The sequence below is a fragment of the Tachyglossus aculeatus genome, chromosome 19 (assembly GCF_015852505.1).
Source record: "Tachyglossus aculeatus isolate mTacAcu1 chromosome 19, mTacAcu1.pri, whole genome shotgun sequence".
Taxonomy (NCBI): domain Eukaryota; kingdom Metazoa; phylum Chordata; class Mammalia; order Monotremata; family Tachyglossidae; genus Tachyglossus; species Tachyglossus aculeatus.
This window is the reverse complement of record NC_052084.1, coordinates 34,461,012-34,533,100: the sequence shown is the minus strand read 5'-3', so window position 1 is coordinate 34,533,100 and position 72,089 is coordinate 34,461,012.

Here is a 72,089-nt window from a genome sequence, read left to right as displayed (position 1 = left end):
GGGAAGTCACTTAACTTCTCTGTGCCTCAGTGACCTCATCTGTAAAATGGGGATTAAGGCTGTGAGCCCCACAGGGGACAACCTGATCACTTTGTATCCCTTCCAGCGCTTAGAAGAGTGCTTTGCACATAGTAAGTGCTTAACAAATACCATCATCATCATCATCAACACAAATTGAAAAAGTGAAATTGACAACTCTCTGGAGAATTTAATGCTATCAAGATCAGAGTGACTTAGTAGAAAACACAGGGGATTGGAAGTCAAGAGACTTGAGTTATACTCTCAGCTTTGCCCCTGGCTTGCTTTGTGGCCTTGGACTAGCGAACTTGGGTAAGTCATTTGTCTTCTCTTGGGTTCGGTTTCCTTAACTGTAAGATATCTTTTCTTCTTACCTCAAAAATTGTGACCACCAAGCGTAATAGGTGTACCTTTTGATGATCACTTATCTAACCCTGTTCTTAGCACAGAGTAAGCACTCAATAATAGTAGAAAAATAATTGTGGTATTTGCAAAATGTTTACTATATGGCAAGTGCTGTACTAAGTGCTGGGGGAGATTACAGTATAACCAGATCAGTCAAAGCCAAGACAGGCAATTAATCCAGGTCTGGTCTGTGGTAGTGAAGAAAATATCTTAGAAATGTAAGACACAAAATCCATTAAACTGAATGAATTGGGCAATCATCAGTGGAAATGGTTTCAAATTCTAGGGACTGCTAGTTCCAGACTCTTTAATTCTCTGGGGTTGTGGATCAATATGGAAAAAGGCAGTATAGACATTAACTTTCAGGTAGAGGTTGCCAGCCCATTTTCCATTTTCAACTTCCTACCCACTGGAAATCTCACTGTACACAAAAAAGGCAACCCCTTAAAATGAAGGGAAAAGCCACACCCTTGGGTCAACAAAATGAAAACCTAAAGAAGATAGAAATTAAGCACATATCTATACATACCTAACTCATATGTTAGCTTGTATTCAGATAATTACTAATACTTTAGGGAAATCTGAACTTTGGTCTTCAAAAATGAATTATTAAGAAATTAACAACATCAGTCATGGACCTAAAATAACTCAGCCACATGCATGGCAACAATAGGACTACACTCTCTTTATGTGCTGTTTTGCAACAGATCAACAGATACTACAAAGTAGATTTCCACCAGATATGGGAGGAAGCCCATCTTGAAGGGAAAAATCAATTTGTTCAATCAATACTTTTCATGTTATAAAGTATTTTCACTTTGAGAAATACCAGAATTAATTGCCCTCATTTGTCCTCTCTGTGGCACAGTATGCCAACCTCTGAAACCCTTTCCCCTCTCCCAACCCCGATAAAGAGAAATACTTTCTAAAACTCTGAACCAGGTTTGCTGGTTGCTGGCTAGCTTCAGGTACTTAGGATCTTAGAGTGCAAACTCAATCATGGCAGGGAATATGGCTTTATTTCTTCAGCTATCCATCTTTCCTTTCACTTTAATTTGGCATCTATCTTTCCTATTAGACTATAAACTCCTTGAGGGCAGGCGTGGCATCTTTAACTGTCATTACAGAATCTCCCAAATGTGAAGTACGGAGTTATTCACACAATAGGTGCTACTTATCTACATTTAATTGATTGATTGGTGGTAGATATTTCTAGAACTGTGACACAAGTTTGAGTGTCAAAAATAGGAAACTTTCAAAGATTAGCACAGTGCTGTTCTCATAGTAATCCCTCAGTAAATACCACTGATTGATTGATTAGGCAACCCTATCTCTCTCTCTCTTCTCTCTCCCTCTATCTCTCACTCTCTCTCCACTTATGACCTCCCTGATCACCCAGATCCCTCTTATTTCAAAGACACTTCCACCATCTCAGGAAAGGTTAGGGTAGACAGAATTCTCCTCTTTTGGTTCATACCTGGGCCCTAAATGTAGCCAGGTTCCATCTTTTAACTGTTTCAGGCCCCTAAGTGTCTATTATAACATGCACGTGGTCTGAAAGATTGGTTGATCTACTGCTAGACCACAACCTTATGGATCAGGGGAATTAGAGTTGGTCACATTACAGCTCATAAAGCCCAGCAAAACTGTTTTTTTAGAGAGGACATAGAAGCCAAAAAATCTTAATTCACCCTATTCTGAAACAGCAGTTGGATTCCCTAAGGTTCCAAGAAATGTAAGCACTTAGTACAGTGCCCTGCACACAGTCAGTGCTCAATATATATGATTGATTGATTTTTTAATTGATATACATCTATCCCCCAAGTGGAGCATAAGGGCCCAGGAGCTGTTGTAAAAGAAAAATGCGTTGAATTACTTTGGAAGCTAAGTGATCTCTGCCATCAAGCTCAGCCTTTCTGTAAATCAAATGACTAGATTTTTCTTTCCTTGGTAAGCCTTGAAGAAAGGGAGGAGTTCAAACTGCACAACACCTTTGCCATTAGAGAAGCATCGTGGCTCAGTGGAAAGAGCCCGGGCTTGGGAGTCAGAGGTCATGGGTTCGAATCCCAGCTCTGCCACATGTCTGCTCTGTGACCTTGGGCAAGTCACTTAACTTCTCTGAGCCTCAGTTCCCTCATCTGTAAAATGGGGATTAAGACTGTGAGCCCCACATGGGACAACCTGATCACCTTGTATCCCCCCCAGCCCTTAGAACAGTACTTTGCACATAGTAAGTGCTTAACAAATGCCATTATTACATTACATTACACTAAAGAGAAGTGAACGAGAGTGACTAGAGCCTTGGGAGATATTGTTATTTCCTTCTTTCCCTCTGGCTTCTGTGAATTCATCTAGGCAACCTGGTCCAGCATCTCATAAGCGATCTCTTCCAGCCACTGGGTGGTGATTCCTTTCAGAAGATCTCTTGCAGGGGGGGTATGAGCATTTGATTTAAATTTTATGCTCTATAAAGTCTAGCACCCCTCACTGATGGTAATAACTGCCTGCAGCCTTTAAAAGCACAGACTTTTATTTCCTTTACTTTATTTCAACTAAGCGTAGGATTCTGTGATCTCTGACCTACTCAAACTCCCCAGCCCCTGACGCCCTTGCCAAGAAGACGCTAAGTCTATACTTTCTACAGTTTCTGCCTGAAGAATCTTGATGGTCCAAGGTAGTTATTTAATCCGGCTTTTATACAAAGATCTGTTGAAACTGTAATATAAGTCTTGCACAGTTCTCCTTTCCTCTGGGACTATGTAATCTTGTTCTGAATTGTTTTTGATGTGTAACTTGGGAAGGAAATAATACATCTTTCAGACCAAACACGTTCATTGTCACTGATATTTTTCACCGCAGTTTGACATGTTTGGGAATTATGGGTAGCAGTAATATGAAAACTCTGGGCTCACATTTTCATAGTGCCATTGCAGTTTTCCTCTATTTTCATCTATAAATTGGGAAAGTTAGCTGATGATCGTTAGTTTAATGGGTTCATTACTTCAGTCTCTTTCTGGATCTCGTTCCTTGGGTAGTATTGATTTCCTTTGCCATTGTCAGCACAATAGATTAAACCTCTGGTGGGCATCATTCTTCAAAGATCAATACAAAACTTTCAGTTTGGAATGATTTAAATATTTGGTTTGTCTTATGGGCTAAGATCAGTATGTGGACTTACATTGGGAAAAGAAAAAGCAATTGTTGGTCAGAAGTTCTTAATGTAAGATCATAGCTGCACTGACTTTTTCAGGAAGCCAGAAGACTGGACCTATTTTGTGATATGATAGGGGAAGCTGTGTGGCCTAGTGGAAAGAGCATGGGCCTGGAAGTGAGAGGACCTGGGTTCTAATCCTGGGTGACTTTGGGCAAGTCACTTAACTTCTCTGTGCCTCTGTTCCCTGTTTCGTAAAATGAAGATTAAATCCTACTCCCTCTACTTCTGCTATGACCCCACTGTGGGACAGACTGAATAGCTTGTATCTAACCCGGAGCTTAGAACAGTGGTGGGCACATAGTACGTGCTTACAAATACCATAATTATCATTATTTTCCATTTTTCCAGGAAAATTTTAATCAATTATTCAATCAATAGTATTTATTGACTGCTTACTGTGTGCAGTCCACTGTATTAAGCACTTGGGAGAGGGCAATACAAAGGAGTAGGCAGACATGTTCCTTGCCCACAAGAAGCTTGCAAACTACACTGCAATTTGAGTGATATAGGGCACACTGAGAATATGTTCTTAGTGTCAGTTTTTCATTATTCTTTTAAAATATGTATGATTGGAGCAGGGGTTGAATCAAGACTTTGATATTAAAAAGTGGTAAAAGAAAGAGCCCCTCAGCATTACAGAAACTTTGTATTATTAAGCCGATTGAGCATTCTATAATTTCTATCATCTTAAAATCGGCACCATTTTTAAAATACTGCACTGAAAAATTTCTCCAGCAGTTTAGAGACTTTATCAAATAGTCTCTTTGCTACCAACATCGTTTATATGGTCTACTAAATTTCATCATCAAAGGCACTATTCCATTTAGAAAACTAATATTTCTTGAAGTCCATTTCGGGAACCTGTCAGATGGACTTGTGGTAGTAATCATGGTATTTGTTAAGCACTTATTATGTGTCAAACACTGGGGCAGAGAATGTCTAATCAGATCAGACACAGTCCCTGCCCACATGGAGCTCACAGCCTAAACTGCAGGAGTAAAAGTATTTTAATCCCTATTTTACAGATGAGGAAACAGGCAGGGGAGTCACACAGCAGACATGCGTTGCAGCTTGGATTAGAATCCAGAACTCCTGACTTTTGGGCTGTGCTTTCTCCACTAGGCCATGCAATAGAATGTAAACTCCTTGTGGGCAGGAATAGTGTCTATTAAATTCTATTGCACTGAACTTTTCCAAGCACTTAGTTCAGTGCTTTGCACAGAATAAACCCTCAATAAATACTGTTGCTTGCTTCAAGTAGTCCCTCAGTGGTACAAGCTTGAAGAATTATCTATCATTTGTTAAGACCTCTTACAGATAAGGCTAAATGGTTGTTGGGAGATACTCAGAGCTTAGTAAGCACTTAACAATAGCATCATTACTATTCTTTTATATGTGAAGAAAGGAGGAGCATAGCTCTCTCTCTTCACTCTTCCCTCTGTCTCCTGCTCCCATAAAAGAGAGTCTTATCTACGTTTTTAGCACAACCTCTTGACTAAGTGCTTTTACACTTGGAGTCTTCTTCCAGGGCTTTTATTACTCTGGCTTGATTCCTCTCAGCTCTCAGAATTTGATGTTCACTTGTTGAAGAAAAGCTGAGTTGATTGGGAAAGGAAGAATAGTGGTAGGAAACCAAGGAAAGCCCATCTGGAATGTTACTTTTTAGTCCTTCCTCTCTGGCCCATACAGACCAGGTTTTATTTGCCATAGTCAGAATGGTTTTTCCTATTGCGGAATCTGGGCTAGTCCACGGGCTTGTCTCAAATCATAGGAAAAGTGTAGCTCTCCTGTCCCCTGACTACTGCTTAGCATGGAGTTAAATGCTAGCAATATTTTTTTAATGGTACTTGTTAACTGTTTATTATGTGCCAGGTACTGTTCTAAGCACTGGGATAGATTCAAAGCTTTCAGATAGGGCACAGTGTATGTCCCACATGGGGCTCACGATCTTAATCCCCACAGGTAACTGGGGCACGGAGAAGTGAAGTGACTTCCCCAAGGTCACACAGCAGACAAGGAGCTAACAGTCCAGAGGGAATGTAGAATTGCTTATTTATATAAGTACATAAAAGATCCACATGGCAACTGTCTGAATTTGAGCACTTCCTTCAAATTTCCTCATTTAACCCTTCCCTCTTGCTCTAGGTTCATCATCTACACTCTCAAATATTTTCTTTATCTTCCTCCAGCAGCTTCTCAGTTGTTACCCCTTTCTGAATCAGTCTCCAGAAGCCAGATTTCCCTTCTGACCACCTAACAAATATGGCCTTAAATTGACAAGGTAAAATCTGAAAAGGAGATAGGCAGGTCAATTTTTCTGGGGTGGGTTTTTTTTTTTTTTTTTGCTTACTATTTGTAATGTCGTCTTTTAAGACAAATCTGTAAGATCTAAACTCCATCAGAAATGACAGAGCGAATTTTGAAGCTGGTGTTGAGAATTATTTGATCTCCTCAAGCCTCCAAGCAATCGCCTGACTGAAATAAGCTTCTAATTAGGACAATGGGAAAAGACTGGGGAACTCCACACCTGCTAAGTCAATAGCAATTCAGTAACTGCGTCAGGGGGCTTGGAGAAGCAAAAGGGCTTAAAAGACCAAGGTTTTTTTTTTTCTTCTAGCTCCCCTAGGAGAAATGCTATGGATGGCCTTCTCAGCAGAGATGAGAAGTCCCAGTTATGAAAATAGAGAAGTGAGAAACCTAGGTAAGATTTTAGACTCTTGAATACCATTTGAAACGTTTAAGATCCAAATGCTAGTCTGGAGAGGGTAGGAAAGGGGAAGGCATTTCATTTTTGACTGGATTTCATTTTATGCTTTTCTGATCATATTTTACTACAGTTTTGTTTTTTGATATTTGTCAGTGCAGCTTGTTGTTTATGGTTTTATTTACTATATGAACCGACGTAGGGCTAGGAATATATGCTTTTCCCCTCCTCTTATGTATATTGGGGCTTGTGGGGGGAATATATTGGGAATATGTTACTTGTACATTTGAGAAGTCTGGGGCTTTTTGCCCTTGATGCTCCTGAAAGAATGAGGGGGCAGAATATTGTTCTTTTTCCAGTCAGAGTTATTGCCTAGTCAAACTCTGGTTGAGTTCTACACTCTAGTACTGGAACTGGGAAAAGGTTCCTAAGAGGAGCATGAAGCACTGAGGATTCCAGAGTTACAACCGAGAAGCAGCATAGCTCTAGTTAGGGGAGCAGCGTGGCTCAGTGGAAAGAGCCCGGGCTTTGGAGATGGAGGTCCATTGGTTCGAATCCCGGTTCCTCCACTTGTCAGCTGTGTGACTTTGGGCAAGTCACTTCACTTCTCTGGGCCTCAGTTCCCTCATCTGTAAAATGGGGATTAAGACTGTGAGTCCCCTGAGGGACATCCTCATCACCTTGTAACCTCCCCAGCTCTTAGAACAGTGCTTTGCACATAGTAAGCCCTTAATAAATGTTATTATTATTATTATTAGTGGATAGACTATGGGCCTGGGAGTCAGGAGGACCTAGGTTCTAAGTCCGCTCTGCCATGTGTCTGCTGTGTGACTTTGGGCAAGTCACTTAACTTTTCTGAGCCTCGGTTACCTCATCTGTAAAATGGAGACTGGGACTGTAAGCCCCTTGTGGGTCAGGGACTGTGTCCAACCTGATTAGCTTGTATCCACCCCAGTGTTTCGTACAGTGCCTGACACATAGGAAGTGTTCAATTAATGTCATTATTATTATTAAGTATAATAGAGCTTGTTTTAGATTGAGGAGAGCACTGGATAACTGAAGCAAAGCACAAATGACACTTTTGTGGAGAAGATTAATTCAGAAAATCCACAACAGAAATTACCTGAGGATTTTCCAGTCAGATGGAATTGAACTAAGAGAGCTGAAAGGAGTAAATCACATGGGACTGGGAGCTAGAGCACTTTGGTTCTATTCCTGCTTTGGCCACTTGACTGCTCTGTGATCTTGGCAAGTCATTTCCAGTCCTTTCCGCGTTACCCTGACTTGCTCTCTTTGCTCTTCCCCACCTCTCCCCACCCCACAGTACTTCTGTATTTATGTAGATACTTTATTGCTGTATTGTACTTCGTAAACACTTAGTACAATCAGTTCTCTGCACACAGTAAGCTGTCCATAAATAAAACTGAATGAATTAATGAATTTCTTGGTGCCTGTTTCCTTTTAATAATAATAATAATTATGACACTTATTAAGTGCTTCCTATGTGCAAAGCACTGTTTTAAGCACTGGGGAGGTTACAAGGTGATCAGGTTGTCCCACGTGGGGCTCACAGTCTTAATCCCCATTTTCCAGATGAGATAACTGAGGCACAGAGAAGTTAAGTGACTTGCCCAAAGTCCCACAGCTGACAATTGGTGGAGCCGCGATTTGAACCCATGAACTCTGACTCCAAAGCCAGTGCTCTTTCCACTGAGCCACACTGCTTCTCAGAAGGATTTAGAGAATCCTTCTCTGAAGGAGTTTTGGTTTTAGTGATGAGAGAAATATAAAGCTATGGTCAACAAATATACCCCTAACATTCACTCTGTGACTGGAGTTTCTTAGAGCACAGACTTGGGAGTAAGATGACCTAGGCAAGTCACTTCACTTCTCTGTGCCTCAGTTTCCTCTTCAATACCTGTTCTCCTCCCTAGTTAGACTGTGAGCCGTGTGTGGGAAAGGGATGGTGTCTGAGCTGATTATCTTGTAGCTACCCTAGCCCTTAGTGCAGTACTTGGCCCCTAATAAACATTTAACAAATATCGCAATTACTGCATGAAGTTCTGTTTGGCATTGATTCCCTGAATAACTGCTGTCTATTCATGAAGAGGTCTAATCATGAGCTGAAACATGACTTTGTGACTTGGAATCAAACAATTGTATTTATTAAACACTTTGTGCAGAGAACTGAACTAAGAGTTTGGTAGAGTACAATATAATGGACAATTTCCCTGCCCACAATGATCTTTCAGCCTAGAGGGGGAGAGGATCATTCAAATATTATGAGTTTTATAGGTGGACTGGGTGGTCTCAGGGTTTGTATGGTTTTGACTTTTAAGTTTTTGGCTCAAAAGAAAACAGTTATAAATGGAACATACCTCTCTCGCCACTCATTAAAAAAAGTTTAATTTTAAGGTCTCCAATGACTCTGTTGTGTCTAGAATTAATCTGTGAGGCGTCTGCCATGGAAAAGCGAGACTTGAGATGAGGATAATTTATAGCGCAGGCCAGGGGAGAAAGGAAAGGGGTTCAGGGGAAGCTGGTTACATCAGCTAGATCAACAACATTTAGAGAGGTTAAGTAAAACTCAGGAGGAAGCTAACCCATTGTTAACTATCCTTTGAATTTTGTGGTTAAAACATACAGTTCAACGGTAGAAAAGAATGGGAAAGCCTCCTGAGGGAGCTGCAGGAGTATCTAGGGTAATGATTAGATTTTCGTTTCCACAGGAATTCATCAGTTCCTTGGATAAAAGGGGACAATATTTGACAGCTAAATCTAAGAAACTACATCTAGAAACCAGTGGTCTTAAAATCTTTAGTGCTTGTTCTTCAACTGGAGACAGAGTTGCGATCACACTCAGTCCCTCTCTCACATGGGGCTCATGCCTAAAGGGAAGGAAGAAGAGGTATTTGATCCCCCATTTTACAGGTGAGAAAACTGAGGCACAGAGAACTGACTTGCCTAAGGTCACCCAGAAAGCAACAGAGCTGGGATGAGAACCCAGGTGATCTGACTTCTGGGCCTTTGCTCTTTCCATGGCTCTAGGCCACGTTGTTTCCCTTGAGCATTGATTTATTAAAAGATATTGCCTCTGTTCCCACCCCTACTCCTGATCCCACAGATGCTGCTCTCCCTTTTCTTGATCCCATCTTGTGAGGATTGTCTCCCAAGGGACTCATCTATTCTCCCTGCAACTGTCTCGGAGAAAAGGCTCCTAGGCTCTGGACCCCTTGGATCCCTCCTTATTCTTCCTTCTTGTCGTTACTTTTTCCTAATCAGTAGCAATTATAATAATGACAGTATTAAGCCCTTACCACGTGTCAAATACTGTAGATATAATACAGTTAGATAAATCATGATTCCTGCTCACACAAGGCTCACAGTCTAAGAGGGAAGGAGAGCAGAGATCTTATTTCCATTTTACAGCTGAGGAAACTGGGGTACAGGGAGGTCAAGTGACTTGCCTAAGGTGACTCCAGTGGCAGATGTGGGACTAGAGTTCAGGGCTCTTGATAGCCAATCCCATGATCTTTCCTCTAGGCCATGTTGCATGATTGATTATTTTTAACATTGTGATTAAAAACGAACATTGAACAATATCCTTATGTTACCCCATTTCCCCTATCTGTAATTTGTTTTAATGTCTGGCTCTCCTTTCAGACTGCAAGCTCCATTTTGAGCAGGGAGCGTTTCTACCAACTCTATTGTATTGTACTCGCCCAAGGGCCCACTACAGTGCTCACAGTGAGTGCTCAACAAATACCATTGATAAAGTAGCTTGATTGGAGGAAGGACAAAGCACAATTAACTATAACCCACTTTGGCCATGTTTTTCACTATGTTTTTGTATTGTATGCCTGCGTTGTGCACCTCTGTAATAAATGCTTGTGGGTTAGGAAGTAACAGATGATCGAACAGGAAAGAAAAGAATAGTTGGTTTCTCTATGCTTTCAAGCTTTAAGATGTTGTGACCCACTAGTATATAATAGTTTTAAAAAAGTGCTGATTGTAGTCAATACCTGCTCAATTCATGCATTGATTTTTATGGTCAGAAAAAAATTGGTAGAAAATAGCTTTTATTCTAGATTTTATAGGTGCTTAAAGCATTCATGTAAAACTCATGTTCTTAACAGATATTTGTTGGGAGATATGGGACTTTAACCATTGAAAAACTATAACTGGTGAATCCAGCTGCTTCCTAGTGAAGGGGCAAGACCTAAGACCCCACTTGTAAATGATAATTTTTCTCATGGAATGAGTTTTTACTGGCTGAGACAACTTCTATTCCTTTAAATACAGATATCCTCGGGGAATATTCAAAATTGTTTCATTGTTGCAGGGAGATGTCAGGTGAAATGCTCTATCTGGGGAATGGGGGAAAGACCTGCTTTCATCTGATAAGATCTTTTTTTCATATGCATGGATTTCAATCACATCTATCGGATAATCATTTCTGAACCCAGTAGAGGAACTTAAAGTGGTCCCTAGAGGGATTCTCTTGCAATTCAATTTCATACTTCACTAAGAAAAGAGATGGACAGTGGAAAACAGTGGTCAGGTGAGAAGTCCTTTCGGTGTCAGAGGCAGGGCATTGGAGTCCGTGTCAAATCAAAATCTGAAACTCAGTTGCTGTGACAAAGTGCTCTGGATAGAAAACTTGCATTGGAAAATCACTATGATTTTGGACTGCTTGCATCTCACCGTCTGGGATTTGTAACTGAGCTATAAATATTTCATTGAATTTTTAATAAAAACCTTAATGTGCATGATATAGGGAGCGTCACTACAACTTGAAAGCCGTGATCTATGGAAACTCGGACAGCTTTGAGGTGGATCAATACATCTCAGGATTTTGTGTTATGGGGGTTTATAATCTTCTTGTCATTTGCCATCCATTTTCAAAAGGAGAAAAACCAGAATTAAGGCATGGGGCTTTATTTGGGGGAAGAAACCATATGTCTCCCAGATACATCTTTGAGACTGTCTGGAGAAGTTGTTGTTGCTGTGGTTTCCTGTTGCCTGATATCACACCCGCCTGTGGTGAACCTTTTCGGGTACAAACAACCCGGGATCACCTGTTCTTCTTGGGTATCAAAAAAATTTAAATGAGAAATGGAAAAGGCACCAAATTCCATCACAGATTCTCCTGTAAATTAGCTACTAAGTTCCAATATTCCCACTCTCTCTCCTTCCCACCAGAAGCAACGTGGCCTAATGGCAAGAGCATGATTCTGGGAGTCCGAGGGCCAGGGTTCAAATCCTGACTCTGCCGCTTACTTGGTTTGTGACCATGGACAAGTTGCTTAACTTCTCTGTGCCTCTTATCGGCAAAATGGGGATTCAATACCTGTTCTCCCTCCTGCTCAGAATGTGAGCCCCATGTGGGACCTGATTATCTTGTATCCACTCCAATGCTTAGTACAGTGCTTGACAATTAGTGAGAAGCAGTGTGGCTCAGTGGAAAGAGCATGGGCTTGGGAGTCAAGAGCTCATGGGTTCAAATCCTGGCTCCACCAATTGTCAGCTGTGTGACTTTGGGAAAATCACTTAACTTCACTGTGCCTCAGTTACCTCATCTGTAAAATGGGGATTAAGATTGTGAACCCCACATAGGACAATCTGATCACTTTGTATCCTCCCCAGCATTTAGAACAGTGCTTTGCACATAGTGAGTGCTTAACAAATACCAAAATTATTATTATTATTATTAACACATGCCATAATTATCCCTCCTCTTCTCTCTGTGTCTTAACACATTGCTTGGTTGATTGTAGTTTAACTTCTGCCCAGAGGCATTCCACTGATTTCCACGTGGCTCAGTGGAAAGAGCCCAGGCTTTGGAGTCGGAGGTCATGGGTTCAAATCCCAGCTCCGCCACTTGTCAGCTGTGTGACTTTGGGCAAGTCACTTAACTTCTCTGGGCCTCAGTTCCCTCATCTGTAAAATGGGGATTAAGACTGTGAGCCCCCCTTGGGACAACCTTATCACCTTGTAACCTCCCCAGCGCTTAGAACAGTGCTTTGCATATAGTAAGCACTCAATAAATGCTATCATTATTATTATTATTCCGCCCATAGGTGAATTGGGAGAATAACTGATTAGTAAAGAATATTCATTTGTCTCCATGAATCACTGTACCTCATTCTTGGCTCTCCTGCCACTTACTTCTTAAGCCATCAATGGTATTTTTTGAGTGTTTATGATGTGCACAGCACTGTACTAAGCGCTTTGGAAAATATGACAGAATCAGCAGAAGCTTCCCTGCGCATAACGTTCTCCCCACTGCCTGAAATTGATTCCCTCCTCAAAAATGGCACACCACTGCCCTCCCGCTTTTCAGAGCACTTCTGAAATCACAGTGCCTCCAGGAGGCCTTTCCCAATTAATTTCTGCTCTCACTTGCTTAATTTCCCCTCTACTGCCAATTCAGCATTCTATGCTAGCAAAGCCTGTAAGTATTCACAATCTTCCACTTTTACGTACATTCTTACCCCCTAATTTATTCCCTAAGTCACATATTCTGTTATGTTTTTTCCTTCTATCTGCAATTTATTTTACTGACCTTCTCCTCATTCTAGATGATTAACTCCTGGAGGGCAGAGATCATGCCTATTAATGCTTAGTACAGTACCTGGCAACTGATCACTCAAATACTACTGATACACTGTAACCATGCTTGTTTGTCTTGCTTCTGTTTTGTACTTTTCCAAGCACCCTGTATTTATGCTCAGGAAATACCATTGATTGATTGAGAAGCAGAGTAATCTAATAATAATAATAATTATGATGATGGCATTTATTAAGCGCTTACTATGTGCAAAGCACTGTTTAAAAGCTAATGGAAAGAGCCGAGGCCTGGCAGTTGAGACCTCAGTTCTAATCCCGACTTTGGCACTAGGCTGATGTGTGACCCTGGGCATGTCATTTAACTTCTCTGAGTCATAGTATTCTCATCTGTAAAATGGAGTTAAGATATCTGTTTTCCCTTCCCCTTAGAATCTGAGCCTTATGTGGAACAGCGACTATATCTGACTTGATCATCTTATCTCTCCTACTGTTATGCACATTAGTGCTTAACAAATACCACAGTGAAGTCTATTAATTCATATTTCTCTGGAAAAATGGGACTAGGGCAGAGATGGCAAATATGCCCAGTGAATCAGATTGACCCTTTCATTCATTGTCATATTTATTGAGTGCTTACTGTGTGCAGAGCACTGTACTAAGCACTTGGAAAGTACAATTAAGCAACAGAGTCCCTGCCCAACAATGGGCTCGCAGTTTAGAAGGGGGGAAAATAAACATCAAAACAAGAAAACAGGCATCAATACCATCAATACAAATAAATAGAATTATATATGCACATCATTAAAAAATACATAGAATAATAAATATGTACGTATATACACAAGACCCTTTTTCTGAAACCGTTGGTTACAACTCTGGCACGAGCTTGGGAGTCAGAGGATGTAGGTTCTAATCCCAGCTCTGCCACTTGGTGCTGTGTGACCTTGGGCAAGTCACTTAACTTCTCTGAGCCTCAGTTACCTCATCTGGAAAATGGGGTTTAAGACTGTGAGCCCCACATGGAACAACCTCATTATTTTGTATGTATCCTAGTGCTTAGAACAGTGCTTGGCATGTAGTAAATACTTGACAAATACCATAATTATTATTATCATCGTTATCATTGTGGCATTTATTAAGTGCTTACTCTAGCCTGGGGTAGAAACAAGGTAAGCAGATTGGTCCTACATGGGGCTCACAGTCTAAGAGGGAGAAAAAGTATTGAATCCTTATTTTACCGATGAGGAAACTCAGGCCCAGGAAAGTTAAATTGATTTGGCCAAGGTCACACAGCTAAAAAGTGGTTAGAATGGGACCCTTTGTCTGTTTAGACAAAGGAGGTTGGGAAGTAGAAAATATGGAACATAGAATTTAAAAAAAAAACACTTGGCAATTTTTCCCAACAGTGCAATGTTTGCAGTCACTCTGAGTTTCTCTAAAATTTCTGAAGTGTTATGATCTTGGTCTCTCGCTCTTGAAATTCAGCAGTGCTGGGAAATAACTTGGGTCAAAATACATTTCCAATGTGACAAAAGTTTAGAGAATGGTGAAATGTCATAAGGGGATGGAGGGCTAGAGAGTATTGGGGTTATACTATATTCTGAAGCTTGTCTTGGTCTCAAAACTGGTCAGGGAGTAAGGACTGAATCCTAATGAGCTATCTAAATCTACTGCGGTAATGTTGAAGAATTATAGGAAGAGGATATCTGGCCTGGATTTAAGTTTTACAGCCGTTCTTGTCTTCGCTTAATTATTTTGCACCTGTTTCTGATGGATAAAGAAAATACAAAAGAGCCAGAACAAATTATCCCCAAACAGCTAGTACTAAACAGTGTCCCATTTCTTTCTGCAAGTTGGCTTGAAAATGCCACAAATGCCAAGTGCTGAATGTACAGAAAAGATTTCTATTGTTACTTTTACTATATGAGTTTGCACTTGATATCCCAAAGGATTTTTCTTTTTTTAAAGGAAGAGCTGGCTCTCAGGAAGGTACTGGGAAATCACATTAGAAATGAAATGTTTGCACTTAGAAATGGGGGATGGAAAGAGTCCTGAAAATATAAAGTGACTTTTTCACTTTAAAACCAAGCATCAGACCACAGTAAGTTCTGATTTACACAGAGCCTAAGGACCGAGATGTCTACAACCTATAGGTATTTTGACCATTTTTCAAATGTACTGATGTAATCGGCTCTACTACCCTTATTCCCGCTCCACTTCCAACCGCCTCGTAACAAATGGGAAGAAACTAAGGAAGAAAGCAGGCACAAACTTAGCTAGTGAAAAGGAGAAGATAGCTGGACTCCAGCCATAACAATTCTGCTATGTGTAATTAGCCAGAGGGTCCATGTCTCTAAAGATTTGTAGACATTGCCCAGGTACTGCGGCCTTGAATCCCAACTGAGAAATGCTACAGCGTGGCTCAGTGGAAAGAACACGGGCTTTGGAGTCAGAGGTCATGGATTCAAATACCGGCTCTGCCAACTGTCAGCTGTGTGACTTTGGGCAAGTTACTTCACTTCTCTGGGCCTGTTACCTCATCTGTATAATGGGGATTAAGACTTTGAGGTCCCCGTGGGACAAGCTGATCACTCTGTAACCTTCCCAGCGCTTAGAACAGTGCTTTGCACATAGTAAGTGTTTAATAAATGCCATCATTATTATTCTCTGTGCCTGTTACCTCATCTGGAAAATGGGGATTAAAACTGTGAGCCCCCCGTGGGACAACCTGATCACCTTGTAACCTCCCCAGCGCTTAGAACAGTGCTTTGCACATAGTAAGTGCTTAACAAATACTATCATTATTATTATTATTATTACAGCTATTTCACCATTTGACCAGCAGGAAGCAGAAAGAATGATCATGGCAGTGCACAGGGAATTCTGAATTGTCACCCCAATTAAGGGGTTCCGTATTGAGAAGGAATGGGAGAAATCATGGGACTGGCTATCTTTGAGTTACTTCATTTCCTGAATCTGCGCTGGTGGTAGGAAGAGAATCTCTTAGATAAACAGGGTCTTGTAGTGGATTCTCAAACACCCAATGACCACTGCCTCTCCCTCCTCTCTGTCCCACATTCACACTCTATCCATACTTCCTCTTACAAAAACCACTGAATGTGGATCTTTTTCATGCCTTTAATTTATGGATAGGGTACACCCTTTCCAGAATGTGTTAGTCTTCTCATTACCTGTATAGATGATGTCCGAAGTAGGAGAGCATCCTCTTTCATTCTTGCATTCAAGAACTATTATTTGTGAATTGCAGTGTGGCTTGGTGGAAAGAATCTGGAACTATAAGGTAGGACACCCAGATTCCCACCCTCTGCCACTGGCATACTGTGTGAGTAATAGTAATGATGGCATTTGTTAAGCACTTACTATGTGCAAAGCACTGTTCTAAGCTCTGGGGAGGATACAAGGTGATCAGATTGTCCCACATGGGGCTCACAGTCTTCATCCCCATTTTCCAGATGAGGTAACTGAGGCCCAGAGAAGTGAAGTGACTTGCCCAAAGTCACACAGCTGACAATTGACAGAGTGTGAGACCTCAGACAAGCCACTCAACCTCCCTGGGTCTCGGTTTTCTCATCTGTGAAACAGGGATAAGACTAAATTCCTTGAGAGCAGAAATAATGTCTTGTAATTCTATTGCAATCTCCCAAGCACCATAGTCTAGGGCTCTGTTTACAGTAAGCACTTAATAAATACTGTTGATTGCTAACTACTTATCCCTATTATCTATTATTCTGTGAGTCCTATGTGGGTAGGGAATGAGGATGATCTGATAATCTTGTCAGTCAGCCGTATTTATTAAGCACTCACCGGGGGCAGAGCACTGTACTAAGTGCTTGGGAGAGTACAATATAACAATAAATGGACACTTCCCTGCCCCAAAAAGAGCTTACAGTCTAGAGGGGGAAACAGGCATTAGTATAAATAAATTACAGATATGGACATTAGTGCTGTGGGGACTGAATAAAGGCAAGTCAGGGTGCTACAGAAGGAGTGGGAGAAGAGAAAAGGAGGGCTTAGTCAAGGGAGGCCTCTTGGAGGAGATGTGCCTTCAGTAGAGTTTGTAGTCCTGGAGAATAATTGTCTGTTGGCCATGAGAAAGAGTGCTCCAGGTCATTGGCGGGATGTGGGCGAGAGAGAGGTTGGTGGCGAGATAGAAGAGATTGAAGTACAGTGAGAAGGCTATCATTAAAGGAGCGAAGTGTGCGGGCTTAGTTGTAGTAAGAGAGTAGTGAGATGAGGTAGGAGGGGGCAAGATGATCGTGCATATTACTCCAGTGGTTAGTGGTCCTTAGTGAACACTTAAAAAATACCAGCTTGATATGCTTGCATTTTGGGGTTCAAAGTCACGTCTGCCAGAATCCAGCAATCAAAGCTTTCTCTACCTAACAGTTTCTTTGTCGCCTGAGGCACGACACTTCTGCAGTTGCAGAATCTTTGGATTCTTTTTGGCTAAGCTTAACCTGAATGGACAGAAGAACTCTTCCAAGCTGGAGGAGTGGAAATTGCCTGCCTGTATGCCTAATTTTTTAGCCTCCAAAAAGTTCTATCCAGGGTGCAGCCCATACTTCATGGAAGCCTGAGGAAGAGGATGAAGAAGGTGATGATTCCCCAGTTAGGTCCTCAATAAATGCTATAGATAGCTACCAGTCATCTCTTCCACTGCTATAGCTTTCATCCACGAGGAAACCGGGAATGAAAGTCTCCAGGAAGAGCAAAACCTTTTTTCCCGCTGTAGCTTTTCTTTCCAAACAGAATTATGCCTAGAAAGAAATAAAAACCAGGAAATGACTGAACAGTAATAACATTTTCTAGCACTAAATAAGTTTCACCTGTCAAATCAGCATTATGGTTGTAGAAGAATAGATGTTACTAGATAGGAATGTATTCAGAGATGAAAATGATGACTATTATTTAGCTTTTATGTAACGCATTGGGAAGAATGGGTCTGAACCTGGTGCTGACTGAAGACGAAATTGCTTGTTTTTTTGGAGGTGTGTAAACTCTAACAGGCCTCTAGGTTTCCATTTAGCTTACCAAAAAGAGATAATTTACTAAAGAGGCCCCAGTGACTCGGAAGACTTAATGCACAGCCAAAAAGCTCAGAATGACTCTATTTTTATCTATAGGATCAGGCCCATTAAATGTTCACAATTGCTGAATTTTTTCCCTAGTTTTTAAGTTAGTGAGTGTCATGCACTGGGAGTCTGGAGGACTCTACTGCATTTCCAAATGGGGATCTAATGTGGTCTAAGGTGAACTTCTGAAAATATAACACGGCAACAAGAAACCCATTCAAACCTAAAATTTGCATGTTAAAAAGACCCAAATTAAATGTGCGTTTCCCTCCTCGTTCTGCTTTTCCATCTGGGAGATAGCACCGATAATGTGGTACGGGATTCATGCATTATTAACTAATTAATTAGTTTCTACACTGTGGAAATCTTTGAAATTAAACCTGCCTATGTAAAACAGTTAAATTTGCAGTTTAAGGGGAGAAAACTCTCAAACCCACACTAGTATTTCCCTTTGCTTTTGCCATAATTATAGCTTTGATCACATTTAAATTTCATGGCTCCAAACCCATACATGAGCTGGAAAGTGTCCTCGGGGGAATTTACATTTACTTGTTACTGCATACTAGTTTCTGAAAGGAGGCCCGAAACTTAATTTACTCCTGTAGATTCTGCTGTACTCGTGGGAGGGAACATTGGGATCTATCAGAGGTTAAAAGTTTTATTACATTACAACCCCGTTCGGATTCATGGAGACAGACACCGGCCAGGAAAGTGAAACTGCACTTTGCTGAGAACTGCTTTCAAGATGCTGTATTTCCAAATAAAGGAAATAGAGAAGCATGGAAGGGCAGAGCACGACAAGAGCGATTTGGAAATAATACTCAAAGTAAGGAGGCAAAAAATGTGGCAGGGTTGTGATGGGAGGGATGTGGTTACAAAAGACAATGAACAAAGCAATTAGAAGTGTACGTGTGTGTGTGTTTTGATGAAGAGATCAAAATTGGGTATCTGTAAGGTAGGAACAGATGTCTGTTACCCCCTTTAGACTGCATGCTCCTGCTAATTCTGTTGTCCTGTACTCTTCTAAGCACTTAGTACAGTGCTCTGCACATAGTAAGCATTCAATAAATACCGTTGATTGATGGATAGGAAGTAGCAGCAGTATTAATATACTTGTTGGTCCCTTGTGCCACCTTCTTGGCCTGTAGCTGAGGTCCACCCCTAGCCTGCTGTGGCTCCTTTTCCCTAATAAATCAGGATCATTCTTGGCATCAGTGATGGAAATTCATCCGGAGCAGCGTAGCCTAGTGAAAATAATTCAGGACTGGTAGTCAGAAGGACCTGGGTTCTAATCCCAACCCCACCACTTCCCTGCTGTATGATCTTGATCAAGTTGCTACTCTGTGCCTCAGTTTTCTCATCTGTAAAATGGTGATTCAGTATTTTCTCCCCACCCTCTGACCCCTTTCTTTGATTGTGAGCCCCATGTGGGGCATGGATTGGGTCAGATCTGGTTGTATTGTATCTATTCCAATGCTTGGCACACAGTAAGAGCTTTACAAATTCCACAATGACTTTTATAGATCCTTAGGCTCCAGCCTTCACTCCATAAGCGCTTAGTACAGTGCTCTGCACGCAGTAAGGGCTCAATAAATGTGATTGATTTGCTCATGGCATTGATTTGTTCACGAGAAGCAGTGTGGCTCAGTGGAAAGAGCACAGGCTTTGGAGTCAGAGGTTACGGGTTCAAATCCTGGCTCCACCAATTGTCAGCTCTGTGACTTTGGGCAAATCACTTAACTTCTTTGTGACTCAGTTACCTCAACTGTAAAATGGGAATTAAGTCTGTGAGCCCCCTGTAGGACAACCTGATCACCTTGTAACCTCCCCAGCGCTTAGAACAGTACTTTGCACATAGTAAGTGCTTAATAAATGCCATTATTATTATTATTATTATTATTATTATTATCATCATCTGTCTCTCCTGAGGCAGGAGTTAGTCGCAGCTGATCTAACAGCATTAGCAGTAGTGGTTCAAGTGCCTCGCCCTAAGATCTTCAAGGAGACACAGACATGAACATAGTAAACACTTAATAAATACCATTAATGATGACGATGAGCCTTTTTATTATGGTATAAAACACTATGTATCAAGCACAGTTCTAAGCTCTGTGGTAGCTATGAGTTAATCATGTTGGACATAGTTCCTGTCCCATACAGGGCTCACATTCCAAGTAGGAGGGGGAATAACGTTTAATAATCTCTCAAGCAGTTACCCAGTAAGGCTCAATTAATACGATCAATTGCTCCCCATTTTACAGTTGAGGAAACTGAGGCAAAGAGAAGCTGAATGATTTGCCCAAGGTCATACAGCAAGCAATTCATAGAACCAGGATTAGAAACCACACCCTCTGATTCCCAGGCCTGTGCTCCTTTACCCTCCTATTGCACTGTTAGACAAACAGTTGTGCTGGTCCCTGGTAGACACAAGTCCAAAGCCACATGGACCCAGGGACTTTATTTTGTTACGGGTATGTTTTTGTATGTGTGCACAATTCTGCCATAATGTGTGTTTGCTCTATTCCTTTTGGCTAGTGGATTGCTGGAGAATTAGTGAACGTTCTTCCAATAACGTGAGCCGGTTTGGATCCAATGTTCCATGGCCAATCAATCAATCATTGGCATTTACGAGCACTTTGAGTGCAAAGCACTGTACTAAATACTTGGGAGACTAAAATACAAGAGAGTTGGGAGACATTGTCCCTGCCCTCAAGGAATTTACAATCTAGCAATATGGCGTGGCTCAGTGGAAAGAGCACGGGGCTTTGGAGTCAGAGGTCATGGGTTCAAATCCCCGCTCTGCCACTTAGCTGTGTGACTTTGGGCAAGTCACTTAACTTCTCTGTGCCTCAGTTACCTCATCTGTAAAATGGGGATTAAGACTGTGGGACAACCTGATCACATTGTAACCTCCCCAGCACTTAGAACAGTGCTTTGCACATAGTAAGCGCTTAATAAATGTCATCATTATTATTATTAAAAGAAACTTTTTACGTGAGTGGTCGGAGGCATGTCGACTTGATGGGGCCAGCTTTCCTCAGTGTGGAGTTTTTGCAAGAATACAACCCCGAGTTGTAGGAGAGCTGGGTGTATATGGAAAATAAGCGGCAGTGAATCCTCTCTTTAAAACTAGGAGAGATAATAAATGTTAGAAACCATTGCCTATACAAACAATTCTTCGTAATTAAGAGACGAACCCCAAACCACATTAAGAAAGCCACAGCGATGCAGTAAAGAAAATCTGTGTGTTTCCAAATGCCCCTAGGGCCATCTTCCAGCCTTCTCCAAATCACTCTAATTAAGAATCAATTGACAACTCAACTTCTCATTGGCTATTATTGCTTTAGAAAAAAAATATTGAATCGATTTACGGACCTAATATAGGACTCAGATTTAAGGCAAAATGAAAAGACAGCTCTGCAAATCCCCTTCTTCGAGTGGTAATGGTATTTGTGCTATTAAATTAAAAAAATGAAATTACATAACCAGAAACATTTTAACTGTAAAAATGCAGATCATTGTATTTCCCCTGTCCCCAAAAAGACACCATCTTATGCACTGAATTTTAATTGTTGGAGAAGCCCCTAGCTTTAATATGCAAGAATGCTTTTCCTTATTCAGCATTCATCTCTGCCCATTGATTTATGTTAGCCTCTGTGCTGATTTTTCAGTCAATCAGTGGTACTTATTGAGAGCTGATTGAGAAGAACTGTACTAAGTATTTGGGAGAGTACAATACAACAAAGTTGAACAATAATAATAATGACGGCATTTGTTAAGCACTTACCAAGCACTGAGGGGGATACAAGGTGATCAGGTTGTCCCACGTGGGGCTCACAGCCTTAATCCCCATTTTACAGATGAGGTAATTGAGGCTCAGAGAAGTTAAGTGACTTGCCCAAGGTCACACAGCAGACATATGGCAGAGCAGGGATTAGAACCCATGACCTCTGACTCCCAAGCCCAGGCTCTTTCCACTGAACCACACTGCTTCTCTTAACGCTTCCCTACCCACAAAGAGTTTATAGTCTAGAGGAGGAGTTTACCAGCTAAAGGATAGTCTAAATTCTTGACCAGAGTATAGATCGATCAATCAATCAATCGTATTTATTGAACTCTTACTGTGTGCAGAGCACTGTACTAAGCACTTGGGAAGTACAAGTTGGCAACATACAGAACAGTCCCTACCCAACAATGGGCTCATAAATCTATTGTAATTTTAGCTGGTATTGTCTGTAGAAGATAGGTTGTCCATCTGGTTTCCTTTGTCCCATCAACACGTGATGTAGTGTCAGAGAACATTCTCAGAAGACAAGGGTTATGTGTGCAAGAAACAAGAAGATTTTGGGTCAGCTACATGCCAAATCTTGGAATATACACAGGGTACTTAGATCTACAGCAGTCCGTGACCCACTCCAGGTTTACAATCCAAGAGATTGGAAGGGTAAGTATCATAAGTAGAGAAGCAGCGTGGCTCAGTGGAAAGAGCCCGGGCTTTGGAGTCAGAGGTCAGGGGTTCGAATCCCGGCTCCGCCAATTGTCAGCTGTGTGACTTTGGGCAAGTCACTTCACTTCTCTGGGCCTCAGTTGCCTCATCTGTAAAATGGGGATTAAGACTGTGAGCCCCACGTGGGACAACCTGATCACCTTGTAACCTCCCCAGCACTTAGAACAGTGCTTTGCACATAGTAAGTGCTTAATAAATGCCATTATTATTATTATTATTATAAGTATCACTGTCTGTTATGTGACCTTGGGCAAGTTACTTAACTTCTCTGTGCCTCTTATCTCATCTGTCAAATGGGAATTAATACTGTGAGCACCATGTGGGACATGTACTGTGTCCAGCCTCATTAGCTCACATCTATCCCCGTGCTTACTACAGCGACTGGCACGTTCTATGCACTTAACAACTACTAGAAAAAAAAACAAACCAAAAACTCTCTAGACTTCTGTCTTTTCTTTGTAAAATTGGGATAAGTGAATAGGCCATGGTTAACTAGCCGGCCAGTAGCAGATCTGAGACTGGAATCCAGGGTTCTTGGTTTTCAGTCCCAGGTTCTTTCTGTTCTTAGCCTTTATAGCCTGTGAGGCACAGGGACTCAATCTGATCCAGTATCTAACCCAGTGTCTAGCATAGTGCTTGGTTACATAAAGCGCTTAGTACAGTGCTCTGTACACAGTAAGTGCTCAATAAATACAATTGAATGAATGAATGAATGAAGTGCTGAAATACCACAGTTGTTGTTAATTATTATGACTAGGCCAAGCTGCCTCTTGGAAGGTGTATATGGGCTCCTGAAACCAATGATCCTTTCTCAGAATACTCAGGGCAGTTTGTGTGGGCAATATAGCAGCATATATCTTCAAGGAAACAACAGTATTTATTTATTATTATTTATTGACTGCCTAGTTTGTACAGAGCACTGGACCAAATAGCTTGGGAGAGTGCAATAGAGGACACATTGCCTGTTGCGGGCAGTTTGAAATCTATTTGGGGAGACCCACACTAAAATCAATCAATCAATCAATCGTATTTATTGAGCGCTTACTATGTGCAGAGCACTGTACTAAGCGCTTGGGAAGTACAAATTGGCAACACATAGAGACAGTCCCTACCCAACAGTGGGCTCACAGTCTAAAAGGGGGAGACAGAGAACAGAACCAAACGTACCAACAAAATAAAATAAATAGGATAGAGATGTACAAGTAAAATAAATAAATAAATAAATAAATAGAGTAATAAATATGTACAACCATATATACATATATACAGGTGCTGTGGGGAAGGGAAGGAGGTAAGACGGGGGATGGAGAGGGGGACGAGGGGGAGAGGAAAGAAGGGGCTCAGTCTGGGAAGGCCTCATGGAGGAGGTGAGCTCTCAGCAGGGCCTTGAAGGGAGGAATAATTTACAGATGATTGGAGGAAGGAAAAGCAGATATGTAGTTGAGATGTACTTACATAATTGAGTATTGAATTCAATATATTGAACTACTACAGGTGGGTTTGGATGTAGGATGGCATAATTGGTGCAGACCGCAGTTCCTTTCCCACATGGGCTCCCAGTCTTAACCCTCACTTTACAGATGAGGTAACTGTGGCCCAGAGAAGTGAAGTGACTTACCTGAGATCACACAGCAGGCAAGTGGCAGAGTCAGGATTAGAACCTAGGTCCTTCTGACTTTCAGGCCCAGGCTCTATCCACTAGGCCACGCTGCTTTTCTGTTGCTTATATATATAAATTGAGGAAAGTTTTAGTCCACAGAGAGTTTACAATCTGGGAGCAGGTGAGGTTAGAGGAGAGAAACGTAGAAAATGGGAGCAAAGACAGCAACATGAACTTCTTTCCTGGACTCTCCCTCATCCCCAGTCTGACAACTGCTAATGAAGACAGGCATGGAACACACCAAATGGGGGTGACCCTGACAGATTTTTGGTAGACAATACTTCCTTTGGATAGTCTGATGGCCTGACTTGAAGTGTTACTATGTGAACCAATCCTATGACAACAGATGCTTAAATGACCTGAAGTGCCTATTTCTTTTTTCCTCTGAAAGTGTTGACACAGACTTTTTTTCATCATTCTTAATGGAAACCACTTGTTATTATCCTTCATTAATAAGACAATCCTTATGAACCACAAAGGCAGGATTCCAAAAACTCCATTATGAATAGTATCCGACGCTCCATCAGGCCGGAGACTTGCCTGCCTCGGCAAAAATGACCAAAAGAACCTATTTCCTGCTACCGCTTCAATTTCTATGTCATCTGAAATGGATGCTTATGGGGTAGTGTTTGCAGCCCCAGGAGCTGCAAACAAATAATGAGACAGTACGACAAAGAATTTTGTGTACACAGTGTAGTTGGGGGCTGAGTTCCTCAGTAGCCTTTAGCTTTCCTATGCACATGTGGGGGAATTTCACTATCTGTGAAGTCTTGCTGGAACAATAAGATGTGTGTATCTGTGCGTATGGGAGTGTGCATGCTGTGGTGGGGGGGCAGAAGAGGGGGTGGAGTTGTGGTTAGACTCCTTCAATATCACCAGCACTGTGTTTCTAGTGGGGTATAAAATGTACAACAAATAGGGAAGGGTATACCAAACTGCAGTGTGCATGTAAGCTTTTTATGCGCAGTACCCATTTGTGGCTCAAGTGACTGCCATTTCACTAATCTGTAATTTATGTTAATGTCTAAGTCCTCCTCTAGACTGTAAACTCCTTGTGGGCATGGATTGAGTTTACCAACTTTATTGTACTGTGCTCTCCCAAGCGCTCAGTACAGCACTCTGCACACAGGAAGTGCTCAAAAACTACTAATTGGCTGAACTGTAGTGCCACCAACCAGCCACCACCCATGGTTGACTGCTGTTTTCATTACTCATACACATATATGTGTATGAGCGCTTAATAAATGCCATCATTATTATTATTATATAAAATAATAAGAATGTAGTTAAGCACTTTGTGCAAAGCACTGTTCTAAGAGCGGGGCAAGGGGGGGGTGTACAAGATAATCGGATTGTCCCACGTGGGGCTCAGTCTTAATGCCCATTTTACAGACGAGGGAACTGAAGCGCAGAGAAGTGAAGTGACTTGCCCAAGGTCACAAAGCTGATAAGTGGCGGAGCGGGGATTAGAACCCATGACCTCTGACTCCCAAGCCTGGGCTCTTTCCACTGAGTCACACTGCGCGTCTCTCTCTCTCTCTCTCTCTCTCTCTCTCTCTCTCTCTCTCTCTCTCCATATATATATATATATACATATATATATATACATATATACATATATATACAGTGCCAAAAAAAAGAAAAAATCTTCTAAGTGGGTCAGAGTGTACTGTGGAGTTGAGCCCACTAAGAAAATGGAGATTTTTTGGCTTTCATTTATGCAGCCTTGTTAATTCTTCCTATGGAAAACTTCAGGGAGGCAAACAGATCTGGATTTTACATAAAGCCACTATTATTTTGAAAGATCACAGAAGCTCAGTGATGACTGCATTGTTATCTAGTTGAGGTAGCCACTGACTCATTTGCTAAGTTTGGCAGAGCACTTCTCTCTGACCCTCTCTTCGTATTGCCAGAAATTTGCTGAAAAGAGCCAGATTTGTGCTGTTTTTAATGGACTGAAGAGTTATCACCCCAGTGATGCAGCTAATGTAGGACTCCCGAGACTCAGCTTACATAAAGGGAGAATCCGACTTAGTATTGATTAGGTGGAAGCAATTGGGAGGAAAAAAAAAGACAATTCTCCCCCTCCCCAACCCATTTAACTGTTCTAACATATGTAGTGAGATCTAAGACGCATCCAAGTGATGTCACTGTGGCTTCTGTGTTTAGTCAAACACGAGAACCCACATGAACTTATGTTGAAACCCAACCGCTTTCTATTGTGTGGCTTTCTCACGGAAACAGGAAGAGTGCCCAATCTAGAACATATTGAGGCAATTATGGAATCGCTGTTTGAGCTCTATTACGTTGTCTCTGCTTTGATTGGGAGGATTTTCCATTCAGACAGGAACAAATCCATTTGAATTTCACTCATCAGGTGATTGTATGTCCCAACCATCTCCCTTGTGCAGTTATTGGGGAAAGAGACAAAATGCAGCCACACAATACAAAAGGGAAAGCAGAGCATGTGTGAAATGAGTTCATGAAAAGCTCAGAAGCAAAATAAAATGTACTTGCGTTCATAAATTACATTGAAGTGGGGAAAAAAAACTTCAAACATTCAGTTTTTTCTTAAAGATACCTAAGATTTTATGCCGACTCTTTTAAGAAAGCATATAGAGCTAAAGCATCCAGCTTCTTCTTTTTGATGGAATAAGGCTTAATTTTTTATCACAAATGAAAACTTGGGGAAAATCCTGTCAATTACTATTTTCATTATTTTTTATTATTATTGTATTTTTTGTCACACTGTTCTAAGTGCTGGGGTAGACATAAATTAACAGGTCAGATATGGTCCCTGTCCTTTATGGGGCTCACATTCTCAGTAGAAGGGAGAACAGGCATTGAATCCTCATTTTACAGATGAGTAAAAGAGAGCAGTGACTTTATTATTGTATTTCTTAAGCACTTATTATGTGTCAAGTACTATTCTAGGAGCTAGGGTAGATACAAGGTAAGTAGGTTGTCCCACAGTCTTAATCCCCATTGTACAGATGAGGTAACTGAGGCACAAAGAAGTTAAATGGCTTGCCCAAGGTCACACAACAGACAAGTGGAGGAGGAGGGATTAGAACCCATGACCGCCTGTGCTCTATCCATTACACCATACTTATTCTTTGACAGAATGACAGAGGTGGTGATACCCTTTGGGTATTGTAGCAGTGTCATTTATGTGATCCATGCCTACCCTCAAGGAGTTGGTAGTTGAACAATCATAATCTTTCTGAAGTTCCTATTCCCAGTCATCCCAAACTCTCAGAAATGATTGTTGTTCAACTGACTCACTGGTTTACAGTGTCACTGCTATCCAGTGCTCTGTCACAGAGTCTGAAGATTTGCTTCATTGTATCACATGTTTTTTCCATCCATGGAAAAACCATCCACGGTTACCAAGTTCAGCTTTCTTTAGAAAAATCTATGTATCCATAGCGTCGCTTCTTGTTAACTTGGCACAACCTAACCAAGGACATTTTTTTCCAGTCATTAGTGTTTTATAAATATGATCAGGCTATCATCCAATTAAAGATTGAATTAAGCTCACTGATTATTATAATTCAGATTAAATTGATATTGCCCTAAATATAGTTCTGTCAATAATAGAAAGCATAGAAAAATGAGGTTTAGATTCTCCTTTTAAATAGTCATTTTGGGTCCTAATCATAATAATAATAACAATTGAGGTATTTCAGTACTTACTAAATGCCAAATACTATTCTAAATGCTGGAGTAGATACATGATAACCGGGCCAAACACAGTCCCTGCCCCACAAGGGGCTCGCAGTCTAAGGGGAAGGGGACCAGGTATTTCATCTCCATTTTGCATAGAAGGAAACTAATGCACTGAGAATTTGACCAGCCCAAGATCGCACAGCATGCAGGCGGTGAGCCGAGATTGGATCCTGGTTCCATTGACTCACTCTTTTCACTAGTTCATTCTATTTCTCACTGGTTATACTGTGAGTCCCAAAGATCAATCTTGACCTAAGTGTTTGCTTTTGGGATGAAGGTTTAACTCTGAAATTACAGTTCCAACACTTTCTTACTACTAGATCACTTTAAAATTCTGTGGTTCAGTTTCCTCATCTATAAAGTGTTGCTAAGATACTTTTACTCGCTCTTGAAATTATGATCCCCATATGGGCAAAGACCTGTTTCTGATCTATCTTTTAATCTACCCCAGTGTTTAGCACATAGCAATCACTTGATGCACACTATTATTATTAATAACAAATAGTTACTCATTTAAATTGAGTTCATTATTAATACTGATCTAACATACTAGTAATGAAATGTTATAAGATGCTGTAGTCATGCATCAGGCCAAAATGTTGTTGGCTGTAGTCAAAATAAATCAAATGGTATAAGCCAAAATAGGCTTTTCAAATGTGAGATGAGAATCACTAATAAGTCAGCAGACAATGTAGTAGAATACTATGTACTGTCCTATTATGTCAATATTAATGAATTGCATTATTAATGGCATCATAAATAAATTGCTAATAAGACAAAAATTGTTAGTATGATGAAACAGAAAATTGCCAGCATGAAGAGTCTGTCAAATTTAATTATTTAAGTTGGTTTTTGCTAATGTGAAATAGAATGTGGCAATACAACAAGACTTAAGGGTCAAGCATTAAATATATTTATTTCATTAGAGGAAAAATGAGCTTGTAGCAGTAAAAAGCACTGATGCAGACATGTCTGTGGTGACCATACTTTCAGTAGGACATGGAAAATTGTTTCCTGAATCGATCTGTTTTCAATGCCGATGAGAGTGAGTCAATTTAGTAAGAGTGATAATTGTACTGTTAACATTTTGTATTATCTGGCCAAAGATGACAGCTAAAATTGGCAAAAGCTCAACTTCCAATGTTGTATCTTGAATTAGGGTGAGAAACTCTAGAGTTCTGGACTAGTCAATAATATTTGTTGAATATCTGCTCTGTGCAGAATACTGTACTAAGTGCTTGAATAGAGGTAAAAGATGTGATTTCCTGCCCTCAGGGAGCTTAAAATCTAATTGGAAAAACTAGCACTTACTATATGCACTGTATAGTTACTGTGTGGACATATCACTCCCCTCCTCAAAAACCTCCAATGGCTACCGATCAATCTGCGCATCAGGCAGAAACTCCTCACCCTGGGCTTCAAGGCTCTCCATCACCTCGCCCCCTCCTACCTCACCTCCCTTCTCTCCTTCTACTGCCCAGCCCGCACCCTCCGCTCCTCCACCACTAATCTCCTCACTGTACCTCGCTCTCGCCTGTCCCGCCATCGACCCCCGGCCCACGTCATCCCCCGGGCCTGGAATGCCCTCCCTCTGCCCATCCGCCAAGCTAGCTCTCTTCCTCCCTTCAAGGCCCTCCTGAGAGCTCACCTCCTCCAGGAGGCCTTCCCAGATTGAGCCCCTTCTTTCCTCTCCCCCTCGTCCCCCTCTCCATCCCCCCGCCTTACCGCCTTCCCCTCCCCACAGCACCTGTATATATGTATATATGGTTGTACATATTTATTACTCTGTTTATTTATTTATTTATTTATTTTACTTGTACATTTCTATCCTACTTATTTTATTTTGTTGGTATGTTTGGTTCTGTTCTCTGTCTCCCCCTTTTAGACTGTGAGCCCACTATCGGGTAGGGACTGTCTCTATGTGATGCCAATTTGTACTTCCCAAGCGCTTAGTACAGTGCTCTGCACATAGTAAGCGCTCAATAAATACGATTGATTGATTGATTGATTGATTGTGTGGAGGAAGGATAAAGGTATTATGGAAATAATAGAGTAAGATGAAAGATGGAAAAAGGGGGACAAATAACCTCTAGGAATAGATAGGTATTATCTTGCTCCACAAACACAAAGTATCACAGGTGGCTGTAAAAAAGCACTAAAGAGAAGCTTTGAAAGACCTGACCTGGGGTGGGGGAGAAATCTTTGGATTGTACAGAATTGTGCTTGCAGAGGAAGGGATTTAGATGGAAAACAAATGTCTGAGATGCTGTTGGAGATGATACAGGGCTTGATTGCTGGAACAACCTGGAGATCAAAGATCTACTTGTAGGAAAACAGACTTTTCTAAGTGAGATGAAAGAGATAACAAATTACCTAGGGACAAGACCAGATGGAATGTGAGGTTTGAACTTCATGGGAGAAGCAGCATAGCCCAGTGGAAAGATCATGGGCCTGGGTGTCTGAGGACCTGAGTTCTAATCCCTGCTCTGCCAATTGCCTGCAGTGTGACCTTGGGCAAGTCACTTAACATCTCAGGACCTCGGGTGCCTTATATGTAAAATGTTCTCCCTCCTCCTCAGAAAGTGTGCTGTATGTGGGACTGGAATTAGATTAAATTGTCTCTAACCTAGTGCTTAACAGACATACACACACACACACACACATTTGATCTATGTATTTGAAGGCCCCCACTGACAGCAAAATGTCTATGTGTGTATTTGCGTGTGTGATTGTGTAGTTCTGCCCCCATTATGCATGAAGAAAACAATTTCTTGGTGTACAGTCACTAATCACATTAGTGAAATTAAGACACTAGATGGTGAATAAAGACTTGAAAAATAATTTAAGGACAAATATTATGAATAGATAGGCCTTAGAGAATTTGCAAATGATCTTTAAAACCTTCCCAAACACTTTCTCTTAGTGGTTATGGAAAATAATGGAGTTCAAATGCTAACAAAAAGCAAATAGAAACTCTGAAATAATCTATTGTATATGAAATGGTTCCTATCAAACAGTTTATCAGTTTATATTTCTGAATTAAGCCTTAGAATGACGAGCACTGGTCAGAAGTAAACTAAAAATCTAACAGCCTTGGCTACTGATCCATATTTATAGACTATTTAGGTGACACTTGAAGTATCTCATCATTATGAATCATTTCATTATTCAACAAATATTAATTGATATGACAGTGATTATGATAAATTCATCTGGTACCCATGTTCTTCCAGCTATAAGTCATCTAGTTGGTCCCACTCCGCCCCCGTCCACTAGCCCTTTAAACTATATTACCCAATATAAATTGTCTCTGTGATGGAGCTTACAGCCTGACACAGGTGATTTGTACAGTTAGAATTATAATCGCTTTGATTTTATTCCAGAACATAAAGCAGATTTAAGCCATACAGATTCAAGCCCTGCATCTTGGAGCAGGGAAATATTGAAACATAAGAAATCTACTTTAGACTTGATCAGTATCATCGAGCAGGATTCTATATGTGTCAAAATTCAAAGCTTCATCAAATCTGTTATACTGTACTCTCCCAAATGCATGGTATAGTGCTCTGTTCCCAGTAAATGCTCAAAAAATACGATTGGTTTATTAAGTTCACCTTATCCAAGGTAAAAGTGAATGTGGTTATTTTTTATGGTATTTAAGCACTTACTATGTGCCAGGCACTGTACTAAGTGCTGAGGTAGATAAGTTAAAGATAATTAAGTTGTACACAGTCTATGTCCCACATTGGGGTTCACCATCCTCATCCCCATTTTACAGATGAGGTAACTGAGGCACAGAAAAATGACTTGCAGAAGGTCACAAAGCAGACAAGTGGAAGAGCGAGTAGTAGAACCCAGGTCCTTCTGACTTTCAGGACCTTGCTCTATTCCCTCTCTTTTGTCTGGGTTTGGCCTGATTTCCAGAGATTTCGAGGGGAAGTGTCTAGCAAGTGTATATTGAAGTCTTTTGGTCTGTATACCCTGTTCTGATTCAGTGTGTTTCTTTGTACCCAGTAAGCAGTTAATAAATACTGTGACTATGAAAGGCATGAAACGGGAACCTGGAATTTGCTTCACCTGAGAGTGACTACTGTACAGAAACCTACTCCCTTAAACAATCCCGTAAGAAAATATTAGCTGGGATTCAAGAAGGGCTTAGATAAATTCATCGACAGGAGCTCCAATGTGAGAGAAGTGGGAATTTTTACAAAGTACAGTCCTAACAATTAGATCAAATGTCCTGAAAGATTAACACTGCATCCAGTTGCTGCTTTATTGGAGGTGGAATTCTCAACCGGATAGATCATTGATCTGGTTTAGTAGTGGTTTTCTTGATGGTCCTGTATACCTAATACGGTATTTATTATTACTATGTGCTTATCACTGGGGTGGATACTAGGTCACGAGACTCAACACAGTCCTCGTCCCACGTGTGTTGGCAATTTAGGAGGAGGAGGAGTAATATTGTGTCTGTTGTGTGCAAACCACTAAGGGGAAAAAACACATAGATGAGAATTTGATATGGTTCCTGGCTCACCACCTAAGAATGAGAGAGTCTGGGAGAGACTACTGATGGCATTCACATGTAAAGAAAGATGAAAGAATCAGCATGGTCTGTTGGCAAATGCACGGGCTTGGGAGTCATAGGAGTGGGTTCTAATCCCAGATCCACCACATGTCTTCTGTGTGACCTTGGGCAAGCCACCTAACTTCCCTGTGCCTCAGTTATCTCATCTGTAATATGGGGATCAAGACTGTGAGCCCCATGTGGGACAACCTGATTACCTTGTATCTACCCCAGAGCTCAGAACAGTGCTTGCCATATAGTAAGCGCTTAACAAATACCAGTATCATTGTAACTATGAAAACAAAAACAGTGAGATGAGAATTAAAATGACAGATGAGCAGTAGGGCACTATGGTTAGAGGAGTGGAGTTTCATGCCCTTTGTGACACAAATAATAATATTAAGCACTTTATTATTGAGGGCTTACTATCTGCCATTATGCTAAGCAATGGGCTTGATACACTACAATCAGTTTGGACATACTTCCTGCACCTCACAGGTCTTGGTTTAAGAGAGGAGGGCATGTATTTTATCCCATTTTACAGATGAGGAGAGTGAGCACAGAGAGGCGAAATGATTGGCCCAAGATCACACAGCAGGCCATGGCAGAGACAGGACTAGAACCCAGGTCTCCTGGTTAAATCCAGTTCTCTTTTGATTAGATCACCTGGCCTACATTCATTCAGTCAGTCAATCGTATTTGTTGAGTGCTTACTGTGTGCAGGGCACTGTATTAAGTGCTTGGAAAGTACGATTCAGCAATAAAGAGAGGCAATCCCTGCCCACACTGGGCATACTAGGACAACCTGTCTGGTTTTTGGACAACACACTGGTGCCCCACAGAAGGGAGTGTGGGAAGGGAATGACTGCTTCCTAACACAACTTAGATCTATCCTGAGTGGGCCTGTCCTTTGCTTGCCTCTGCCTTTTATTCCTATACAGCGGCATCCCTCTTCAGAGGCCCTCTCCGCAATAAACATCATGAACCGCTTTACACAAACGATCCCAGCATTGGATACTGGTAATTAAAAAAAAATACATATTCTTTTGTTTTCACTGTGACAAAAGACCAGGGATCTGCTCTAACACACGTGAGGTCATTCACAAACTTTTCGGACATTTATGAAGCTGAAGCAGGCACAGTAAAAAAAGATCTCTCAGATGTTCTCGGAAAAAGTTAGCCCTGTGAAAACTGATTTTATTAGGGCTTTGACTCAATATAATATTGCATTGTAATACTCTAGAGATGACTGAGAAACTTGGCTTCATTAATATGGGACATACCGTTCTATAAACCTTCAGGGATGAAAAGGATCTAAATAATCCTCTATATGTAAACCATAGGTCTTAATAATTTATTAAATTTTAGGTAACCGTGTTATATTATTTCAAGCAATATTTACATATTTTAATGATACATAATGGACTCTTGTGTTCTGACTCTGTGCTGTGTTACAAATCCAAAAACACATAAAGGAAGAATGTAATTTTGGGAGGTACAGTATATTGTCTGAGGACTAGGTTATTAAAAAGGATTTAGAAGTATTGAATGGTTTATGTTCCAGGCTTCATTGGTTTATTATACCACTTTGATTTGCTGTTGTGGAAAAGTTAAAGGATGCAGTTAATTACTTTCACGGGATTTATTTTCTTTTTGCTTTCTTAGCTCTCTTATTTGTAACATTATCCAAATATATATTATTTCAACTAATCTTTTACTCTTCTCCCTGGTGTTCACCTAGTATTGAGTTGAAACCAAGAACTCCAAAAATTGTTAGGATAGCTGTCAATATGGTAGATGCCAAAGAAAATGAAATAGCCAACTGAAGGGACCAAAATCTTCTTGTTAGGAGGTTCTTAGCTCTGATCCTATGAAATGTTATTTTGAAGAAATTCAACTCTTTGAGGGCAGATATCCTGTCTACTAATACTTTTGTACTCTACTAAGCATTTAGTGCAATTCTCCGGGTACAACAGGTACTCAATATAAACTATTTGAATGCCTGATCAACTGTTGACTTCCTTGTTCTTGTGGGACTCATGAAGCCAGTTTAGTGAGGGAATGAAACTATACAACTATGATGAAAGATATTCTTTTCACAAGAGAAGGAATACTGTTTAAAGACTGTCTAAAAAAAAATAACATGGGGTAACTAATTACCATTTGGTGTTTTGGTTTCCTCTGGCCTCTGAACAAGAAATAATCCCTGGGGTTGGACAGAGGAAAAGGTAATTTATCACTACTTTTTGGTTGAACTCTGCAGCTTGCTCGGCCTCTAATAAAACAGTAAATGTATTTTGGATGGCGTTGCTTGTTGGAATGGAACCAAAAGTCTGACCAAAGTCTAGAGATGGCTGCTGTTTCCTCTTTTTTTGCCCAACAAGTACTCAAACAAAAGAAAATGAAAATATCTTCACAAAGGCATTTTGGTTACTAAGTAGGAGCCTCTTTTCTTCTGTGTGTTTGCAGACAGATTATCTTGCTGTTGTTCCAAAACCTTTCCAGAAGTCTAAGTTGAGCTGATGACCTAATTTCCAGAATGCTTTTCTAAAGTCATGCATACAATTCAATACTGGTATTTATTAAGTACTTACTAGTGATAAACACTGCCACGGTGGCAAGACAATCATAGAGGACCATCACTGTCCCATTTGGAGTTCACAATCCGAAAGTAATGGAGAGGAGTTGTGAGAGTACAGAGGTAGAAACTGAAGCTCAGAGAGGGTAAGCAACTTGCCGGATGGCACAGTTGGGGCTATAATTGAAATCTCAACTCCCAGCTCTGCATTCTTTCACTAGGGCACAGCACCTCACATGAAAACAATCTTTAAATCACTTTTCCTGAGAAGTTCCCATCTTTGTGCAGAATGTCTTGCCTGGTTATTCTTGCCCAGTGATAATGAAGTATACAGAATTAATCACTAGTTATTCCTCCATTCAACTATGATTGTTTATGTCTACGAATGATTGACTTTCCTTGGGTCTGCTTTTTCTATTTTCCCCACATGTAGCCCTTTTGGATGCTGAAGAGAACATACATCTTTTTAAAAACAAAGTTTATATCTTTGGTTTTTCTTTTCTGCCTTGTGTCCTTTGGGGTATTTGTTAAAAACCATGGAGTGACCGGGGAGTTTTCTAGGTTTGCAAGGCAGCCGGATGGTATCCATTTTTAACAAAGGGAACAATTCTCCTGAAACAGGAATTATTTCGGACTCTGGGAAATCTCAGTGGAGATCAATCAATTTGAGATCTTAGATGCCTTTGATGGAAACTCTAAAATAGAATCAGTGAAAAATCTGACCTTCCTCAGAGTTCCTGAGTCCTGACCTGTACTCATTGTAAAGTTGAGTATACATGAAATTGATTTACATGCATGTGAAAAATATTCATTTTCCTTTTTTTAAATTTTTTTTGCAAGCTGCACAACAGATGCTTGAACTTTTGTGCAGTTCAGATGTTTTGACATATTTAATCATCATTTTAATGGTGGTTACTCTACACATTGTTGCTTGATCGTTGGGGTGATTGTTACCTCAGAGTTTCATAGTTCTTTTTCAGAGAAGCTGAGTTTATCAGTTGTCTTCCCAACCTCCTGCTTTGAGTCTCATTTTCAGGGTTTTCACAATAGGTAGGAACTCTTATTTCAGATCTTTGAACTTGGGTTTGTTGCATTTGTAAATGATGACTGTAACTCCTTGGAGGCAGGAACCAGCTCCAACTCTATTGTGCTCTCCAAAACACTTAGAACAGTGCTCTGCATACAATAGGCATTCAAAGAATACTAAGGATCAGTTAGAAATGTTTTAACGGATCCACTAGACTGTAAGTAGGGAATATATCTCTTAACTCTATTGAACTGTATTATCCCAAGTGTTTAGTACATTGCTCTTCACCTAGTAAGTGCTCAATTAATGTCATTGATGGTGATGTTCATACATATTGTATTTAGAAATCCAGCATTGATTTCCAGCCTCACTTCTATTGGACCAAAGTTCTGTAGTTGGAATTAAGGCAGCAATTACAATTAAGAAGGCTGGATATTCAAGGTGTATTTTCATTGAATGTACATTTCTGAACCGGTCAGTCAGTTAATCACATTTATTAAGTGCTTACTGCATGCAGAGCACTCTACTAAGTGCTTGGGAGAGTACAATATAGCAATATAACAGACACATTCCCTGTCTACAATGAGTCTTCAGTCTAGAGGGTGGAACCAGATCAAAAAGAAGGTCAGTAATTAAGGATTTATAGTAATAATAATAATTATGGTATTTGTTAAGCACTTACTATGTGCCCAGCACTGTTCTAAGTGCTGTGGTAGGTACAAGGTAATCAGGTTTGTCCCACCTGGAGTTCACAGTCTTAATCCTTCTGTAATTGAGGCACAGAGAAGTAAAGTACTTGCCCAAGGTCACACAACAGACAAGTGGCAGAGCTGGGATTAGAACTCACGTCCTCTGACTCCCAAGCTTATGCTGTTTTCACTAAGCTACGCCGCTTCTTATTGTCCACCCATACAAAGCCCTTTCACAAAGATTGCAATTGTCTAGTTTCATTTTAGTTTTGGCTGTGTGATTCCACAGGTTTATCTGGGAGGATATGATTCTTGTTCTGCCAGAATCTAGAGTGCACTCTTCAGCTGTTGCACATTAAATGGACCACTTCAGATGACCAAAAGCTTCAACCAAGTCATGTTGGGAATAATAATACACAAAAAAGTCAGGTAGTAAGATGAAGAGTTGAAGGGATGCTTCATTTGAAGTAGGCCCCCTAAAACTTCACCATAATTCATCAGGCCTCATCCACTTTGAGATTTTTTACACTCTGCAGGCACCTTCATTGTATGTTTCTCTCTCACTTTTATTCAAATTTCTTCCACCACCCATAAATGAAGCCAGAATGAAACTATTATTGAGAGAACTATTTTACTAGAAGCATTTATAGTAACTCTGCATATCAGTTTGGTTCCAGTTGTAAAGGTATCAATCACCATATTTTATTTCAACTCTTTAAACTACACTATTCATTGGAGAGAGAATCTTACTATGCCAAAAAGAACAGATACAGGCTTGAATGAGCTCCAAGGAACACTTGGAAAGCAGAAACCATCGTGAAACAATTCTGATAGAATATTTCATAATACACTGAAGAATCCGTTCCCTTGTGGTAAGATGTCATAATTCTCAATTCATTATTTTATTGCCTTTTGGTGATTGCCAAATATTTATATTTGATTCACTGTCAAAGATGATGGAAATTTGTTTAGAAATGGGTCTAAACAATAAAAGGGAAAATTGCATATTTGGCAGTCTATACTTTTTTTTTTACTATTAATAGTAAAATAGGTTAGAACACACTGACTCTTTTAAGTTCACTTTATAACTATAAAGTTCAGTATACTGAGCCCTTGAGAGAAGATTATGCTGGAATAACTGGTTCCTGCAGATACCTAAGAATTTTGTAGCGTTTGATAGTATCTACTATTAAATTACAGTATGGCTGTTATCTAAATTGTCAGGGACTAAAGGCCTTTCAATTAAATAATTGGAGATTATCCACTGATCAGCTTTTTACCCATCATAAGCTTTATGTAATAAATGGTATGTAACCCAAGCAAATTCTCAATCTCCCTCTAATATTGAAAAGTCTCCTTAAACAGGGATAGACTTAGAATATTATCACGTGTGTTTCTTTTTTACAACCCACCAGGAATGCAGGGTTCCCTAGTGAAAATATCACTGGCTGCATCAAGCAACTGGGTTCTAGTTCTGGTTCTGCCAGTTGGTCGCTGTGTGACTTCGTGCAAGTCACTTAACTTCTCTGTACTTGTTTTCTCATCTGTAAAATAGGGTTGTGCAATGCCATTCTCCCTCCTACTGAAACTATGGCACAGGGGCTATGTCTGATCTGATTACCTGGTATCTATCTCAATGTTTAACACAATGCTTGGCACCTAGTAAATGCTTAACAAATATTATTATTATTATTTTTATTGCTGTTGTTGTTATTATTTAATACTGTCCATACCTTTTCCTCGATTCCTGCCAGTTGCTCTCTTACCATGAACCTGTAAAAGAGCGAAAGGAGAAAATGCCCCTCAAATCCTGGTTTCTAACCTTATGAATTGGGGTAGAGATGTTACCTTTTCTTTCTAGTGACCATGTCCTGAATTCATTATTCCAGCATATCTTTGGCCTTCTAATGAAATTCAGTTGTCATCCACTTGTGGTATGCCTTGAGAGAATGTTACAGCTGATATTTTAAGTTCCTAAGGAAATCATTTCTGAAAACACTGAATGTGTTTGTACACAGGCTGTTTCCATTATGAGGTAGATTTATTTTCATTGAGCTTCTTGTACTTCAGTGTTATTTCTAAGGACCTTTGGTCATGTTTGATAGAAGTTAACATGCATAATTCCTTCTTAGAGAGAACATTTAAGTGGCTTCTTAACCTCTGGGGCCTGAAAGGGGAAGAAATGTTATTAAAAGTTATAAAATATGAGGTGCAATTTTAAATCTTGGGCCTTTTAGAAGACCTGAAGTTCAACAACATTTTACCAAACTGCAATTTTACAGTATCTGTAAAAGCCGCTATAATTGAATATGACTTAGCAATGTGAACTGTTCTGATTATGTGAACTTTTCCACAAACAAATTGCTCTGGTTTGAAATTGATGTTTAAGGAATATGCTGCCACTGTAATTATTTTTGCATTTCTGAAGGAGACAAGTAATAATGGCTCCTTTCCTAATTAAAATTTAAACAGCTCCATAATGTTGTATAACGGCACCAAAATATTAATTTCTGAGAAGAAATTGTACTATAAATTTTTGAAAACAGAATAGTCTCATGATTAAAGAGAGTAGTAAGGGAATGTTTGTCTCTTGAGTCATTCTTTACCTACAGCCTTTTACAGTGCTGAATTGTTACTGTTTTAGCCCACACGGGAACAATCTCCCCTGCAGGTACTGCTCCTTGAGGACAGGGATTGTATTTTGTGTTTCTTAATTCCTTAGCATTCTCCCAGCCCTTGATACAGTCGTCTGTACACAGTAGGTGCTCAGTAAATACTATTTATTGATGGTTTGGGAGAAACTCTGTGAGTTTTATTGTCTGGGTGTGAGAGATCACTGAGCTGGTGAGCGCATTCTACTTGACAACTGCTATTATTATTATTACATATGAATTGTGTGATTTACATCATTTCAATTATTAAATATTACAATAATAGCTATAAGTGCTTACTCTACACCAACCACTGAGCTAAGCACTGAGGTAGATAGAAAATAATCAGGTCAGACACAGTCCCAGTCCTACGTGAGGCTCGCAATCTGTTAGAGAGAAGTAACAGGTATTTAATCCCCATTTTAGAGCTGAGGAAACTGAGGCACAGAAAAGTTAGATGATTTTGCCCAAGACCCCACAGCAGGTAACTGGAAGAACTGGCTTTAGAATCCAGGTTCTCTGACCCTCTGGTCCATATGCTGTTTCCATTGGATCAGGCTTTCCTGTTTCCATAGGGAATGGAGTGAGTCAGTTTGAATGACTACAAGGTACAAACAGTCTAAGACTGAAAAGTCTTCAGCAGGTTTGGTCCATTAAGGATAATCATTTCCCCTATGATCAACTGTACTGAACCCCTAGTTCTGTAGTATTGTATGTACTAAACATTTGACAAACTGTATTAGAATTAGTAGACATGAACCCAAACCTTAAGAAGCTTCCCATCTTGCTAGGGATGCAGACTAGATCCATATCCTTTAGCCACGGTTTCGATCCCATAAGCCATCTTTAGAACAACGTGGTCAAAATAGGGATTTGGAGAGTCACTCATTACACTGTCTCCATAACTGACTGAACGTCTACTGGATGCAGGGCACTCTACAGGTCATTCAGCAATGAACAATAGCTCCTGTGGCAAGGGGGCTTACCAATTGTGTGTGAAACCCAAACACAACAGAGAGAATAAACCCAAAGTTCCCTCTGACCTCTCCATCTTTGACAGACCACCACTCTCCCCACCTTCAAAACCGTATTCAAAATACATGTCTTTCAAGAGGGTTTCCCTAACTAATCCCTCATTTGACCTACATGTTTGTGTCACCTACACACTTAAATCTGTACCCTTTATTCACCCCTTTAATACCACAGCCTTCATGGACGTATCAATAATTTATTATAATGTCTGTCTCACCCTCTAGATTATAAACTCTCTGTGGGCAGGAAATATGTCTACCAATTCTTGGATTTGGATTTTCACTTGCATTACGCCCTTCATTTGTCCCTCTCTCAGCATATATGTACATACCTGCAGTTTATTTTTTATATTGACTGTATCCTCCTTTAGACCATAAATTTGTTGTGGACAGGGATTATGTCCACCAACTCTGCTGAATATCCTCGGTTCTAATCCTGGCTCCCCAGTTTGTCTGCTGTGTGACCTTGGGCAAGTCATTTTACTTTTCTATGCCTGTTACCTCATATGTAAAAATAGGGATTGAGACTGGGATCCCCATGTGGGACAAGGACTGTGTCCAATCAGATTTGCTTGTATCTACCCCAGCGCTTAGTACAGTGCACTGTACTCTGTTGTGCTCTCCCAAGCTGTTTGGGAAATTGATTGTTGATTGCTGTCGGTTTTTCCAGCCTCATCTACATGCAAAGATAGACTATCACCGTCAGCAGCATTCTCTTTGCATAGGAAGTTCTGTTATACATGTTGCAACTCTTTTCCAAAAAATGAGTTGAGTAGAACTGTAGTTTACAAAATATTTCTCAGGGTAATCATACTCCATGACCTTTTGATTCTTATTATGCTCTTAAAGTGAAGCCCGAGCTAGAAGTGGTCATCTTTTCTGATTCATTTCACAATCAAAATGGAAGTTCTCACTATACATTGGTCTTGAGAAATTACCTATCCCCAGTTAATCAAATCAATTGCCGCAACTATCTTCTATATTTGGTATCAACAGCAGTTACACATTTTTTCTTAACACATATTCTAAATTGCACTAATTTTTTTTTAAAAAAGCCGTACATGCCGAATAAATTGAACAAGTGGGAAAAGCAACAAAGAATCAGAAGCAAAATGCAAAACTGAAGGCAGCCAGGAAGTGTAAAAGAAAGGTGACAGAGAGGATTGAAATAGAAGATTCAAGCAGCAATGGGTATATTGCATACCATTTCTCATGCTGTAAATTTGAAGGTATGCTCTTCTTTTAAATTGTCAAATCAAATAGGGAAATTGAACAGAAGGAATCATTTGCATTATCCGAGCTAAAATTAGCAACAGGATAATAGTATGATATTGCTCAGGATGGCATGCTGATAATAGAAAATATGGTAATAGATGAATCTCGATAGTCATTCCTAAACTCAATTCTGTTTACTAAATAATAACAATAATAACTCTCTTGGCACCCAGGATATTTTTGCTTTCCCATCACCACCTCGTTTTTTTCTTTGCTTTGTTTTCCATATTTCAGCTCCTGCATTGTTCCCGAGCAAATATTTCTATTTGAAGGATTCACAAGTGTCATTTTTACGTGTGACCTAAAAGCTTGTGTTGTTTGCACGAAAGATAGCTCTGCTTTCTCTGCTACTGCTCAAATTTTCTCTCTGCTTTCTCTGTCAACTCTGTTCTTGGGGTTTTGTGTTGTTAATTTAATTGTGACTATCTTTCTGCAACTTCCTAGAGCTTCCCTTCACACCACTGGACACGCCCCATGGCTGCCTAAGTGAGCGCCTTCCCCAGTTTACGTAGACCTTTGTTTGTGGCAGTGAGTGTCTCTTCCTCTGCTTGGGATGAAGTTTCTGGTTGCTTCATGGGGTTGGAGAGGATGACTGGCTGTACGTGAGATGAGATTGAAAATCAGATGGATGTATGTGGGAGTGAAAGAGAGCCGAGGAGCTCCTGGGGGAGAGCAGCATGGCTCAGTGGAAAGAGCACAGGCTTGAGAGTCAGAGGTCATGGATTCTAATCCCTGCTCCACCATACGTCTGCTGTGTAAACTTGGGCAAGTCAGGCACTTGTATATATGTATATATATTTGTACATATTTATTACTCTATTTATTTATTTATTTATTTTACTTGTACATATCTATTCTATTTATTTTATTTTGTTAGTATGTTTGGTTTTGTTCTCTGTCTCCCCCTTTTAGACTGTGAGCCCACTGTTGGGTAGGGACTGTATATGTTACCAACTTGTACTTCCCAAGCGCTTAGTACAGTGCTCTACACACAGTAAGTGCTCAATAAATATGATTGATTGATTGATTGATTTCACTTCTCTGTGCCTCAGTTCCCTCATCTGTAAAATGGGAAACCTGATCACCTTGTATCGTAAGTGCTTAACAAATTCCATCATTATTATTATTATCAATCCTTCAATCAGTGGTATTTATTGAGTGCTTGCTCTATGTTGTACTAAGTGCTTGGGACACTACAATTGAGTTGGTCCACATGATCCCGGCCTTCAAGGAGCTTACACTCTAGGAGGCAGACATGGAAAAAAAATACAGATAGAGGAAGCATCAGCGTCTGAAATGACTTTTTAAAACATCCAACCCCTTGCTGGGTTTCTAGTTCAGAAAGGAAGCCAAAGACGGGAGCCTTTGCTGCCTGTCCAGTGGGGTGGGTGGCACTCCTGGGCGTCTCGTCTGCCCTCACCACTGAGCCCCTGAAAAGAGCTGGTGTCATAGTACAACGTTTTCTGATGTAATTCCTGGTAAGGGGTTAACTGTCTTCAGTTGTGAAACCATCTATTTGCTGCTCTTATATTGAACTGGATAATAGCAATAATTGTGGTAAGTGCTTACTATGTGCCGGACACTGTACTAAGCAATGGGGTAGATACAAGCAAATCGGGTTAGACGCAGTCCCTGTGCCACCTGGGGTTCACAGTCTTAATTCCCATTTTACAGATGAGGTAACTGAGGCACAGACAAGGTAAGTGACTTACTCGAGGTCACACAGCAGACAAGTGGCGGAGCCAGAATTAGAACCCAGGTCCTTTTGACGCCCAGGCCTATACTACTCCAAGCCATGCTGCTTCTCTGTCCTTAATATCCTTAAGAAAATCTCTCTCCCCTCTCCAGGAAGAACCTCTTTTCTCCACTTGCCCATTAGAATTCCCTTGCTACAATACATCTTTATTCTCCAATGATCTTGAGTCTGTTATGCCTATGAATTGTGCTGCTTTTGGAAGCTGTTCATTAGCTGACATGCTATTTCCATGCTATTTGGATTCAGATGATGATTTAACCATTGATTCTTCATTGTTAATTGCTTAATTTGTTGTAGTGGGGTATCATTACCTCCTTAGGGATTGCCAACCATATTGTTTCCCTTCGTGCCCTCCAGATAGTGGTGGATCTGCCCCTTTCTGGGTTGAGTCTTGGACATCTCATACATGTCAGGATGGGCTTGCCTGTAGTGGGGCAGAAAGCAGTTGAGGTGACAGGTAACAGCCTCCATTCTATCCCATGGCCACCACTACCACCTGCTCAGCTCCAAATGCACATTCCAGCCATACTGCTGACGCAGAGTAACTCTGGAGATGTCTCACGGGGCAGCAGCTGTAGCATTTCAGGATACAGAGATGGCCCAGTGAGTAGTGATATTTATGAAGCACTTGGAGAGTTACCGGGTAATCACTTGAATCAGTACCCGACTTTTTTCATGAGGCAGAATTCCCAGCCTTCTCCTGGTCTTCTGGCTCAGACCTGCACTACCATGCCTTCGGATGGGATTCACTTAGTACAGTGCTCTTCATATAGTACGTGCTCAATTGATTGGTTCACTAATAGGAAAAAGGAAGGAGGCCTGAGTTCAAGAAATGAGCCCCAGGGAAGAAGGTATCCATTAATAATAATAATAAAGATGGCATTTAGTAAGTGCTTACTATGTGCAAAGCACTGTTCTAAGTGCTGTGGAGGTTACAAGGTGATCAGGTTGCCCCGTGGGGGTTCTCACAGTCTTAATCCCCATTTTACAGATGAGGTAACTGAGGCAGAGAGAAGTTAAGTGACTTGCCCAAAGTCACACAGCTAACTATTGGCAGAGCTGGGATGTGAACCCCTGACCTCTGACTCCAAAGCCCGTGCTCTTTCCACTGAGCCATGCGAGACATGTTCCTTATTAGACTGTATAAACTCTTTGAGTGTGGGGATTGTGTCTACCAATTCAGTTGCATTTTATTCTCACAAGTACTTAGTACAGTGCTCTTGCACACAGTCAGTGCTCAATAAATACCACTGATTGAGTGATAGACTACGTGAGCAGTGGGATGAGTAGTTCCAAGGAGAACCGGATCTCCATTTTGTTACTCATTTCAGACTTACAGGATAGCATTGATGGGGAAGCTCAAAAGCCCCTCAACTCAAACAAGGCAGAATGGTTTGCTATAGCTATTGTTGGGAGACACAACTGTCAAGCAGACAGGGAGTGTGTCCGCCAGGAGCAGAGACTCTGGGGACACTGGGATACCAAGGGACAGAATAAAAAAAAGGTTGTAAGCTCTATCTGACAACTGTGCTACACTGTACTCCGTGAAGAGCTTAGTATACTGCTCTGCCTGAAGTAAATGCTCACTAAATACCACTGATTGATTAATGTAGGCCCTCTGCCAGAAAGAATGAATTCAATGGTCTCTTCAGCTGCACCCTCTCTCATAAATACAATCTCATTCTTGGTGAATTTTTGAATCAGAAGATTAGCTCTAACCATTTATTGATGCAGAAGCTTAGTACAGTGCTCTGCCTGCAGTAAATGCTCACTAAATACCACTGATTGATTAATGTAGGCCCTCTGCCAGGAAGGATATGAGTTCAATGGTATCTTCAGCTGCTCCCTCTCCCATAAATACAGTCTCATTCTTGGTGAGATGTTTGAATCAGAAGGTTAGCTCTACCATTTATTTATGCAGACACATATATGGACACATATGCGTATATGCAGACACACTTAGCTAATGACACCTTCAGTTCAAATGCTGTTGTGCCTTATTGAGATAGGAAGAATCTGTTTTCCAAGCAATTAAGTTTATGTATAATTGGAAAATCATTTTGACTCATTTCCAGAAAGCTATGCAGTCCTTCAGATTATAAACAGGTGATGAGATTCCATGCAGTCAGCCTGGTTTTAGTTCATTAAAAAATTCTAATTAGGTATTAAATTATTCAAAACTGATTAAAATTAAGAACAACCCTATAAACAAATATTTCATCTTATCAAATTGAGAGTTATTGTTCACTCTTAGAATATCAGCAAAGTATTTATTTTTAGGAAGGCTTAATGCTTGAATTAGATGAGCATTGTTCAGAAGTGGAAATGGAGTTTTTTCATTTGTTTCCTGCAGATTCAAATCTGCTGGCCCTGGTGACTTGAAAGGTAATTTCCCAATGTCATTGGGCTCTCTTTTTTTTTTTAATTAGAATTTGAGAAGGACTATAGGAGACTGGAGATGGGGAAAAGACCTGTGTGTCTTTATTTTCAAGAGTTACAAAAAGTGAATTTTGGAAATTTCAGATTGTAAGCTTAATGCCTGCAGGTTAATACTTTGACAATTTCTCCAAGTATTTCTCTAAACACCTGGTGGAGATTGTGGCATTAGGCAATAATTAGCCCCATTTCAGGTAGAAGAAGGACTGGGAGATTAATCCAGTGACAGAAACCCTGTGAGATTAATCCTTCTGTGACAGAGTGGCAGGTGCTGTAGATCAAGGGAAGGGATGGATGTTATCTATCTTAAATTTAACAAGCCTTTTGATTCTGTTGCACCTGACATGCTCATCCATAATGGGGGTAAATATACTCCAGACTGCATAACTCAGAGGTGGATATACACAGGGTTGTGAGGCCAGGACCAGCAATGGATTACCAAGAGATGCAAGCCAATCTGGCGGGAACGTGACAAATGATGTCCTCCACAGCTTGGTCTTTGAGTCCTTGGGTGCTTAACAAGCTCATCAACGACCTAGATGATGGAATAGAGTAAGATCATTAAACCCATTTCTGCTTGGTGACCTATATGGACAGAAAACTTTTTCCTGTTGCCAAATTTTTCAGGTCACCCAGAAAATCATACAGCGAAGGCTGCCTTTCAAAAGCATCGCCAAGTCGATAATCCCAGTCATATGGATGCCGAGTTGCCTCATAACTGATGATAGACATAGTCTGCTAAAATAGGGTTCTGTATTTTCTACCACCTGTGGGATATGAGAAGGGAAGAGAGTGGAAGTTAGATCGGAATTCAACACGGCTGAAATACGATGGTATTTGCGAAGTGCTTACTATGTGCTGGGGTAGATACAAGCTAATCAGGATGGATACAGTCCCTCTCCCACATGGGACTCACAGTCTTCATCCCCATTTTTCAGATGAGGGAACAGGCTCAGAGAGGTGAAGTGACTTGCCCAAGGTCATACAGAAGACAAATGGCAGAGCTGGGATTAGAACCCAGGTCCTTCGTACTCCCAGGCCCATGCTGTATCCACTAAACCATGTTGCTTCTTATGGAGCAGTGGTCAGAAGCTTAACAGGACAACTTCTAATTAAGAGAAAAATCAAACTACGCAGATACAAGAGCACTACCAGGAATTTTTAACTCAACAAGAAGAAATTTGGGGATTAACGAGGAGTGAGTGATTTTGATTTGTTCTAGTAGTGTTTGTTGAGCACTCGCTTAATGACAGTGCTAGGTAAAGTGCTAATGCTGGGCTATGAGTAGTTGAATCAGTTGTAGTAGTGACGGTATATGATTGTTGATTAGTGTGATGTGCCTATTAAAGTGTTTGGAGGAAATGCAACAGATGTGTGAGACTGCAAGCTCCTTGAGGGCAGGGATCATATGTAATCTGTACCATCTGAATTTAACTATCCTTCCAGTTCTTAGTGCTCTGCACAAGTGCTCAGTAAGTATCATGAATTGAGACACGTTCCTGTTCCATGAGGAGTTTACATTCTAATGGGCATACAACATTTAGACATTTACAAATGTAATTATTGAAATAAATAATTGACTCTAAATATAAAAGTGCCCAGTATGGGTATAAATAATCATGCATGGGCCTAGAGAAGCAGTTTGGCCTAGTGGAAAGAGCCTGGGAGTCCCAGGACCTGGGTTCTAACTCTGGCTATACCCTGTACCTTAACTTCTCTCTGCCTCAGTCCCTCTACTGTAAAATAATAATAATAATGGCATTTATTAAGCGCTTACTATGTGCCAAGCACTGTTCTAAGCACTGGGGAGATTACAACGTGATCGGGGGGCTCACAGCCTTAATCCCCATTTTATAGATGAGGTAACTGAGGCACAGAGAAGTTAAGTGACTTGCCAAAGTCACACAGCTGACAACTGGTGGAGCGGGGATTTGAACCTGTGACTTCTGACTCCAAAGCCCATGCTCTTTCCACTGAGCCACACTGCTTCCTCCTTAGACTATAAGTCCCATGTGGGACCTGATTATCTTTTATCTACCATAGTGCTTAGTGTAACGTTTGGCACATGAGACAAATCCTGTGATGCCAGTTGCCAGTGATTCTGGGACCTTTTAAGCAGTCAAGCCTATGAGCCGTGTGATATCTAGGGGGCCAGTTACACACCAGTGTGGGCTTCAGACACTCCCCAGAGCCCCTGTTGATTCAAGATCAGCGAGAGGCCTTGATAATAATAATAATGATGATATCGTAATGGGAAGCAGTGCATCTGAGAGGAAAGAGCAAGGGCCTGGGAAGCCGAGGTCCAGGGTTCTAATCCTAGCTCTGCCACTTGTCTATTGTGTCACCTTGGACGAGTCACTTAACTTCTCTGTACCTCTGTTACCTCATTTGTAAAATGGGGATTAAGATTGGGAGCTCATATGTGGGAAACGAACTGTGCCCAATCTTGTACCCACCCCAGCATTTAGAACAATGCCTGGTATATAATAAGCCCTTAACAAATACATATATAATATATACCTGTGGCATTTTTAGATGCTAAGTACATACTATGCACTGAGGTAGGTAGAAAATAATCAGCTCAGATATAATCACAGGATAATAGGTAATAAATCCCTATTTAACAAGTGAAGAAGCTAGGGCCCAGAGAAGTTGTAATTTAGACAAAGTCACACAGCAGGCAAGTGGCAGAGCCAGAATCATAATTCAGACTTTTTTTCCATGACTGTTTGCTGAGCAAGCTGGGTCTGCATAGGGAAAGTCCAATGTAAATTTGTTTTTGGGTGGGGATAAGATACCTCCTCTTCTTTCTCCTTAGACTGGGAACTCTAAGAGCGATAATGATTGTGTCCAATCTGGTTACCTTGTATCTACCCCAGCACTTAGTATAGTGCTTAGTATAGTGCTTGGCACATAGTAAGTGCTTAGTAGATATTATTTTACATGAAGGAATACATGATTCCCAAATTTTCTGCACCAGCATCAACCAGGACTTTTGGAACATCAGCCATTACTAAAAATTAATTCCCTTTAAATGGAATTTAAAGCTCTTTCTGTACACCTGATAATGAAAACAAGCGGTACTTACCAATAGTCCTGCCACTATCGATCAATCTATCTTCAGATAGTGCACTGACAAATTAGACGAAATGTAAGAATCCAGGCAAGATCGTGGGAAATTCCAACAGATGTTTACAGTACAGTGATCATGATCACACTGCTTCCACATGCACAGACTGATGCTGTCTGCTGTTGCAGAGGGATATTTATTTTATGAAAGAAGTTTTAATGTCTATATGGGTGTAATCAACTGCTCCCCATACATTAGAAAAACTCGCTTGGATATTAGAAGTTGCCAGCTTAAGCATCTCACAGGCTATGAATATGCGTATTAGTAAGAGATGGGGAGGAAAGAATCTAATGCTGCACCTGACTCCTCAAGAGATTTAAATCCTACATATGGCTTCACCTATCCCCCTACAGAGGCCCTACCTGAAAGGCTGTTAAAAAGAACAGCCCAGAGGAATAATAATCATCATTAATTCACTCATTAATTCATTCAATCGTACTTGTTCATTCATTCACTCAATTGCATTTATTGAGCGCTTACTGTGTGCAGAGCACTGTACTAAGTGCTTGGGAAGTACAAGCTGGCAACATATAGAGATGGTCCCTACCCAACATCAGGCTCACATTCTAGAAGGGGGAGACAGACAACAAAACATATTAACAAAATAAAATAAATAGAATAGTAAATATGTACAAGTAAAATAGAATAATAAATCTGTACAAACATATATACTGATGCTGTGGGGAGGGGAAGGAGGTAGGGTGGGGGGGGATAGGGAGGAGGAGAGGAAAAAGGGGGCTCCTAGTATTTGTCAAGTGCTTATGTGCCAAGCTCCGTGGTCAGTAAACCACAGTCAGAACAGACACAGTCCCTGCCCTACATGGGGCTCAGAGTCTAATAAGAACAGAGAACAGGTATTTAACTCCCATTGTACAGATGAGAAAATTGAGGCCCAGAGAAGATAAGGTCACACAGCAGGCAAATAGCAGAATGGGGATTAAATCCCAGGTCCCCGGACCTCCAGACTTGTGTTTTCTTCTCCAGGCCTCGTGACTTGAGACCTAGGGTTTCGGATGCTGTGGTTAGCTCAGGAAATGAAGTGTTCGAACCCAGGTGTTCTGTTCCCAGAGTCTCCTCTCATTAGCTGCGTGGCTGGAGGCAATTAGTTTTATGCCTGTTTTCCCATTTGTATAACTGAAAGAGTGATGCCTAGCTTACAGGGATATCGTGAAGGGCAATTCATACTTGTAAAGTGCTTTTTAACAAATTCAAAGTCATAGAAATGTAAAGTAGTCCAATTTTCATATTTTAAAATATTTATGCACACGAATGCATTCAAAAATATGGGAATTCCTTTGCTCTTGATATTTTACCTGCAGGAATTTTGATTATCTTCATTTTTTTTTAAATGGACTATTATCATTTTTTCCCCTTGGCACTTTGCATTAACACGTGTTATCTTCTAATACTGAAACCCTACTGGGACCCTGATCGGGTTCTGTCAGCATCAGGGTAACTGACAATTGGCTTTCCAGATTCCAATAACATCACACCATGTTCCTTGTTCCCCACCCTCCTAATGTACTGCTACGGTGCCTTAATCTTAAATTTAACTTCTGAAACACCTTAAAATGGGGAATATTTCAACAGCGGTACATGCTGAGATTTTATCCTATACAATGCATAGGGTAATATCACTCACAAGACTCTCTAGAGGAATTTGCTGATATATAAGTGCTTGGCACATAGTAAGTGCTTAACAAATACCATCATCATCATCATTATATAAAATATGTATGTGCGTATGTATAAAGCCAGAAATCAATGCATAGACACCTGTAGATCCATGTACAATTATAAATGAAGACAGGCTTGCTTGCAACTTTGTTCTGTTAATCCAACTCCTTTCAGAATACTTGAAAACGAAGAGGGGTCAGTCATCCAACTAGATTGTGCACGTGTATGTGTCAGACATTTCTCAAATTGCATTTCAAAGCGGATGGAAAATCTGAATTTTGATGATGAGAAATGGAGCTGGGCTTCATCCTGAAGTGAGAAGATTCGTGTTGACGGCTTAAGCGTAGAGGAAGGAAAAAAAAAATCTTCCCCAAGGCAGATATCAAAACTTGACTCTTGAGTTTTTGAGGGGAAATACTTGATCATTTTTCCACCCTCAGCATTTCAGTTTCTTAATGGCTGAAATTTGACCGGAGTTGCTAATCTGAAATAAACAGCATGGAAGGAGAATGCTTTCTGTGATCACAGCTCATGCTCCTACCTCCTAATTATTCATCATGACATTTAAAACCAATTCACTCGCCTTGACAAGGACAGCATTATGCTGTGACACTCAGATTTGCTGGAGAAGACTTTTTTTCTCCCCCATTGTTACATTCTGCTAACAACCTGTCCGCCGGCACCTAATTTTTCTTTGATACCAATTAGGTAAATTGTAGTACAGTGATATTGCGATGACTAATATTAAAAAAAAGTGCTTGTCCTAATCAAGGGATATAAAGTTTAATTTCTAAACGAACAAAAGGTTTATCGTAGTATGCATAATATTGACTGAACTGACCTTAACCTTTTGATTTTAGATTCTTCAGAGTATTTATGTATTCCTTCTAGGTGGTAAACTGGTTGAGGTCAGGGAGCAAGTCCACTAAATCTATTATGCTCTCCCAAGTGTTAAGTACAGAGTTTTCCACTCAGAGTGCTCAATAAATACTATTGATTGACTGAGAAGCAGAGTGGCCTAGTAGAAATAGTGCAAGATTGGAAGTTAGGAGACCTGGATTCTACTCATTCTATTCTATTCTGGGTTCTGAGAAGCAGCGTGGCTCAGTGGGAAGAGCACGGGCTTTGGAGTCAGTGGTCATGGGTTCAAATTCTGACTCCGCCAGTTGTCAGCTGTGTGACTTTGGGCAAGTCACTTAACTTCCCTGTGCCTCAGTTCCCTCATCTGCAAAATGGGGATTGATTGTGAGCCCCACCGTGGGGTAACCTGATCACCTTGTAGCCTCCCCAGTGCTTGGAACAGTGCTTTGCACATAGTAAATGCTTAATAAATGCTATTTTATTATTATTATTATTCCCTGTTCCACCTCTTGCCTTTTGTGTGGCCTCAGGGAAGTCACTTAACTTCTCTGGGGCTCATCTGTAAAATGGGGGTGAAATACTACTTCTGCCTTCCTCTTGAATTGGGAGCTCCCTGTGGGACAGGGACTGTGTCTACCCTGATGGTTTCGTATCTACTCCTGGGCTTAGCACAATGATTGGTGTATAGTGATTTACAAACACCACAGCATTTACCATTATTACTATGATTTTTTTCAGCCTCTTGCCCACTTTCTTCTAGATAGGTGAGGCTGCAATGATTTCATGGATACACCAAAGTTTGGGAGAAAAGAGAATGGTATTTGTGAAACCTCAATGAAAATTGTGACGAAACACAGGGAGGGAAACAAGGAGATTTACCCATGAAAGCATTTTAAGATGGTAAAAGATACAATTGAATGAATCTTAAGAACCTTCTCAAACAAAGATTTAAGCTTCTGAGTTCCCATGCTTCTGGCACAATGACCACGTGGAAACTTCCCCAGAAAGTTAGAGCAGGAACTGGTGTCTCTAAACACAGTAAGGCTTAATCTTTCAATCAGTGGCACTTATTGAGCCCTTACTGTGTACAGAGCACTGTACTAAATGCTTGGGACAGTATAGTACAACAGAGCCGGTAGACATGTTTCCTGCCTACAATGAGATAATAATAATAATAATGATGGCATTTAGTAAGTGCTTCCTATAATGATAGTGGTATTTAAGTGCTTCCTATGTGACAAACACTAGAGTAGACAAAGGAATCAGATTGGATATAGTCCCTGTCCTACCTGGGATCATAATTTAATAGGGAGGGAAATCTCAAATTTACAGATGAGGTGGAACTGTGGCACAGAGCATTGGAGGGACTGGCCAAAGATGACAAAGCAGGCAAATAGCAGAGGCAGGATTGGAACCCACTTCTTCTGACTCACAGTCCTGTGTTTTTCCTACTAAAACACTAGAGTGTGAGAGAAGCAGCGTGGCTTAGTGGAAAGAGCACGGGCTTTGGAGTCAAAGGTCATGGGTTCAAATCCCGGCTCTGCCAATTGCCAGCTGGGTGACTTTGGGCAAGTCACTTCACTTCTCTGTGCCTCAGTTACCTCATCTGTAAAATGGGGATGAAGACTGTGAGCCCCCTGTGGGACAACCTGATCACCTTGTAACCTCCCCAGTGCTTAGAACAGTGCTTTGCACATAGTAAGTGCTTAATAAATGCTATTATTATTATTATTATGAGAGAGGTTAGGGGCAGGAAGAGAAAGAAAATTGGCTCAGCTGTTTCATTTGGCATTTTTGGCTATCCTGTAGGAGAAGGTGGTGAGACAGTGGGCTGTTTTGGTGGGGTGGTGCTTGGGTAAAGTGTGATTTGCCAAGCCTTAAGAACAGCCGAGCGTATCTGTGTATGTGTGTGTGAGTGCATATCTTTCTAATGGGTAAGCATACCTCCCAGTTTAATTGTGTTCCTACTGTTTACAAGTGATTCACAGCGGATTACTAAAATGGCACTGAGTAAAACATGGCTGTCCTTCCTGATTGCTTCTTCCTGAGCTCCAGGAACAGAAGTGGTCAGCGCTGGGGGCTTCCCACAAGCACCTGCACGCAAGTGTTATTGTGATTTAAAACTTCTGGAGTGTTAACTTAAGATTCAGACTTTGTCTCTGATGATTGCTTAGGTGGAATTTACTGTTAGGCATTAATAATAGCTGAAGGTTTTAGAGCTTCTAATGCTCCTATTTTATGCCGCTGAATTTACATCGTTTTGATTGAATTTCTTGTAATTTGGTACAGTACATCTATCACACTGCAGGTATTCTGTAGATTCCAGGTTGTGCAAAGTCACATTTGAGTCTCAGTTTGAAACTTCTAGTTGGGAGGACTGAATTATCATTTGTTTAGCCTAAGGCATTTTTTTTTCCCTCAGTTTAATTCCTTTACTGCACCAGCCAGCATTAATATTTTCTGTGGTACACAATTAGTAACACCACTGGATTCCTAAAGGCATACAGGATACTTTGAAACTCTTCAGTATCTTTTCTGTTCATTCATTCATTCAATCGTATTTATTGAGCGCTTACTGTGTGTGGAGTTGTTGTGGTCTGTCAGAGTCAAACAGTCAAAGAGATTGTTGTAGTCTCTTTGAATTGTTTTCCCGGTACTATTAAAGGACTACATAATGGAGGCATGGAAATCTCTTACCACGGTCTTATCTACAGGATAGATGTGTTCCCCAAAATGAGGTCTGTCTGTTTTAATCCAGAGAAATGACAGTACTGTACTCAAAACCAGTAATGGAAAGAACATATGCAATGTGGCTGCTTTTGCTTTAACAAAGCAGAGATTCGTCAATGTGAAAGATTGATGACAGCATTGACAAAGCTCATGTTCTCATTCATTCATTCATTCAATCGTATTTATTCTTGAATACTGAGCCAGAGATGGGTCCTGTTGGTAAGCTGTAGCAATCAACTACTGCAAGAGCTGTAGCAATTGACTACTGTCTATATTCTATACTGTACTTTCTCAGGAGCTTAGTACAGTGTTCTGCACAGTAGGTGCTCAACAAATGCCACTGACTGATATTTTGCCATAATTCTCCCCTGCTCACACACGTCAGTTTTATGAAATCAATTATAAGTTGGGTAGTGAAAGGGCTGATGGGCAGTATAAATTGTACCATGACCATGAAGTATTATGGTAATTACCATTTTCTCCAAAGAGATTATGTTAAGCCAAACCTTAATCAGAACTCCTTATCGAGTATTGAAGGCAGCCTGCTGGAAGTTAAAAAGTTGAACTCCTTGTGGGCTGGTCCACTAAACTCTATTTTATGTTGTCTCAAACACTTGCTACAGAGGTCCGCTCAATAAATGGTATTGTTGGTGTCCACAGCAAAGATTAGGGGGTGAAGCCCGCATGGTCATAAAAACAACTAGATCCCAGTTGATCTCTAACAATTGCAGTTTGACAGGCTAAGGATGGCGATTAGTTGCTAAAAACCCAGGCAGGAATCTGTAGTGATCTGTGGGGTTTTCTGGTGTTTGTTTCACCTTTTCACAACAGAACTTCCCTTCTGTCAGGCCTTAATCATAGCTGGCCGGTGGAAGGTTTGGCTTCCTTTGAATGTCTTTTAATCAGGATCTCCTTTTCATGCTCCTCATTTACCTTCTTAAGTGAAAGTAGAACTTGAAAGTAACCTAACCGCCCCTGCCAATCTGCCCCACAAGGGCTGGATGTAACAAAGACACGGACTTATTCCTTTGAAGTTGGCCACCTGGTAAGTGCTATTGATGGTGGGCAGTGAAGCTTGATGGGATAAAGCCTGGATTTCTCCCCCACCTGTTTGATACTTGTGAGGACATTTTGTGATCAGCAGGGACTGCTTTCTCGTTAAGTTTGGGGATTTAAAAATTACACTAAGAGTGTGGAATGGCTTTTCAGAACAGATATGACTCCCAAGTACTCTAGCAGCCCCTTCCCTATCTCCGTTCTTTGCCTTTTTGTCACAGGGTTTCGCGCATTAGTTGTCTTTTATATCAGGCTCATTTTGAAAGCCGGATTGCAACCTTTAAGACACGAGTAGCTAACGTGCTGTTGAAAATAACAGGTGGTATAGGCAGAGCAATTGGAAACTGAAAAATCAAAATACCTTCCCCCACATACTAAATGACCACTAAAGACAAAGCCACCGGGGAAACCAGGTTCTCAGATTAAGTGTGAATTGAGAGAGGGAATGTATTCACAGATTTGTTATTGCACAAATTGAGAGACAGTTCCAATTTATGGTGCAAACTGATTTAACAGTGCATAAAAACTTTTCCCCATTCAATATTGTTTTTTAATCTCTCACTTCCTATACCAAAATTCTCAGTGTATTACTGTTGTTCAGAGGAATGGCATCCGTAGAGGAAAAAGAAATTCTAGTAAGATCCCGGCTTTTCCATTTGTCTGCTGTGTGACCTTAGGCAAGTCACCTCTCTGGGCCTCAGTGACCTCATCTGTAAAATAGGGATTGAAACTGGGAGCCCTAAATGGGACAGGGATTGTGTCCAAATTGATTTGCTTGTATCCACCCCAGAGCTTATTACAGTGCTTGCCTCATAGTAAGTGCTTAACAAATGCCATTATTCATAATTAATAATAATAATAATAATTTGAAATCATCCCAGTTCAAAGGAGGGAGAAGAGGTACTTTATCCCCATTTTCCAAATGAGGAAGCTGAACACGGGGAAATTGCAATATATCCTAGATGTTAGAACAGGCAAGAGTGAAGCTTGGACTAGAACCCAGGTCTCCTGATTCTCATTCCTTTCACTGCTGGCATGTGTGGGGAGATGTTTGTTGAATGAAATGTCAATTCTACTTTCCTTGGCTCTGTAGGACTCTTAATATTTTCCAAACTGTTTACTGTCATCTTTTAGAGTGCTATATTTTAACCCCAACTATTTCAGCTAAAAATTGACATTGCTAATACCCAGAGAATGAGTTTTTCCACTGGTAATAATAATGATGGCATTTATTAAGCACTTACTATGTGCAAAGCACTGTTCTAAGCGCTGGGGAGGGGTTATAAGGTGATCAGGTTGTCCCATGGGGGCTCACAGTTTTTATCCCCATTTTACAGATGAGGGAACTGAGGCACAGAGAAGTTAAGTGATTTGCCCAAAGTCACACAGCTGACAATTGGCAGAGCCGGGATTTGAACCCATGACCTTTGACTCCAAAGCCCGTGCTCTTTCCACTGAGCCACACTGCTTCTCTTATCTCTTATCTAAAATGGGATAATAACCAGAACGCTGGTACTTCCTCTTATCTCAACAAGGTTTAGTTTGTTCTGCCTTCTCTCTGCTGCTGCCTTTGAACCAGACACAGTCTAGGCCCCATCTGGCTCAAGGACTGGATCATCAGGCAGTGGAAGTGAGATCTTGATTCTGTGGAATCAGACTGCCCCCACCCTGGGACCCTCACTGTCTTCGACATTTTGATGTTGATCACGGCACATGCCGATTATTCATTTTGAGATTCACTCTAGAACAGTGCTGTGCACATAATAAGCGCTTAGTAAATGCCACCATTATTATTAATCACTGGAGACTTTTTTCATTTATTAAAGTATACGAATGCTATAATTTAATCCCTATCTCTTGAAAACCAAATGCTTTGGAAAAGAATTTGACAAGCAAAATGACTAGCCCCAATCCCACCCAGTTTCCAATCTACAATGATCAGAGTGGACTGGAATAGTTCCAGAGGTTTAATTCTATTCAAGAGAGGAAGTCAATTTCCAGCCTTGTTGGTCTGGCTCATTGCCAATTTAATGAGCCCTAGAAGAGCTAGGTAAATTCCAAGGAGACTTCAAGGAATCGAGATCTTTTTTAGGATGGACTTGGAATGCCCTTGGGTGTTCCAGACCAAACCAGAGCCTAGAACAGGCCTGGAACTTCCATTTTGGTCTTCTAATTAATGTGAGGTTGCATGGGTAATTCTGGTTTACATCAGGTAAGAAACTTTATCCCAGCACATTTCTCCCTTTCAACTTGATGTGCTTAAGGAACGGTTTCCTGAGAATTATTCTATTTATATATGAGCAGGTAAAGAACTTCACTTATTCTCTTTTGAGTAGAGAAAAAAATTGGCAGAGCTGAAGTATGGGCATGCCAGAACTATCTGTATTGTTCATTCATTCAGTCAGTTGTATGTATTGAGCGCTTACTGTGTGCAGAGCACTGTACTAAACACTTGGGAAAGTGCAATACAGCAATAGAGAGAGACAATCCCTGCCCATAACGAGCTCACAGTCTAGAAGGGGGAGACAGACTTACTTTATTCTGTAGACCCTTAATTTCATGGCTTTCCTTTATTTAAAAAGCTATTTTTGATTAGGATAGGACTGTTGTAATGGTGCTATGTTTCTTTTTAGAACAAATGGGAACACCACCCCTTGCCCTCTGTGACGTTTTTGGTTTTTTGAAGTTTTTCTCTTTATTTTGTCCACAGTTTAAGACCTAGCCTCAGGGCTTAATCTTTTGTCTTCCCTGATGTCAAAAAGGAATAAGGGAAAGATCACAAAAGGATAAGGTATAATTGATGGAACTCTTCTGATTCCCAACAGGTGTGCACAGTAAAACATCGTAATTTTTTTTTACTCCATTCTTTTATTTCTGTGGCATATTTCATGCATGGCACTTTATAAAGTATGTTTATTTTCAGAATGGACTGCTTTGAATGAACCACTTGACAGGATCTGGAGAAAATAACCCTTTGTTCCTCTGGAAATTTGTATTCTCCAAGATGATACTAAAATTTTACTGAGTAGCTGATGCAAAAGATTTTGGACCAGCGAGGTATCCTATTTGGCACATAACTGGAAGTAAGAGTACCCATGAGACAGTTAGAGCATATAAAGATTAGCCATTCATCTTCATCCTCCTTTGTTTTAGCTCAGACTAAAATTCCCAGAAGACCTTACTGGACTTCATATCGATTAGTTGAAGTTATTTTAGAGAAGTCTCTCAAATGTTACAGATTTAATTATGAATCTGCTACTCGCCACTCTATATGAATTTTGTGGTTGATCTCCCTCTCTCCCCCTCAATCATATAGAAATTGAGAGCTTTTAATACTGAAAAGTATCTGGGAGGATGGACGGGTTTTTTTTGTTGTAAATGGTACCAACTTTGCTCTATTTCCAGGGGATTGCTGCTAATTGAAACAGCCAATTTGGCCTCTCTTTATACACAGTGGCTCAAAAATGTAGAGGTACTAAAGGGGTCAGAAACAAGGCCATGGATTCTGCTTCTCCCATATCTGTTCATTTAGTTGTCCCAGAAACAATTATCACTGGAGGAGGCACATTCACATACTCTATTGCCTTGGTGTCCATCGACTTTGTCATCTTAATGATCATCCACTAGCTTTCTTCTGCCATGCAGAGAAAGTGTTAAGGGATGAAACCACTTTGGACTGACATTGGGAGGGATAAATAACAGGCTCCAATAGCAGCTGTGAGGATATTTTATCTCTTCCTGGTGGGTAATGACTGCTGCCATGCTGCTTAGCAGATTGATGGAAAGATAAAGGAACAAAGTAGCCTACATTCCACCAATCTTTTTCAAAGGGGCCAAGACTTGAAAGTGTCTCCAAAGTACTCTGTTTCTGTATTGCTTCCTTTTGGTTTTCCTGTGTAGAGCTCTTCAAATTTCTGTGAAAAGATGTTTCATAGAGACAGCGGGAAGGGATATTGAAATGCGGAACTCAAAGTGTGTATGAGTGTGTTGAGGTGGGGAGGGAGGGGGATGTTTTAGGACCTGGAAAATCCTATACAACACCAAGGTGAAATAAATTATTAAGCTGACAATGAATTCTGCTACTTTGGCAGCCCTCTGTTCAGTGATGTGTGGACAGACAAGAAGACAGAAAATAATTACATCATTAGTATATCTTTTGGAAGATTGATAGACAGTGGTGCCTCCGTCGTAGCAAGTTTCACATCAAGCTGGAAGTATAGAGTTACAGGGTAGTGTCCTATACTCTTCATGACTGTAGATATCAGTCGCTCAATTTGACTTGAAGACTAGTTCCAATAATAACACATGTATGCACTACTTAACATCAAGTGGCAAGACAGAATCACAAACAATTAGGTCTTAGTTATACACAGTCACTATACCATTCAAGCACTTAGTACAGTCCAAGCGCTTAGTACAGTGCTCTGCACATAGTAAGCGCTCAATAAATACAATTGATTGATTGATTGATTCTTCAAGTATGCTCCTCACATCATACTTCTGTGGGCTGGGACCTATGAGAAAATGAAACAGGAGACAATACAAATTACTGCTCTGTGGTAAATTTAAATAGGAAAGATGTCACAGGGTGGGAAGGATCAGTCAGCCCACTGTATTTACTGAGCCTCTACTGTGAGCAAGCACTATTCTAAATACTTGAGAGAGTACAAAAGTGTTAAAACACAATCCCTAACTTCTAGGAATTAAAAATTTGACGAGATACACACACTACTCACAGAATGAAGAAAGGGAATGGAAGGCTGGTTAGGTTGTGCTCACAAAGTAGAGTACATGCATCAATGCATATAAAAGTGTGTAAATGCTGATTAGTTGGGAGAAATGACCAAGGATGAGGAAAATTAATCAGAGAAGGTTTGGTGGAGGAATTGGGAATTTGGGAGGGTGTTGACTGTGGGGAGAGCTGTGTAGTGGCAGGTTTGAAAGGGAAGGGAGTTCCAAATTGGGGAAACATGCTAAAAGTCTGAAGGACAAGAGCTGAAATGAAGGGCAGTGAGAAGGTTTATTTAGAAAGAGCACCAGACTGGAAAGTAGAAGACAGATCAGCGTGGCTTAGTGGAAAGAGCCCGGGCTTGGGAGTTGGAGGTCATGGGTTCTAATTCCGACTCCGCCACTTGTCTGCTGTGTGACGTTGGGCAACTCACTTGACTTCTCTGTGCCTCAGTTACCTCATCTGTAAAATGGGGATTAAGACTGTGAGCCCCATGTGGGAGAACCTGCTTACCCTGTATCTACCACAGCACTTAAAACAGTGCTTGGCACATAGTAAGCACTTAACAAATACCATTATTATTATTATTATTATTATTATTATTATTATTATTATTACTGTCAGTAATGAGAGACCTCGGGAGTTCCTTGAAGCCAGTGCTCAACTGTTTTGTTTGATGCAAAGGAGAGAAAAGATACATTTAATACAAGATGAAGGAAAATCTCAGCGATGTGGAAAGTTGGAAGATTACAGCAGAAGACAAACCTTTGTGTTTACTGTGGGCAGAGCATTAATCAGTCACAGTTGTATTCATTTCTTACTATGTGCCAAGTCCTGTGCTAAGTTCTGGGTAGATGTAAAACAATCAGATAACCTCAGCATCTCCACCTCACATGAGACTCACAGTTTGAGGAAGGGAAAACAGATAAGTATCCCCATCCTACAAATGAAGAAACTGAGGCCCAAAGAAGATCAATGATTTGCACAGTGTCAGGCAGCAGGCATGTAGCAGAGCTGGGATTAGAACCCAGGTCCTCTGACTCCCATCCTAAACTCTTTCCATAGGGCCATGCTGCTTCTAAAGCATTATGCTAAGCACTTGGGGGAGAACAATCTGATCCGTTCCATCAGGAAGCTTACACTAAAGCGAGCAGTTAAAGTTTAGGAAAGATACGAGCATATTCACAATAGTATAATTTATGTCTGGCACGATAACCTATGTATTTCTAGGGTAGTGTCTCATAATCAATAAACCAGAGCAGGCCAGCAATGATGCAATTGGACATCCAATTTTTACCTTGTCCATGCATCTCTAATTATATTTAAGCAATTAATTTATATTTAAATTATATTTAAACAAATTTCTTTTTCTGAAGAGACCAAGCAAGTGGGGTTGACTATTTATTTCAGCTCAGTAATCAAATCCCTCTAAGCAGCCTTCAAATCAATATAACAGAAATGATGCAAATGATTTTGTAGTGAATAGCAATACGTGAAATGTCTGATACTGACAGAGTCTTAAGGAAGTAAAGGAATTGAATATCAAGCTGCTTCTATTTAACCTAGTTCTCCTATTTACCATCCGGAGAGTGTATAACTTATCCATGAGATTCCTAGGTCAGAGAGAATACATTCCTTCCCTTTCTGTGACTCTGAGTCAGACATATACTGATAAATCCATAGAAGGTGTTCTTAATTTTCGTACTCTCCCAAGCTCTTAGAACAGTGATCTGCACACAGTAAGCACTCAAATAGGATTGATTAATTAGGTTTTTTTGGTATTAAGTGTTTAATATGAACTAAGCATGATATTAAGTGCTGAGATAGAAGCTCATCAGACAGGCCATAGTCCACGTCTCACATGGGGCTCACATTCTTTAATCCTCATTTTACAGATTAGGTAATTAAGGCACAGGAAAGTTGTGACTCACCCAAGGGCACACAATAGATGAATGGTGGAGCCAGGATTAGAATCCTGGTCCTTCTGATTCCCAGGTCTGTGGTCTATCTATTAGGCAACACTGCTTCTCTATCAGTTCTATGAAATGGTTTTAAAAGAACTTTAAATGAAATACAGTTAATTATAGGAGAAAATGTAAGTAGCATTAAAGCAGTCCCATGATCCCAGGAAATGCCAATTACAAATATACTATAAAACAGGGATAAAAAAAAATACAGAATTGTAAATGTGTAGTAGTCCTATCTCCCATCATTAAAATAAAATCAGCATGTTCAAATGAAAGGTCCACAATAGGCTACTACAAGGTAACTTAGAAATATGAAGGGAAAAGTTAAGGATGTTAGAATGTTCCATCGTCAGCAAATGTTAACATCTGTCTCTCCTGTTAGATTATAAACTCTCTGAGGGCAGGGATCATGTCTGCTTAGTCTGTGGTATCCCAAGCATTTAGACTGTACACATTCAATAAATGTGATCGACTGATTGGCGAACCATCACACTGTTCCTCCGATATTACCTAGAATGGAGACAGAGTGCTGGGATGCAGGGACCATTGAAATGATTCAGTAATGGCACTTCCAGTGACCACATTCACAAAATCAGCAAGATTCCACATGCTATTTAATTTTCAAAGATTTTTTGATTCTCTCCCCGTAGCTTACCATTCTGCACTGGCCTCTGCTTGGGCTGGCAGATGAAAGCAACCTGATTCACTAGGACCTTTTTGTATCTATTACTTCCTTTGTAATCATTTGTCTCTGTCTCCCTTATCAACTAAATCTTCAATATGGGCCCTTCCACTCTAGCCAGAATTGTTATTTTTCTTTCTTATAGGTATTTAACAGTCTATTTCACTGATATAATTCTCTTCAGTATTTATTTTCTGAAGGCATGCAAGCCTTTCAATGGTAAATCACATTCTGTCAGAACCCATTTTGGCTGCAAAACAAAAGGCACATTTCTGCTCTGCCTATTTCCAGTTTCCACTCAGGGTTGTGAAATTGTGTGAAAACTCTCGATTTCTGGTTCATTCCTTTTCATCGCTCTCCCCATCCCTTTATGTACATAATGAGCTTCTACTAATCCCATCCACCCAACACATATTTATTACTGTTTCAATGTTTTCCTCAGCTAAGGCAATTGTACGCTATTGAGCTAGATCTTCATATATTTGCTATGAATGTGAGCTTCTAAGTGGTAGCTGATTATCATTATGATTTTGATTAATATGGTAATTAAGTAGTTACTATATGTTTCAAGACTGTCCTACCACTGAGGTACATACAAATTAATCAGGTTGGACCCAGTCCTTGTCCCTCATGGAGTTCACAATCTATGTAGGAGTACTAGATTCTAAAAGATGAAAACAGGCAGGGGACGTGCCCACCAACTCTATCTCAGTGTTCCCTCCCAAGGGCTCTGCATAGAGTGAGCAGTCAATAAACAGAATTGATTGGCTGCGTAGTAATAAATTGTGCTATTTATTAAGCACTTTGTGCATGCGTTGGGCACCACCCTAAGCACTGAGGTAGATAAATGCAAATCGGTTTGGACACAATCCCTGATACACAAGGGGCGCCATTTTACTGATGAGATAACTGAGTCACAGAGAAGTGAAGTGACTTACCCTAGGTCACACAGCAAAGTGGCGGAGCCCAGATTAAAACCCAGGTCCTTCATATTCCCAGTCCTCTGCTCTATCCACTAGGCCATGTTAAGGGGCCTTCTCGCTAAATATGTGTCTCTCTTTCTAGGCCCCAAAGATAGTGTCTGTCCACCTAAACATTATTTTCTAACCATCCTCAGCACAAATGTATATACGCATATCAATTGTACATTCCATTCATTATCCTATTTCATCCTAGTTCATTTAATCTTCTGCTTATCTAATCCTAGTTCTTTGTACTCCTCCCACTAATGATAAATCATTTTGAATGACTTTTCCCTCCAATACTTTGTAAGCACCTCGTTGGTAGTGAATAGTGTCAATACCTCTTCTGGGAGCACCATGTGGGATAGGCACTGTGTCCAACCTAATTTTCTTGTATCTCCCACCATGCTTAGTACACAGTAAGCACTTTACAAACACCACAGTATTCCCCTTTAGACTGTAAACTGTAAGCTTCTTGTGGGCAGGGATCACATCTGCCAAAACTTTCCCAAGTACTTAGTGCAGGGCTCTGCACACATTAAGCAGCGTGGCTCAGTGGAAAGAGCATGGGCTTTGGAGTCAGAGGTCATGGGTTCAAGTTCTGACTCCACCAGTTGTCAGCTGTGTTACTTTGGGCAAGTCACTTAACTTCTCTGTGCCTCAGTTCCCTCATCTGTAAAATGGGGATTAACACTGTGAACCCCACTGGGACAACCTGATCACTTTGTATCTCCCCAGAGCTTAGAACAGTGCTTTGCACGTAGTAAGCACTTAACAAATACCATCATTATTATTATTAGAGAAGCAGCGTGGCTCAGAGAAGCAGCATGGCTCAGTGGGAAGAGCCCGGGCTTTGGAGTCACATGTCATGGGTTCAAATCCTGCCTCTGCCAATTGTCAGCTGTGTGACTTTGGGCAAGTCACTTCACTTCTCTGTGCCTCAGTTCCCTCATCTGTAAAATGTGGATTAAGACTGTGAGCCCCATGTGGGACAACCTGATCACGTTGTATTCCCCCCAGCGCTTAGAATAGTGCTTTGCACATAGTAAGCGCTTAACAAATACCATTATTATTATTATTATTATGAAGCATTCAATAAATACATTGTCAAGCACTTAATAATATGTTTCATAAACGTGTTACCTACTTTGATTTTGCAACATTTCCATGTTTTCTACAAGAAAATACAATTGTCTGATTAAGCCAATTCCCCTCAACAATAGTGACACTCTTCCCTTGCCTGCAGAATGACCTGGGAGTTCAGTGGGTGGATGGACAATCCCCATGGATGCAATAATCAATCAGTGGCATGTGTTGAACACTTACTATGTGAACAACACTGTACTAAGTGCTTGGGAGAGTACAGTATTACAGAATTAACAGACACATTCCCTGTCCCTAATGAGCTTACAGTCTAGAGAGAGAGGCAGACATATGAATAAGTAAATGATTTACAGTGCTTCACTCTGGAAAACCAAAGACATTTCTAGGAGACAATATCAGACATTTTTCTAGGAAACATTGCTTTGTTTGGAATTAGGTGTAGCTCCAAAGAAAGGAAATTATTTCCCCTCCTTGACATAAGGGTGCCTAAGAATTGTTGAATGTTGGATATCACCCTTACCCACCACCTTACCCATCAGTATGATAGTCCATTCTCCCGTGAAGGTGCATAGGATGGAAAATCACTTGCCTTGAGTTGAGTTAGTCAATAGAATTACTTTAGCAGGCAGCTTTCACTACTTATTGTGTCACTTATGATTAATAGCCTATTAAATAATTGCTTCTCTAGCTCACCCAATCATATGGTGTTTACAACCCCCGTCTGATTAATTTTTGCGCTGTAATATTTCTGCTTTTGTCCCCCCCTTATAATTGTGTTCTTTCCCACCTATAATTATCCTTACTCCAACTAAATTTTATTAAGTCTATCCCTTTAATATGGGGGAAAAACAAATGGGAAAAGAGTAATGGGTTTGTAATTTCTGGAAGATTAAAAACCAAAAACCTCCTTATTAATGTAAATGTCTTGAGGCCTTTTCCACACAAACTCAAGTAAAATCAAAGCCTTTCTTTCCTGCCCCCATTCTTTCTCTTTGCCAAGCTAACAAATACCTATATACACATGTATGTATGTATATATATATACATAGAGAGAGAGAGATTTAGATATATAAAATCCTTCAGGATTACAACGAACATTAAAGATGGATGCAGTAGTTTTCATTCTTTTTGAAAAATCCCAACTCTGACTTAAAAACCTTTGTTGTGGGTCTTGCATGTAGGCCAATAAGAGTAATTGACTTCAAATTTACTGTAATCATCGGGAATGGCAACATCTAAATTGTTCTCTAATCAGGATTCACAACTACTCTGACAGAAGGAACATTAAACCAAAGCAGTGCTATTGCTGCCTCAGATTCATTACTCCCCTAACTGTCATTGATGGTGGCAGGAGGCTATATGGAAAAACTTTGATAGCCAAAAGCGTCAGGGCTAAATGGTAGAGTGCAGGATTAAGAGTCAGGAAACGGGTTCAAATCTCAATTGCACCACTTTCCTGCTATGTGACCTTGGCTAAGTCACTTAACTTTTCTGTGCTTCAGTTTCTTCATCTGTAAAATGGGGATACAGTACATGCTCTCCCTCTCCCTTAGACTGTGAGCCCCATGTAGACCAGGAACTGTGATTGATTTCATCTTCTGTCCAGTGCTTAGAATGGTGCTGGGTACATAGTAAGAGCTTAACAAATACCATCAATATTATTATCATTATTTTTTACCCCAGTGCTTAGCAAATACCACTATCACTATTATTATCATTATTGCTCCCTTCATCATCAACCCTGATTATTAGAACTTTAATTTTCCCTCCAATTTCCCATTAATGGACCTCTCATCCCTGATGTTATCTAAACTCTTAAATTTGTTGATATTTTCAGCTGCACAACATAAATGTCACAGTTTTGGGCTTACCATTCACTGTGTGAAGAGGCGTTTTATTTGTTTAAATCTCATGCAATCAGCAGCAGAGCAGATCTCATAAAAGAGGTTTATCCTGGTGATTAATCTATACCAAGCAATTGGTACATGCAGTCAATCAGTAATATCTTCTGAACACCTACTGTGTCAGAGCACTGTACTAAGTGCTTGCGAATGGGGTGTGTGTGTGTGTGTGTGCATGCGTTTTTTGTGCCGGGGGGAGAGGAATGAAAGGAAAAACAAGTGCCCTTATGGAACTTGGACTCTGTACATATTAAATTTCTTAAAATTTGGCTCTTTTCAGTCAAACGTCAATATTAGTTTCATTCAGTTAAGAAGACACTTGGTGAAAAATCTAGCAGATAGCCAGATAACTGGGGAAGGAAAATCTATTTTATTGAATCTTGAAGGTAACCTCTTACTTGTCCTCTATATCCAAAATTTTAGCATTTCAAAAATTGAGACAAACATGGTGTAGTGAAGGAATACTGGTCCATATCGATGTTTCTGATTTGTTCATGAGTAATGCCAAATATTTTTTGTTGTGAATGGTTGCTCTGATCATGATAGCAAGAAGCAAAATCAAAAAGCATAACCACACATAGCAAATGTCTGAGCCTGGCGTAGGACAATCTGTATATGATACCAGAGTGGACAGAATTGCTCATACATTGGTCATTGAACACAGTGGTCATTGGTCATTGAACATGGATAAATTCTTACTGTCCAGAGACTTCTCTCCAAATAGGAAAACTATAATTATGTGATTGTGCATGAATAATGGCACAGCTATTTATATTAGATTTATAGGTGTACCTATGACAAGCTAATTTCTAGGCCCTCAAGTATCCTTTCATTGAGTCCTTTTAATACTTGATGTGATCAAAGTAAGGTCAAAGCTGGCTATTCAGGACCCTTGTTTTTTCCTGCCTCTTCATCTTGATTATAGTTTTCTCATGACATTCTGGGAAACATTCTGATAAGCTATCATTTCTGAGAAAATTTAATCTTGAAATCTGGAAATTATCTTGACTTCACCACCATTATGCATTAGTCACACCCCTTTCCCAGACTGCAGATGGGGATTCCTACTGATCAACACACCCTCCCACACTCGTTGCTTCCCACGGGCATTTGCTGATGGCAGATAGAATGCAAACTTATTTGCAGGTTCATTCTAGGATCCAGTCACATGGTTCACATCAGATATTAGATCGTGGCTACAGAAGAAGAGCCAGGCACTGCTTTATGTTCCTTAATCCCTTTTAAAATCCCTATTCCTATTTATACTAATAACCTCTAATTTCCATTTTTGGACCACTTTAGAATTTAGGCATTTGGAATAATAGTATGATGCTGATTTTTGTTTATCTCTGCCCATATATAATACGTACATTGAATCTTTTTGTTTGCATTTTTATATATGCATATACACACACACACACACACACATAGATAAACAAAAATATATAATTTAGTCCTACTAAAATCTTATCTCCAGAAAGTCTTTCCTGACCTCTTATTTCCCCAGGCTATTCTCTCTCTTTTTTGTGTGTTGCCTTTGCAGTTAAGTCAGTCGGTGGTATTTGAGTACTTAGTGTGTGCAGAGCACTGTATTACGTGCTTTGGAAAAAACACACTTCAATAGAGTTTGTAGACACCAGCCCTGCCCACTAGGAGTTTACAGTCTATGAAGGAGACAAGCATTAATGCCAGAATACTTATGGGCTTATCTTTACATTCTGCCACTTCCAGCTACCTTTAATTCATTTTAATGTCTATCTCCCCTACTACAATGAAAGTTCCCTGTGGGAAAGAATTCAAGTCTACTAACTCCATTGTATTCTCCCACGTCAGTCAGTTTTATTTATTGAGCACTTACTGTGTGCAAAGCACTATATTAAGCTCTTGGGAGAGTACAGTACAAGACACATTCCCTGCCCACAGTGAGCTTGCAGCCTAGAGGGGGACCCCAAGTACTTAGTAAAGTGCTCTGCATGTAAACACTCAGATACGTATACACACAAATACACATACAACCATTCTGTCAGTAATATTTGTTCCAGGTAAATTTAGGTAAATTCTGAAATGTAGATTGTTTCCAGTTACCTGGCTGACTCCAGTCCATCATGCTTGAATTCTCCATTTCACTTTAGGATGGAGCTTATCTTCTTAGCTCTGAAAAAGATCAGAGCTTCTTTTTCCAGCTATGGTGCAACTCCAATAGGAAGATAGGGAAATCATTGGTAAAAGGAGTATATTTTAGTTACTTGAACAGTATTATCTTTATTTCCACTTTACATCATTTTATGGAAACTCCCTCTCAATCACTCTGTAGGTGGCTGGGGCTTGGTGGTCATGCTGGGTACCTGACACATGCCTTGTAACCAATGGAAACAATTCTCAGTGCATTTTGGGGGAATACTAATTTCTCCACTTTTCCTTGCCTCTGCATTGGGTTTTGAGGCGCCATTCATTTTATAGTAATTTATAGGATGTGAAAGGAAGAGTTGCACATCTTTAAAAAAAAAGAATTGTGGCATTTAGATGCTTACTATGTGCAAAGCACTGTATTTAGCACTGAGATACAATATAAGCAAATCAGTCACAGTCCCTGTTCCCTACCTAAAAGGGAGAATGGATGAGGAAACTGAGGCCCAGAGAAGTGAAGTGACTTGCAGAAGATCACACAGCAGTAAAGTGGAAGAGCTGAATTTAGAACTCAGGTCCTCTGACTCCCAAACCCATGCACTATCCACTGGACTGCACTTGTGATCTGCGGGAGAAAACCTGTGATAGTTCATGTCTGTCCCAAACCTTAAGTCTTTTCTTCCCGGGAAAGATTATTCTCAGAGTGTCTCCATACTCATCCATTTTTCCACTTCTCATTTCCTGGCCTTTTATTTCTTTTATTTTTGTGCTACTTCTCCCATGTCATTTTTCACCCTCACCCCCATCTTCTATCTTGCAAAAGTAGTCTTTGGCTGACAGGTCCTCATTTCTTCGTTTTGAAGAGGACACAGTCTCAAAGTTGAGGTCCCAGTTGGATTTGGCTTAATGTTACAAGAAAAGAGGACATATCTCCTGTAAGTGAATCCTTTTTTCACTCCCACAGTAATTGAAATGCAAAATAATAGTCCCAGTCTTGGCACAGCTAAGGTACTTTATATGGGTTTCCTCTATGAATTAGCCATTCATCCAGAGACGCTTCAGCCCTCAGCTCTGTTGACGAGGAAACTGAACTGATCTTTACCGAATACAAGAGAAATTTATAATACAAGGGAAAAAATCCATGGCTACTGTCCAATCATCATGAGTTCCCCATGTCTCATAAGTGTCTTGCTTTCAAACTTCTAAGAAAGGTCCTTAAAGAAAGAAACAACATAACTAAACACCTGACACTGTTGTAAAGGATTTTGAAATCTTTTTTATACAAGAAAGAAGAACAATGTTGTTGTCGTAGTAACTCACTCTTCACCTTTCGAACTGCCTTTGTTCTGGTATTATACATTAACATACTCCATGTCAGTTTTATTTCAGTAGACATTTAACACCTATGCATTTACTTTGTTCTTGGTATTACAGCTCAATTAACATATTTTATCTGTGTATTTTATTTCAGGAGAATTTTCATTTAAAAAAAGTAATGCATATTAAACTTTCATGATTTGCTTTGCCCATTTCACAGCTGCACTGAGTTTCCAGCCCTCCCTGACCTTCTAAACTCTATCCCATCTCTGACCATATCATCCTGATTGAATTAAATATTTAAAAATCAAACGGGACACGATGTGCCTGTCTGGTTGCTTTTTGATGTACAGTCTTAGTGGGGGAGAAATGATACCTATTTATTTTCTTTATAACTTCTCCAGCTGGTAGGCACTGTGTAAATATGAAGCCCATTGATCAGTTATTACCTTCCATTTTATTTCAGGTGGCTTTCTTATCATTGGACAGAAAGATGAACATATTGTCCTCAATTAAAAACGTTACAAAGACAGTGAAGAGTTTCAGATTAAAAGTAGCTCGCATGCTCTGCCTACATGGTACAGAGCCGCTTTATGGATGATGATTTGATAATTGTGGGCTTCTATTTTTAACTTGATTTTTGTTCAGTAATTTATATATCAAATCTCACTCTGACAACCCGAGTCAAAAAGGTCTCTTGAGTTTGTGTTTGTTCTGCTTTTGCGCATGTTTCCCCAAAAGAATTGGATTGGACGGTTATCTGTACTTTCCTAGGAAAGCCTGGTTGTGTTGTGAGCCTCTCTTGTGCAGAACTGCAGGTGCTTTCTGTCACTGAAATGATCCCTTGATGTGAAAGCTGTTTTTCCCATTCTGTGATCTTGGCCTGTTCACAGAACACCACAAAGGTGGAGAATTGTCGCCTTCCTCCAGATTGCTTAAAGTTACAGGCTTGATCTTTTGACCCTTAATTTCAGTAAGTTTGATTGCTCCAGGAACCCTGGTGCGCAGATGGGAAGCTGGTATAGCATTTTGCTGTTCGGTTGCTTGTAAATATCTGAACACTGGCACAGTTTTAAAAGAGGGGAGAGAGTCATTTAGGTAATTTTCTTGCACTGCCCAGAATTTTATATGAAAAGAGACACACAAATACATTGCTGCCATTCCTTCTGAGAAAGATGCTGAACACAATAATGTATTTTCCTCCAATAATTGCTGTGAATTGGAATGTCACTCATGTTCTTCACTCAGCTCCAGAGTATCCTGAAACCACTGGAGATATTGAGTTGGCCCTCTTTACTTCTTGGAAGAAAGCCAGTACTTGAGTTCTGCTTTTTGAAATATAGGATCTGTTTAAATGAGGATTCTTCCCAAAAGCAAAACATATTTTTTTTAATTACTAATCGACTCTCTATGCAATCCTGGGTCATATTAAAATTAAATCGTTTTTTAGCAAGTATTTTAATTGCTTTCCCATCCAATTTTCATTCCGTCACTCATCAACAACATCTCTCATTAGAGGAGGAAACAGTCGATGTGCTTGATCACTGTGTCGCAATGAATCTGAATTTCGGGGAAGTAAATTATGAGTTAATTTTACTACCGAAAACAGATGTTGGCTTCTAATTGTTAGGTGGTTGCTTTAAATCCACCTTAATCTTGGAATCCCTATGCCTTTGATCCTGATAAGGTCATCGAAAAGATCAGGCCAATCAATGCATTGCAACCACGAGGGGGGAACCTGCCAATTTCCTATAAGATGTTTCAGTGTATGCAAATAGCAATCTCTTCTAGTTTAATCTCTAGACGCTAAGGTTTCCTGCATGCTGTGATGGGTAAGGGATGAACAACTCTCAAAGGGCACCAATGAGAGCAAAATATTTGATTGGCTGCGCTCTTTGGAAAAAAAAAAATTATCATTGAAATAATTGGGCTGGAA